This window comes from Mauremys mutica, chromosome 4 (genome assembly GCF_020497125.1).
Source record: "Mauremys mutica isolate MM-2020 ecotype Southern chromosome 4, ASM2049712v1, whole genome shotgun sequence".
Lineage (NCBI taxonomy): Eukaryota > Metazoa > Chordata > Testudines > Geoemydidae > Mauremys > Mauremys mutica.
The window spans coordinates 117,863,914-117,930,133 of NC_059075.1; the positions used below are offsets into that span (position 1 = coordinate 117,863,914).

Below are 66,220 nucleotides of genomic sequence, written 5' to 3' on the forward strand. Positions count from 1 at the left end.
AGTCTGCTCCTCTACAAGAACTAACACCCCAGAGAGATTAAGGAGGGGGAGGGTTAGCATTAGTGTTCACACCTCCCAGGGTCCTCAGGCCATCTGCAGACTCAGACAGACATCGCTGCTTCAGTGACACTCATTTCATATACAGGAAATTCTTGGCCTCACAGTTATGAAGAAAAAGTTATTTTTAAAAAGTCAGTAAAGAAAAGCTAAGATACCATAGAATCTGAGTATGTGGTGCAGCAACACAAATACATCACATGGGCCAGGAGTTTAACACCCCAGCTTTAAAAGGGAAATCAGTTCCCCCTTAAAATCTTTTACACTATTAAGATTCCTTTAAGGGAGCCAAAACTGTCTCAAGATTTGTTAATCCTCTATACAGCCGTTTATCTATCAGTGAAGCCAATATGTAGCAATGCTTAATAGCAGAACAAGTCCAACCTCCCGACAGTGCATCACAAAAATATTCCACATCATTTCTGAACTCCGAGATGTTAGTCTGCAGATGAATGTATGGCACTGAGATAGAAGACATGCCATCCTCCTTGTCCTTGTACCTGGGTTCTGATGGCTGGATGCTGCATTATGCACAATCGACAAACCAGGTTTTATCTTCAGCAAAACTTCCAATTCTTTGGTTGTTATTTCATCTATGTGGATTTCTGACAAACTGTGAAAACAAAAATGAACCATGACAAACAACTATCAACCTAAGCTCAAGCTTGTAAATATTTATCAACTTTTAATGGAAATGAAGCTTAACAGAGCATTGCAATTTTAACCCCAGGTGCCACGAAAGTCAGTGTTAAAGTTACAATAAGACAAAACAACTGTAGAAAGTATAGAAATGCAGAATTAAGGTCCCCCAACAACACTAACTCTGCCCTCCTAACCCCTGCCATCCTGTGCACCCTCACTGTCAGGTAGATGTGTGTCTAAAAGCATCACAGAGTAACGTGTTAAATCTCAGACAGCTTGGCAGTTCAGCCAGGAATATCTCAAACCCCACATTACTGTGGAGTTTTGTCTGCAGGCATCTTAAACCCCATCCAACACACATCATGCAGCTGAATGTACCCAACCGAACGGCAAGGGAAGAGGAGATGTAAGATGTTCACTACAGTGAGGAGCTGGATCATTATGGAGAGTGAATGGCCAAAACAGTTGTCAAATATCCAGGGGCTGACAGGAGGAATTTCTATCAGGGAGTGGAGGGACTTGGAGAGACCTTTGGTGCTTATAGGAAAAATCAAATCACTGCTTCACTTTTCTATTTACCATCTAGACTTACTGTACAAACATTAATGAATTTAGCCCCCAGCACACCTATGAGATAACCCCATTTAACAGACGAGGTAACTAAAGCACTAAGAGATGACATTTTTCAAAGTCTGTGCAGCCAAACCTGGCAGGCTGGGCAGCTACAAGGGTTTCCTTTTTGCTCCTCTGGAAGCTCAGAGTGTTATTTAAAAGGGGGGAGGGGGGTGTTAGTCATACATCAGAGGTCTGGGGGGGGGTTGGAACAAAAGGATAGAACAGGGTGTGGTTAAGGGCACAGAAGCTCATTCTGAATTTTCAAAGCCCTCGCAGTGGTCCTAGCTGCTCCTTGCCACAGGGCACTCATGTGTTAATGTACTTGTGCAAATTGTGCAAGTTTTTAGGACTGTGCCTTGAAGGCAGTAAATCTGGCAAAGTGCCTTTGTTACTCAACCATGCCTGTGGTCCTTCTCTCTGAGTAACACTGAGGTCTGCTGAATTAGCAGGCTGCACTCTCTGCTAGTTCTGATAACATCGGAGCTCCAAGGACAGAAGCACTGAGCAGCTGTAACAGCTTAGCAGCCTTGACAGTGTCTTAGCAACAACATTCCACCCTTCAGCGAAACATCAGATAGAATAGAAAAGGCAAACACAGGCCTTCAGAAGACTTTGCCATTGGATTCTCAACCAGCACATCATCAAATAGTCAACAGAACTGATTATATACAATTAAGAGTATGATTCTGTTACAGAGGCCATGGATTCTGTGACTTTCCCAGACCTCTGTGACTTTTGCAGTGGCACAGCTGGAGCAGCTGTCATCCCCGGGGCCTGCCAGAGCAGCAGACTCAGGGATGAAGTTGGGGAGGTGGATGTTGGGTCAGCAGGGCTGGAGCAGCTGTCACAGCCAGTCCCCAGGGCCATCAGAGCAGTGACTGGTCCCAGGCCCCCGTAGCAGCAGGCTGGCGCGCAGTCCTCTGGAGCAGCTGGCCATTGGCCAGTCCTGGGGCCCTGAGAAAAGCTGGCCAGTGGCTGGCCCTGGAGCTGCCAGAGCAGCAGCCCGCAATGGCTCCCCCCGCAGCACTTCTGCTGTTAGACCCCCCCCTCCTCCAGGGTATTTTTCATAAAATTTGAGGGACAAGTTGCAAGCTTCTGTGAATTTTTGTTTATTGCCCATGACCTCTCCCTCACCTTTTACTAAAAGTACCCAAACCAGAATCTAAATCTTATATATAATGCAGCAGTGATCGCGTCCCTTTCATATGGGTGTGAAACAACATGGACAGCTTACCACAGAGATGTTAAGCAACTTTAAAAATTCCACATAGAACTTGAGAGTTGGAAGGGACCTCAGGAGATCATCTAGTCCAACCCCCTGCTCAAAGCAGGACCAATCCCCAGACAGATTTTTGCCCCAGATCCCTCAATGGTCCCCTCTAGGACTGAGCTCACAACCCTGGGTTTAGCAGGGCAATGCTCAAACCACTGAGCTACCCATCCCCCCATATGTTGTTGCCACTCCATTCAGAAGGTTAATGGCAAGACAAAGTCTCAAACATTAACATCCTTGAAAAGCAAAAACCACCAGCACTGAGACAATGATCATCCAAACCCAGTTTAGATGGACAGGTCGTGTTATCACAACCAGCAATGGTGGACTTCCAAAGAAATTTCCGTATGGTGAGCTGAAACTCAGAAAGCTCCGGAGGGAGAGTCAAAGAAAAAGTTTCAAAGACACCCTTAACCAGAATCTGACCTTATGTGGCATAAATGTTGATAACTTTGAAGACATAGCCAAGGACAGACATGAATGGAGAGCTACTGTCAATAATGGTTGTGAACAATTTGAGGAAGACAGACAAGAAAAACTGACTGAAAAAAAGGGCCAAGCATCATGCAAAGTCTTCCACGAGAACCTGCATGTTTGTGTCTGACATGTTTGCAGTCTTGCTCCTCATGGGTCAGGCTATACAGCCACATGAGAAGACATGCAATGCTGTGACATCATCAGATATGATGAACAGCCATACATGAGTTCCTAATAGATTTAGCAACGATTGACTGGTTTGGTGTTAGGACGGAAATAGCATTGTTACTGTGTGCAGTGCTCATTGGAGGGGTGGGGGGAAGGGTAACTCAATTGCGCCCTTGTATTATTTGGTGAATAGTTTAGAAATCCAGATAAATAGTTTTTTTAAATTGTTTTGTAAAGGGTTCATTAGTCAAATATTGACCAAAATTCTACAATTTGGCAGAGAACATTTCAACTACAGCTGGTTAGAAAATGTTCCCTCTCTCCATCCCCTCATCCCCCAAATGTTCACCTGTTAAGTTGGGGGAAGAAACCCTGAAAAAAAACCCCAAAAATATTTTGGTTTCCAGCTGAAAGTTCTTGTGTTTTCAGTGTTTTATTTCCTGAAGGAAGATTGAGAATTTAATAAGAAAGCAGATACTATATATGAAAATTTCCATTTACTTCTAAACTCAATTTTCTGTCTAATGAACTTTTGACAAAAAATTTCAACCAGTCCTAATTTCTGCTGCTGACTTCTACTTGTTAAGCAGGGAACTTCCCCACTGGAACTGCTGCTGTGTCTCTTGGAATACCTCCTGCCTCCCTTCATCCCACTGGTGTAAGCACCATGGCCTGACTGTCTCCCATGATGCACCACAGTCTCTTCCTGTGACTGAGCTCTGCAGTGCAGGCCCATCATGGGGGACATATGCTGGAAGGGTAATGCTGCTGATAAGTGAGAATGAGGGGGATGAGGGACCCAAAATACAATTCCCATGAGGCACTGTGGCAGTTCAGACAGACACAATGATTAATGTCAACCTGTCCTAACCAAAAAAAAAAAAATGTTGAAAATAAATCGAAAGAGCTTCGCAAAAATCAACATTTTCCCATGGAAAATTTCATTTCTGAAGAAAAAAATGTCTATCAAAAAAGTATCAATGGGAACTTCCAGACCAGCTCTATAAACCACTGTACAAACACTTGGGGAGACACTATCCTTGCCCTGAAAATCACACACACATGGGGGAGAATTCTCCCTCCTTCTACAGCCCCTACACACAGGACAGTAATTGCCCTTTAGCTGGTGGGGGGGGGGGGTATGGGGAATTCCCCGAGTACTACCATTGTGCTGGGCAGTCACGGGCTGTTTTGTGTAAGCCCAGGTGTAGGAGGTTGGAGGATTCAACATGGACTCACCAAGGGCAAGTCATGCCTGACCAACCTGATTGCCTTCTATGATGAGATAACTGACTCTGTGGATATGGGTAACGCAGTGGATGTGATATATCTTGACTTTAGCAAAGCTTTCAATACGGTCTCCCACAGTATTCTTGCCAGCAAATTAAAAAAGCATGGATTGGATTAATGGACTACAAGGTGGATAGAAAGCTGGCTCAATTGTCAGGCTCAACGGGTAGTGATCAACGTCTCAATGTCTAGTTGGCAGACGGTATCAAGCAGAGTGTCCCAAGGGTTGGTCCTGGGGCCAGTTTTGTTCAACATCTTTATTAATGATCTAGACATGATAAATCGATCCCCGATAGATCGATCACTACCTGCCGATCTGGGGGGTAGTGAAGAAATTGCCCTAAGATTCTAGGAGGCAGGTTGCCTAAGTTACATTGTTGGCTGTTTAAGGCCCTGACCAGCCTGGAGTCAGAATGGCACAAAAGGAGGCTTAAAGCCACTTTGGCCCCTTCCCCTGGGTTGCACTTGTGTGTGCAGCGCCTCCTGGAGGCAAAGAACACACTCCTGCCTTCAGCCCGAACAGATCAGCCCAATTCATCTCATTGGGACATGCAGTCCATACACAGCTAGGTGACTGGAAGCCCAGCACATTCTTTTGATACAGAAAACTAGAAGTCACTTACTCGAGCTTCTCTAACTTGCAGTTTGGATGTTTCAGTCCTTCACACAGAAGCTTCACTCCTGAATAACTCAGGTTATTACTGCTCAGGTTCAACTCTCTCAGGGACTGGTTTGTGCTGAGCAGAGAGGAGAGATCTCCACAGCAAGCATTAGTCAGATGGCAATCCCAAACCCTGCAGAGATGGAGATGGGCACAGTGAACAGACAGTAGGGTGACCAGATTCCTGATTTTATAGGGACAGTCTCAATATTTGAGGCTTGGACCAGTAGAAAATGGATTTTCATGTGGCTATTACAAATGTTTGTGTACAACCATAAGACTAAATGTACAAATCCCACATTTACCTGCCCAACTGTCTATGCTCACAATTTAGTAATTGTATATCCAGTTGCTCCTGCAAATGCAGGTTATTTCATAAGTGAAAATAGGAACTCAAAATATTCTCAGTGCAAAATTCAGCACTTTTGCAAAGGCTGGTCTAACAAGGAAAGTATCAAGGAACCCAGCAATTACTTACATTAATTTCTGCAGTTTACAGTTGGGATGTTTCAGCCCGTCACACAGAAGTTTAATTCCTGAATCTCCCAGTTCATTCCCACTCAGCTCCAGCTCAGTCAGGGACTGGTTTGTACTGAGGGCAGCAGAGAGATCCCCACAGCAAGCAGCTGTGAGACTGCACTGCCACAACCTGCAAAGGTAACAGAGAGAACAATAAAAGCAGCAAAGAATCCGGTGGCACCTTATAGACTAACAGACGTTTTGCAGCATGAGCTTTCGTGGGTGAATACCCACTTCGTCGTATTCACCCATGAAAGCTCATGCTGCAAAACATCTGTTAGTCTATAAGGTGCCACTGGATTCTTTGCTGCTTTTACAGATCCAGACTAACACGGCTACCCCTCTGATACTAGAGAGAACAATAACCATCTCCTTCCATAAAGGTGTCAGTATTCACTGCACTTAGTGCAGGGACACTGCCTTCTTTCTGGTAACTTGATAGTTTTGGTGTCTATAAAGCCTGTATGCATGTCATCCAATGCATTTTAATTATTAAAATTAATTACATGATGAATTCCTGACTCAGATTTTATTTGTACACAATGCAAGAAGATTTTCAGAATATTTCAGATAGCATCTGGCTCATCATCTGAGACTGCCATAACACCAAATATATGGCAGAATGTGGGTAAAACACAGAGCAGGAGACATACAATTCTCCCTCAAGGAATTCAGTCACAAATTTAATTAGCACTTTTTTTTTAATGAGCATCATCAGCATGACCTCTGTAATGGTGGCCAAAACATGAAGTGGCATACAAATGTTTAGCATATCTGGCATGTAAATAGCTTGCAATGCCAGCTACAAAAGTGCCATGCAAATTTCTGTTCTCACTTTCAGGTGACATTGTAAATAAATGGTCAGCATTATCTCCCATAAATGTAAACAACTTGTTTCTCTGAGCAATTGGCTGAACAAGAAGTAGGACTGAGGAGATTTGTAGGCTCTAAAGTTTTACATTGTTACAATCTACATTTGTAAATTGTGCTTTCACAATAAAGAGATTGCATTATGGTACTTGTATGAAGTGAATTGAAAAATACTATTTCTTTTGTTTATCATTTTTATAGTGCAAATATTTGTAATAATAATAATATAAAGTAAGAACTGAACACTTTGTATTCTGTGTTATAATTGAAATCAACATACTTGAAAATGTAGAAAAGCATCCAAAATATTTAATAAATGTCAATTGGTATTCTGTTGTTTAACAGTTTGATTAAAACAGCGATTAATTTTTTTAAGCATGATTAATTGTTTTGAGTTAATCACGTGAGTTAACTACGATTAATTGACAGCTCTAGTATCAAGCACATTTACACCTGTATGACTGCGTCCATTCTTGGGGGAATGTGTCTGTCTTGGTAAAGTGGAGAGTGAGCTGGGGACTAGCAGGGAGAGGGAGGAGACAGGTCACACTGGATTTTAAGGAAGGGTTACAAGGTGCCTGAGTTTGTGGTTATGGAATTCAATGAAAATGGAGAAGTCAGTGGCAGAACTGAAGACGTCAGCACAGTGGCTGGGCTCCCACCACTGATGCTCAGTGAAGAATCCATCAACACCACTTCCTGCCCTGCATGTGTTGACACATCCTTCTCCTGCTGACTTTGCAAGACTCGAAGGATCTCAGGACATGATATTTATTACTGATTAATAAATATTTGCATGGCAGTAACACGTAGAGGCTTCAACCAGGTTGAGGCCCCAGTGTCCCAGGTGCTGTACAAAAATATGACAATCTGCCTCAAACAGCTGTTCGGCTAAAAGCTAGGACAAAGCAGGTGGGTGAAACACAGAGATTAGTGAAAAAGTCACGTAGTAACAAAATAGAGCACTGGGTTACTTACAACAGTGTCTGCAGGTTACAGTGTGGATGTTTCAGTCCCTCACACAAATGTTTCAGTCCTAAGTCTCCCAGTGTGTTAGCACTCAGATCCAGCTTTTCCAGGGACTGGTTTGTAAAGAGGGTCTTAGGGGAGAGGTCCTCAGGGAAAGCAAATGAGAGTTTGCAGCTGGACAAGCTGGAGGGAAGAAATGAACAGATCAAAGTTACCACTGCACTGTATGAAACAGTTACTAACCATGCGTGGTGGGTTAACTATCTCCATTCAGAGAGGCTAGCCCCCTGCCCCACCTGAGGCCAGCCCCTACCCCACCCCACCAGAGCCAGAGTAGCCCCAAGACCCCCATTGCAGCTTGAGCTCCCCCAAATTCCCCATTGCAGCCTGAGCTCCCCCCATCCCCTCCTGCCTGGGTCCCAAGCTGCTGGCCAGCCCAGGCACCAAGCTCCTGACCACTGGCCCAAGCTGAGCCCACCCACAGCCCAGGAGTAGGGAGACTTAGTCTCCCCTGGTCTATTATATCTGCCATCCATGCTACTAACAGTTCTGTAACTGTTGTTCTTCAAGATGTATCGCACAGGTCCTTTCCAATTTAGAAACATTTGCAAGCCCAGGGAACAATTGTCAGAAATTTTTCCATGTGTCCTCCATTGGCATGCATTGCCATGTCATGGTATAATGGCTGGAGCTGTCCCCGACCCTCCTCAGTTCCTTCTAACTAAAAAGACTCGATATAGAGGGATAGGAGGGTGGGATGTGGAATAGACACGTGCAACACATCTCGAAGAACAGCTATGGAACGGATTAGTAATTGTTTATTATTATTATTATTATTATTATTCCTCAAAGTGCAACGCACATGTGCTGTCACTTGAAGAAGAAACAGTTGATGATGGATTCTAGTTGAGGCCTTTCATCATTTCATAGGGTTTAAGGCCAGAAGGGACCACCTGATCATCTACTCTGACCTCTTGGAAATCACAAACCACTACACAGTACCAGGTCACCCCTATATTAAACCCAAAGACTTAGTTAGCCCAAAATATTTCAGTCCTCAGGAAATTAAACTGTTCTGCACCAGCAGCAGAGAACAAGAGAGACTGAGACGCCACCAATGGCTAAAGCCCCTGAAAAGGAAGGGAAGTGATTTGGTGAGATAGATCCAGATAATATCAGCAGGTGATCTGAGCCCCACACAGTAGAAGATGACAACCTCCCTCCCCCACCCCCACCAAAGTCCCTGCCAGTCTGACCTGGGGGAAATTCCTTCCCAAGCCCAAATCTGGAGATCAGTGTATGCCTGAGCATGTGAGCAAGACACCCCAGCCAGGCATCTTAGACAGATGGGTTATCTGTACTATCTCAGAGCACTGGTCCACTCCATCCAGTGTCCCATCTCCAGCTGTGCATAATCTCTGATGTTACAGAGCAGGGGTGGCCAACCTGTGCTCTGGAGCCACATGCAGCTCTTCAGAAGTTAATATGCGGCTCCTTGTATAGGCACCAACTCTGGGGCTGGAGCTACAGGCGCCAACTTTCCAATGTGCTGGGGGGTGTTCACTGCTCAATCCCCGGCTCTGCCACAGGCCCTGCCCCCACTCCACCTCTTCCCGCCCCCTCCCCTCATCCTGCAGTGCCCTTGCTCCTCCCCCTCCCCCCAGAGCCTCCTGCAAACCACAAAACAGCTGATTTGACAGTGCGGGGAGGGAGGGGGAGGCGCTGATTGGCTGCCGGTGGGTGGGAGCTGCTGATAGTCGGAGGGGTGGGGAGCTGATGAGGGGCTGCTGAGGTATTACTGTGGTTCTTTGGCAATGTACATTAGTAAATTCTGGCTCCTTCTCAGGCTCACTTTGGCCACCCCTGCTACAGAGGAAGGCAGAAAAACTCCAGACTACACCAAGCCAGTTGTGCATTGAGAAAAAAATCCTTCCTGCCCCCTGCAGCATGAGATTTGATTTGATTATTGTCGTTATCTGAATGCAGAGCTGCAAGGAGATTATGAGCATGTTGAGGCAATGCAGGCACAGTATGAGTGAGGTGTGTGATCTGGTCTGGAGAGGCTCAGACCATCTGGTCAATCCAGAGGTTTACAGCTGAGGCAGCCTGACCCCCTTCCCACCCCCTCACCCCCCTCCCGAGATTTCTTTCTAGTGCACCCACCCCAAACCTATCCGAGAGCTGGAGCCTGCTTCCACTTCTAGGGTGCCTAAAATGTAATTCTAGAGGACTGAAAAATATGGATAAAACTTCACAGTACAGTTACACTAGGGAGACAGGACAGCTTAACCCTTCAGTAAACATGGGCCTGCTAACGGGCCTGGTCCAGCCTCACACAAATATTACTAAATAATTAATTACTAAGTAAAGCAGTGTCTCCTTGACTTCCCTGAGACTAATCACGTGGCTAAAGCTTTACAGGATCAAGCTGTAGTAGCATTCTCACACCAAAACACATACATAAATCATCAAAATGATTTACAGATATTTTGCCTAGAAAACAAGATACCCTTCCTACAAAATATGTAACCTCTACCTTACCTTCAGAAACATGAAAAACTTGGAAATGATTGATTCAGATCATTGTGACAGTAATTTATCCTTGTCCTCCCTCTCCTCTTCCCCCATTTGTTTGTTATGCCTTCTTTTAGTGCCTGGTCTTCACCTAGATCACTGTTTCCTTGAAACAAGGTAGCATGTTCACATGAATGGGGTGGGTGGGGGGGTCAGATGGCTGAGAAGTGCGCACAGCTGGGCAGGTGCCGAGAAAGGGATAGAACAGACAGAGGTGGGGATGAAATGAGAAGCAAAAACAGAGCAAGTGTGACTTTAAAGGACAAAACACTTATCACATTGGAAAGGCAGATTAAAATAAATAACATGATGATCTCGAGAGGAAGGGTCAAAGTGCGCTGCGGAACTTTAGTGCGCGGCAGCAGACCCCACACAGCCAGTCAGTGCACAGCTCCCCAGCTCACTGCGCATTAACTCTCAGCACAGAAAAGCCCAAAGTAAGAACTGTAGCATTATCAGTAGCTGCATAGAGCCATAGTTCAGACAGGCCACCAGGGGGCCATATGTGAGAAGCATAAAAGCTGTCAGCTAGCAGGAGATAATGGTCACTTGGTCACTTACCCTAGTGTCCCAGGTCTCTACGCATTCAACAATCACCCCACTGTCCCCAGGAGACAATTTAAGGAAGAGAACAGAGGATATTTATTCACTGAGGGGCAAATCCAGCACCTTTCCCAATGGCCACAGAGCGACCCTTTGTTCCTCTGTGCAGGGGCAGGCTGGGTGTATGAAATGCTGTGCAGAGGGTGGGTCTCTCTCTCACCATCAGCATTAGCCTTGTCATAGGTCTCACCCCCACTTAGAGATGTTGGGTTCCAAAATGGGGACCTGCATGGACTCCTCTAAACTAAAATCCTAGTTTAGATCTGGTAAAAGCTGCCACCACCCAATAATGTACATGTATTGGGACACAGTCCTTCCCCAAAATCCTTGGGGATCCCAAGAACCCCAAATCCATGGAGTTCTTACACCTAGGAGAAGTAAACCATTCCCCCTGCTTCCTCCCCCCTCCCTTTTCCTAGGAGAGATACCGGGATTCAACTACAGAGGGATGCCTTCCTCCTCCCTCCTCCTCTTTCCCTGAGAATTCACCCAAGGAAAGATCAACCAAGTCCTTAACAGAAAAGATTTATTAAAGAATAAAAAAAAAGTAAACTATCTCTGTAATACCAAGATGGAACAATACACAGGGTCTAAACTTATCAATCTCTGGAGAGAATTCCCCCTCCCTTCTTTCTCAGTAAAAGCAATAACAGTACAGAATTAAGGAAATTCTATAGCAAAACACACAATTGCAAATACAGAAATAACAATATAAAAATACTAGTTCCCTTTCTAATACTCACTAGCTTGAATAGAAGAAATTATTGCAGAACTCTGAGAGGACTTGATTAAGACATCTGGACTCCTTTAATTCCAACTAGAGAGTCACTCAAACAAAGGACACAGGAAAAAAAACTTCCCTCCACAGGGATTTTAAATTATCTTTCCCTGATTGGTCCTCTGGTCAGGTGTTCACAGGTACTGCTTGTTAACCCTTTACAGGTAAAAAACAAACCTTAACCCTTAACTGACTGTTTATGACAAGGCTGGATTAGTCTCCATGAAGAAACTCCACAGGTGCTCTGTGGCCTGGGTAAGGAGGATTCCGCCACCTTGTGCATCAACCCAGCACCTGGCCTACTTATTGGGCGGGAGCAAGGAAGAGGGTTTGCCACACAGTTAGTTTACGGTTTCATGTCAAATGGTGTTTGAGTCTTTAGGTATTTACTATGATTTGAAGCTCAGAGATAAATACCAGACATGAGTGGAAATGCATTGCCGCCCAACTCCTGGCATAGCAGCAATAACAAAAAGGCTGTCAGAGAGGACTTTGCTTACACTATTGTCTTTAGTTTACAATTGGGATCCTTCAGTCCTTGACACAATGAGTATGCAGATGAAGTTCTCGGATCTTTCATCAGTGGGTTCCTAGAAGAGAGAATGGAAGTTCTTAATATCATTTCCCAGAGGCAGATATTTCATCTTCTTCCCTGAAGATGGTGGGGTAGGTTAAGAACATAAGAACGGCCGTACCGGGTCAGACCAAAGGTCCATCTAGCCCAGTATCTGTCTACCGACAGTGGCCAATGCCAAGTGCCCCAGAGGGAGTGAACCTAACAGGCAATGATCAAGTGATCTCTTTCCTGCCATCCATCTCCATCCTCTGATGAACAGAGGCTTGGGACACCATTCTTACCCATCCTGGCTAATAGCCATTTATGGACTTAGCCACCATGAATTTATCCAGTTCCCTTTTAAACATTGTTATAGTCCTAGCCTTCACAACCTCCTCAGGTAAGGAGTTCCACAAGTTGACTGTGCGCTGCGTGAAGAACTTCCTTTTATTTGTTTTAAACCTGCTGCCTATTAATTTCATTTGTTGACCCCTAGTTCTTGTATTATGGGAATAAGTAAATAACTTTTCCTTATCCACTTTCTCAACATCACTCATGATTTTATATACCTCTATCATATCCCCTCTTAGTCTTCTCTTTTCCAAGCTGAAGAGTCCTAGCCTCTTTAATCTTTCCTCATATGGGACCCTCTCCAAACCTCTAATCATTTTAGATGCCCTTTTCTGAACCTTTTCTAGTGCTAGAATATCTTTTTTGAGGTGAGGAGACCACATCTGTACACAGTATTTGAGATGTGGGCGTACCATGGATTTATATAAGGGCAATAATATATTCTCAGTTTTATTCTCTATCCCCTTTTTAATGATTCCTAACATCCTGTTTGCTTTTTTGACCGCCTCTGCACACTGCGTGGACACCTTCAGAGAACTATCCATGACGACTCCAAGATCTTTTTCCTGACTCGTTGTAGCTAAATTAGCCCCCATCATATTGTATGTATTGTTGAGGTTATTTTTTCCAATGTGCATTCCTTTACATTTATCCACATGAAATTTCATTTGCCATTTTGTTGCCCAATCACTTAGTATTGTGAGATCTTTTTGAAGTTCTTCACAATCTGCTTTGGTCTTAACTATCTTGAGTAGTTTAGTATCATCTGCAAACTTTGCCACCACACTGTTTACCCCTTTCTCCAGATCATTTATGAATAAATTGAATAGGATTGGTCCGAGGACTGACCCTTGGGGAACACCACTAGTTACCCCTCTCCATTCTGAGAATTTACCATTAATTCCTACCCTTTGTTCCCTGTCTTTAAACCAGTTCTCAGTCCATGAAAGGACCTTCCCTTTTATCCCATGAAAGCTTAATTTATGTAAGAGCCTTTGGTGAGGGACCTTGTCAAAGGCTTTCTGGAAATCTAAGTACACTATGTCCACCGGATCCCCCTTGTCCACATGTTTGTTGACCCCTTCAAAGAACTCTAATAGATTAGTAAGACACGATTTCGCTTTACAGAAACCATGTTGACTATTGCTCAACAGTTTATGTTTTTCTATGTGTCTGACAATTTTATTCTTAACTATTTTTTCGACTAATTTGCGTGGTACCGACGTTAGACTTACCGGTCTGTAGTTGCCGGGATCACCTCTAGAGACCTTTTTAAATATTGGTGTTACATTAGCTAACTTCCAGTCATTGGGTACCTAAGCCAATTTAAAGGACAGGTTACAAACCTTAGTTAATAGTTCCGCAACTTCACATTTGAGTTCTTTCAGAACTCTTGGGTGAATGCCATTTGGTCCCGGTGACTTGTTAATGTTGAGTTTATCAATTAATTCCAAAACCTCCTCTAGTGACACTTCAATCTGTGACAGTTCCTCAGATTTGTCACCTACAAAAGCCAGCTCAAGTTTGGGAATCTCCCTAACATCCTCAGCCGTGAAGACTGAAGCAAAGAATCCATTTAGTTTCTCCACAATGACTTTATCGTCTTTAAGCACTCCTTTTGTATTTCGATCGTCAAGGGGTCCCTCTGGTTGTTTAGCAGGCTTCCTGCTTCTGATGTACTTAAAAAACATTTTGTTAATACCTTTGGAGTTTTTGGCTAGCCGTTCTTCAAACTCCTCTTTGGCTTTTCTTATTACACTCTTGCACTTAAGTTGGCAGTGATTGTGCTCCTTTCTATTTGCCTCACTAGGATTTGACTTCCACTTTTTAAAGGAAGTCTTTTTATCTCTCACTGCTTCTTTTACATGGTTGTTAAGCCACATTGGCTCTTTTTTAGTTTTTTTACTGTGTTTCTTAATTTGGGGTATACATTGAAGTTGGGCCTCTATTATGGTGTCTTTAAAAAGGGCCCATGCAACTTGCAGGGATTTCACTTTAGTCACTGTACCTTTTAACTTTTGTTTAACTAACCCCCTCATTTTTGTATAGTTCCCCCTTTTGAAATTAAATGCCACAGTGTTGGGCTATTGAGGTGTTCTTCCCACCACAGGGATGTTGAATGCTATTGTATTGGTCACTATTTCCAAGCGGTCCTGCTATAGTTACCTCTTGGACCAGCTCCTGCGCTTCACTCAGGATTAAATCTAGAGTTGCCTCTCCCCCTGTGGGTTCCCGTACCAGCTGCTCCATGAAGCAGTTATTTAAAGTATCGAGAAATTTTATCTCTGCATTTCATCTTGAAGTGAAATGTTCCCAGTCAATATGGGGATAATTGAAGTCCCCCACTATTATTGGGTTCTTAATTTTGATAGCCTCTCTAAATTCCCTTAGCATTTCATCATCACTATTACTGTCCTGGTCAGGTGGTCGATAATAGATCCCTAATGTTATATTTTTATTAGAGCATGGATAATAGATCCCTAATGTTAGAGCATGGTTGTTAAGCCACGGTGGCTCTTTTTTAGTTCTTTTACTGTGTTTCTTAATTTGGGGTATACATTGAAGTTGGGCCTCTATTAATATTATTCACAGCAGACATTCATTATCCTCTTTAAAAAGAAAACAAAGAGAAGCGCCTGAAGACATCGCAGTCCATTGTTCTGATGTCACATTAGCTATTCATTCCTAACAGCCATGTAACCCACATACCCCTGTGTAGAATTTGTCTCCCTCCAGTGGCTGGGCCATCGGTTATGGGTGAGCTGCTGCTTTCAGTGAAAATCCTGCTATGCCTTTTCAGTTTGGCATGGGAGAAGAATATATCCCAGAAGAATGGAAAAGAGGATTTTTAATCAAGCTCCCTTAAAAAGAAAATTTGAATGATTATAACAACTGGCACAAGCTTACACTGATTTCAGTCCCAGGGAAAGTTTTCTATTCAATCATCCTAAATCAGAATTAACTAAAAGTGTGATTTTGAAGTAAATTAGTTAAAACACATTTAATTCCTGTGTGGATGCTGTTACTCAGAATTAAAATGGCCTTTGGAAGTGAATTAAAATAAACCTAATTAAGGCCACTTTAAGTCTGCATAACAGCATACACACAGGGATTTAATGTGGTTTAACCAATCCAGTTCAAACCTATACCTTTAGTTAATTCAAATTAACTTTCCTGGATGTCCCCATGTAGACAAATCTATAGAAGCCACGGATAACAGACTTAGAGAACAACACGCTGTATTTTGGCCAGGTAGAACTTGTGTAGACCATAGAACAAAGTAAGAAATAGCAGCTGCCAGTAGTCTTGAATTTTGTGGGTTTCCAAAAGGCATTTGACAGTGTAGCTGGGGACTCATGGGGGCAGAGAAAATCATTCAAATGATTATAAAGTTGTATCAGAAAGCTCTGTGTGCAATAAGGATAAACCAAGAGTTAGCAGACTGGTTTAATGTTAATGTTGGTGTCAAGCAAGGTTGTGTCTTGTGCCTTGTCTTGTTTGGAGCTGCTATTGACTTCAACAGTCAGTATGGAAATGGGCATTGTGTGGATGAGGGAGCTTGGTGATCTAGACTTTGCAGATGACATTTGTTTTATAAATAAGGCAACAATTTCAAGCTAATGGACCTGATCCTTTAATTTGGAGACAAAAGGAGACTAATCTTTAGGGGCATAGAGACTTTTACAAGCCCCTTCCACATACACAGCTGTTACCAGTAGCACTGGATGAAAAAAGGGTAGACCTTTCCATGACAAATTTCACTTTTTGAGACATTTTTTGCCCCAAATCAGGATAAAACATCAAAATCACAGGCACTGCTCCTGTCCATCTCTGAGAGCTAGGTGAGAGGTAGGGATGCACTGTGGGTCCTCTGCCTTCCTCTCTCCCAGAGCTAGGGGGTAGCAGAACAACCCTGGACCCTGCCAAGGAAGCCCTCTGCGAAAGCTTTTGTCAGTTTCACTAATGAAAATGAAACTGACAAGAGCCTTCCGGGCCGGCAGCCACTAAAATCTGCTCACTAGGGAAGGTAGTTGGCAGGCAGGAGTTGAAGGAATCACAAGAGCCAGGTTCCATAGTAAAGGTTCATGGTCAGAGTCAGGTTGGAGTCAGAGGCCAGAGATCAGGAGATTGAGCAAAGCCTGAAATAGCAGAAGGCCAAAGTCTGTGTGGCTCTCTAGACAACTTCCTGGGGCAACCCCTGGGGTTAAATAGGGTACTTGGCCAATCAGAGGGCCATGGCACCCTTCCTGCAATTCCTACTCTCCATAGTGGACCCTGTCTGTGCCTCTGCATGGCCTCCTGGTGGCACTTTGGGAATATCAGTTCTCCCAGGTGCTACAGACCCAAGGTCTCCTCCCCAGGTTCTTCTATCTGCTCCTTTTGCTGTTCAGCTGCTGGTGGAGCTGGGGAAGCTCCCTTTGCTACTGTGATTAGGCTGTAGGAGAGGACAGGTCATTTATACAGAGGTCTCTGGATCTCTAGGTAAATTGGTCCACACAACAACATGCCTTTTGACAGGGTCAGATGCAACGAGCAATGAATATCAGCATACTTGTAATATGGGACTGTATTTTGGAAGGCAGTGACTCTGACAAGGACTTGAAGTTATGATGGAGAACAACTGACCATAATCTCCCAGCACAATGCTATGACTGAAAGGGTTAATGGGATCCTTGGATGTATAAATAGGAGTGTATTGAGGAGGAACAGGGAGGTTACATTTCTCCTCTATACAGCACTGTGAAGCTGGTGAAGCTAAAATGTTTGTTGGAGTTCTGGTGTCCAGCTTCAGAGGATGTTGAAAAATAGGAGAGGGGTTCAGAGAAGAACTGCAACCATTATTTGAAGACTGGAAAACCTGTGTTACAGTGAAAGTGTTAAAGAAGTCCTGTCATGCTTATCAAAGAGAAGGCTGAGAGGTGATTTGAGCATGATCTATAAGCACCAACCTGGGTAGAAGTTATGTGATAACAGAGGGGTCTAATCAAGCCAACAAAGGCAGTACAAGAACAATGGGTGCAAGCTGAAGCTCGATGTATTCAGATAGGAAATAAGGTCACATTCTTAATTAACTAGCTATTGGAATAACCTTCCGAGGGATAGAGGGGATCTTCCATCACTTGAAATCTTTAAATTAAGTCTTAGTGTCTTTCTAGAAGATATGCTCAAACTCATTGGGTGAAATTCTATGGCCTGTGTTATGCAGGAGGTCAAACAGAATGATCCCAATTGTTCTTTCTGGCCTCAAAATCTATAAATATGAATCAGTTATTACTGGGGTGGGGATGGAGAAGGAAGCTGCTGCTGTAATGTTAGTGAATAAGGCCACTGTTCTATTTTATTTTACTTAATTCTCACTGTTCAGGGTGAGGCTGACACACTCATTCACTTCACTGAAATTCACTGTAGCTGAATTTTCAAATGATGTCACTAAATTTTTAAACAATATAGCACCAGAAACTCAGAGTTCAAGTGGTGCTAGCTGAGTTTCAGTTCTGGGATGTGTTTAATTGAACAACATCTGATTATGCCATTGTGTGGCAAGTGATCCTTTGTTGGGCTGAGATACACCAAATGTCTCCAAGAGCCTATTGCAGTCAGGATCGAGCAAAGAGTCTCTGGTTACTTCTCCTTTTAGGACAGAGATCAGAACTCTCAAACAGACTTTTTAAATTTAACAGAACATACTAACAACAGTCTTAGAAATCTCTCTTCAAAAGATTTTCTTCAATGCAGACAGGCACTTAACTATGCAACCTCTGCCAGTTCAAAGCAACTTGCTTCCTCAGCCTTCTATCTGATCCAATCTAGTTTTTCAGGAAGTGGTTTCTGGGTCCTTCTGCTTAACCCTCGCTTCCCTATTCCTGCCTTCTCTGGAATCATGAAGTTTTCTGACCCAGCTACCTCGACCCCACCCAGCCCAGAGGTATAGTGTAACCTCATCTTATTGGGAAAGACCAAGACAAAACTGCAAATATCTTATAAACCTCTGAAAAGGGGGCATTATAATGGTGACGTGATGAAATGTCACTTGACGAATTTAGGGGTTTATATCAAACTGTGATACTCACAGAGGAAATAACCATTTCCGTAGCTTTGCTATCCGTCCTTCTTCTCGTTCTCCAATCCCAAGTGTACAATTACATAGGTAAAGTGACTGCTTACTACAACAGTTCTTTACACAGAACGAAAGAGCAATTTCATCCATTGTTGTAAGCCTGATGTGTTCCAGTCTAATTTCTTGGAAATTATCCATTGCACTTTTTGCAAACTCTTCATCCTGAATCTCATACAAACAGTGAAACAACTCAAGCTGGTCACGCAGTTCCTCATAGGTCTTATAGGGCAGAGAGGAGATGTTTTTAGCTTCTGCTTCAAACCACTTCAATAAATCCAGCTTTATTGCAGAGGATGCTTTAAAATTTAACTTTTTCTCTATGTCATTTAGTCTCTCTTTATTTACAAGACCAAACAAGAAACGTACTGTTAACATCAAATAATTATTTTTAGATGTTCCGTAAATATCAAGCAAGTTGGTCACATCTTTCTTAGAAGTCAATGATTTTTTCATTGTCTCTTCATCTTCCAGCACATAGAACATAGCTGCAAAAAACTCTTGGAAACTCAAGTGAATGAAGCTGTAGACACTTTCACATTCTATACCTTTTTGAAAAATGCTTTTATTCAGAAAGAGAGTGTGAATGGTAGACAAGGATAAATTGTGTCCCTTCAGGTCATCTTCTTCAAACAGTATTTTCCGTTCTAAAATTCCATCTGCAGCCAATTTACAAAGCTTCCACAGAGTAGTTTTAGATGTTTTCGTATGTATTGAATCAGTGAAATGATCACTTAACAGACTGTTCAGAAAGAGCAAGTATACTGATGTGGTTGTTTTTGAAGCTTGTGCAAGATCTTCCCCTCTTTCCATCTGTTCCTTCATAACCGTGCAGATGATCCAACACACAATGGGGACAAAGCACATGGTGAAGAGCATTTCATTTTCTTTGACAAAATTAAAGGCTTGTGTTGCTTTCTTTTCATCACAAAAGAATTTATGAAAATATTCTTTCCTCTCATCTCTAGAAAATCCCATTATTTCTGCATAACGTGGAATCCTCAAATTCTGCTTTAGTTTCTCCAGAGCAGTTGGTCTTGTAGTGATCAGTAAAAAGGATTTTTGAAGAACTTTCTTTCTCAATAAACTGCACAGTATGGTTTCCACTGGCTTCTTCTCAAATGGGTCAGTGCACAGATCAAATTCATCATCTAGCAAGGAATTCAATTCATCAAAACCATCTATTATGAACAGGAGTTTTTCTGGCTTCTCAAAGATTTCTTTAGTTGGTCTTACGCCATCAGGAAAATTGTTTAAAAGCAAATCAGCAATACTTTGCTCTGCAGTAACACAATTTATTTTTCTACAATTTATATAAAAAACATAATCAAACTTTTTCTGATAAAGTTTTCCAGCTGCCCAGTCCAACATGATCTTTCTTGCTGTCATTGTTTTCCCAATTCCAGCAGCTCCCTGCAGCACAACAGTTCTTGGGCTTTGTCGACTTCTATCAGGATCAAATAAAACACGAATCTTAGTGACACTGGTCTGTTGAGCCATCAACTCTGCGTGTCTCCTTCCTCTGGTGATTATTTCATGTTCTTTCTCCTCTCGCCCCCGATGTTCCTTTACAATAAGCAGTTTTGTATATCTTTTGTCTAGACTCACATATTCACCAAGGCGAGCATTCCTGTCTTCTATTACTTGATATTCTTCTTGTATATGTTCTCTATACTTCTTCTGGTAATCTAATTCAATGATAATGGCATGAAGCATTAGACATACTGAGTACAGTTGATTAAACAAAGGTCATGTGAACTGCCATTCATTGGTTATATCCAGAAGTTGGACAGGACAAGATATTGATGGCATTCTCTCTTTCCCTTCTCCCCCATCCCCCTTCACCCAGCATTCCCACCATCATGTGACTCAACATTTTGCTAGAATTTTACATGTTAAAAATAGTCTCTTGTCTTTTATAGTTTATTTTCTCCTTGATCCTCTATCATCTTTGTTCTGATCCATCAATGCAATTAAGCACAGATTTAAGTCCCTTTACAATAAATGAGATTTGGGCATGTGCTTAAAATTAAGAATTTGCTTAAGTGTTTTTCTGAATTTGGCTCTTTTTTTTTTGTTCGTTCTGATTTTTTCTTCTAATTTCTGTCTTAATTCTTTATTCTCCTCCCCCTCCCCCTTTTGTCATCTTTTTTATGTGTAACTACTTCTCTTCTTGCCCCTTGGTTGTGTTTTCTCTCCTCTCCTGTTGCTAGCTCTTTTAATCCCTTTCTGTTTTTCGCACCTTTACATACTTTTCTCTGCTTTACCCTCCACCCCATTCCTTGCTACTGCCACTCCAACCACTGGAGGACAGATTGGACTGGGCCCATCTGGGCAGGGTGGGAGGTGGAGTGCCACTGTTTCAGTGGACAGCTGACTTGCTTATGAAGGCCCTGTCTTCTCTATGGGCCAAGATCCCTAGATTCACAACATCTTCCATGATACACCATGGTTTTCTCCCTTGCTGAGCCACATGATGCATCATGGGAGATGTAGTCCAGAGAGGGAGCCTGGCCCATAAAGAAGAAAGAGGTCATGAAGCACATGAACTATGACTCCCATACAGCACTCCAGCAGCAGTTCAGTTGTGTTAGAAAGACATGCTTTAAAATGTTTAAACCACGGGCACCATTAAACCAGGCTATAGGCTGTGTGCGTAGGGCCAAACCATATGAGCACACTTTAAGAAAATAAAAATGTGTTCTAGCCTGAGAACGAGCACACAGACCAACCACAATGTATTAATTGATTTAGCAGTATTCACATGTGAACCATTTCTAGAAATGGTCATCACACAATTCCTAATACAGTGTAAATTGACCCAATAAGAGCACAGCAAATGGCTTCTTCATAGGAAGCAGACCTTCATGTGTCAGTGTGGGATTTGTCCCGCTATAATATTTTGGACATAACAATTTAGTATATTTGTTCATTCTTTGTAGGTCAGTAGTATAGTCCTTTAATTACATTTATTGTTGTTCTTTGAGTTCCCCCCATCTGGGGTGCATCTACCCGGCATAACTGGACTAAGAGGTGGATGCAGTATTCTAAGCACAGTCTTACCAGAGCCTTTCAGAGAAGGATGATCTTCTCCCTGCTCCTTGGTGTGGTGTATCTCTGCACATGGTCCTAGATCCCCTTGTCTGATGTTCCCTCTTCCTTCTTCTTCAACTTTTGCTGTTTTCTCCTTTTCCTTTGAAAAATCTAATTGCAATAATACCATAGCTTTTAAGGCCAGAAGGGACCATCAAATCATGTAGTCTGATGTCCCGTATATCATAGTCAGCCAACAACCCACAGCCCCAGCACATGAAACCCAACAACCAAAATGAGACCAAAGTTTTACAGCCCACAGGAGACTAGATTATTATGTGCCACAGGCAGAGGATAAGCGGGACCAAGGTGCACCACTGTCTGAGGCACCCCCAATGGCAGGGAAATGATTAAGTGAGATCTACTCCAATAATCCTGCCTAGCGTCCTGGACACACACACTGCAGAGCAGAACCATCCCATCCATAAGATGGACCAGGCCAACTGCCCAGGGCCCCACGCTTTGGGAGGGGCCCACACTTCAGGGGGATGCAGGGTCCAGGGAGGTCCAGGAGATTAGCAGGGGGCCTGGCAACAGGAGCAGGCGTCAGACCCGTTCCCCCCTCCCCCACTTTGCCAGCAGAAGGGGTGGAGTAAGGGTGGGGAGGGAGTGGAGCTGGGGCAGGGACTTGGGGGAAGGGCTGGCATGGGTGTGGGGCCTGGGGTGGAGTGGGGGCCCTATGGATGTCCCTGTTACAGAGGAAAGGAGAAAAAAAAACCTAAGGTCACGGCCAATCTGCCCTGCTGTTTTCTATGCACAAGTTAGAAAATCCTACCCAGGGTTTATCATGGCATTGCCGCCTCACCATAACTGGTGTCACTGATGCTATTGTTATAATAGAGCTAGATTGGACCTGGCATTTACACAGGTGTGGAGGGAGAAAGCAGGGTCCTAATCGTACATCCTTGTAATTCCCACACAAGAACCAAGTATAATTGCAGTACCTGCTCTCAGGGGAGCACGGGAATCCTTGTGGAAACCCAGCACCCTGAAGGGTCAGTAAAAAGCAGAGAGGAGGTAGAGCCCTGATCTTACTCCCCACCACATCAGACTGCTGAGCAGGAGCAGCACACATGGGAGAATATTAGAGCTGTTAGAGTTCCTTTTTTTCCCCACCATGGAAGATTTTGAGGTTTTGGTAGAAAAACCAAAAAGAAGGAAAGCCAAAAACGTTTGGCTCAAAACCAAAATTTTGATTACAAAATGCTGCTGCAATGTGTTATGGCAATTGTAGTTTGTTTGCCTCATGTTCCCATTCTCCTCTAGGGGCCAAGATCTTCCATTATACACCATGGTTTTCTCTTTTGCTGAGCCACCATGGAAAATGTACTCCAGAGAGGGAGCCTGGTCCATAGAGAAGAAAAGGGTCATGAGGCACCTGAACTATGACTGCCATACAGCACTCCAGCAGCATTTCACAATCAAAATTTTCTGTTTTCATAAGAAAAGTTTTTGTTTTTCCCATGGAACGCTGACAATTTTCACAAACAAAATTTGTTTTGATAAAAGTCCAATTTTCTGTTGACAATTTGCTGTACTCTGTTAGTCACACTTCCCATGCATGCCAGGCAGCTAATGAAGGTTGTTGTTGCTGGGAATAAGGGACTGAATGTCTCTTTGATCATTGCTGGCCAGAAGTAAGGCTTACAAAACTTTTCTGAGCCTCAAAGCATTTGCACCAATTTCCCCAAAGCATTTCTTTGATCCAAGAATTCACAAAACATTGGCTATTGAAATGCAGGTGTCACTTATTTACTTAGCAGTTTCCCTCTTCCAGCAAAATCAGTTTGGTGCTGTCACCGCAGGAGAAGTCACGCTGGCCCAACGAGGCTCAATGATCATGATGTTGCAAAAATCTCTCTGAGACGTGCCCTGTGCCCTCCCACCCTGTCCTGCTCCCTCCATTCCCTGGCAGAACAGCTCCAATGGAGCCACAGTGTTCCAAGGATCCACCTGCAAGAACAGAGCTCTGATAAACAGCCCATACAGCCCCAGGTCAGTTAGTGATGTGTCCAATGGGACTTGGAAAGGAATGTGTTTTCCCCAACCTCCCTCCCTGGCCATGATCTGGCCTTAGTCCTATTCCTCAGCTGTCTGCCCTGCACCTCCTCCTCTCTATGGATCCCATGCCCACCATGACTGCACCAGCCTGCACAGGGATGACCTCCGGGCTCTGGGAAGGGTTAGCCCATAGGTACATCTCAAACAGAACTATGTCATTTGGTCTGGAAAGTGCTTTGGAAGTATTTTTAGGTCCCTTCCCCCTCCTGCTACAGAAATGCAGACAGCTGCTTGATCCTTTCACCCCAGTGATCGATTTGACGTTTAAAGTTCTCCTTTAGGGACCAGATGCTCTGCTGTATGCCATATCTGCGGCCACAGCAAGGTTTGGTTGTTTTCCCTTCTACCCCTTTACCCCACTTCCGTGATTGCAGTTCCCTGATTCTGGAGCTGGTGGCTAGTTCTAAAATGGTCTGAGCTTGAGCATTGTTATAAATTACACCAGCTGGATGTGATCCCAAGGGGACAGTAGAGCTGCAGGAATCGCTGGAGGTCAATAATGCTTGTTCCAAAACTGTTGTGCCAGGGACTACACCAGATGGTGGCACAGGACCAGCCTCAGCCAGTTCTCTGCTAGGTGGAGATTCCCCTTGAGCTTTCTGCTACACTTCTTGTGCCATCAGATCAGGGAAAAGGAGTAGAACTCAGAGGGGAGTCTGGGCCTATACTGCCAGTTCCCCCAAATCACTTGCTCTTGCCCCCATTTTTCTCCACTAAGATTGTGATGTCACTTGCCTGTACAGTACCCACATAGCAACTTCTGTGTTCCCACTTGTTCCGGAATGTCCAATTTTACATCCACACTAGGAAAATACTGCATTCCTGCTTCCAATCACTACGGCTACCTCTGGCTTTCCTTTGTGTTATTAAGTTAAGTTACCCGGTGTAATTAAGCAATTGCAGCTTTTCCTGCTTCTGCTGTAACTTTTTAGGGGGGTTGGTGGGAGGGGGAATATTGAAGAAGAGTTTCCCAGGAATTACAGCAACTTTAGGCTCTTCACCCATCTTTGTTTCCTCCATGTCCTTAGCAGCAGAATGTCTCAGTTAGATCTGATTGAGGATCTCGGGGTTACATCCATCACATCACACAGGACAGGATTAGACATCAGTGTTTAGTGTATGGTGTAGTATGGGAGGTGGAGTGCCACTGTTTCAGTGGACAGGTGACATGCTTATTAAGGTCCTGTCTCTTTTATGGGCCAAGATCCCTAGCTTCACTACATCTTCCATGATGACCCATGGTTTGCTCTCTTGCTGGGCAACCATGGTGCACTGTGGGAGACGTAGTCCAGAGAGGGAGCCTAACCTATATTGGAGAAAGGGGCCTAACCTATATTGGAGAAAGATAGTTCATGAGGCACATGAACTATCTCCCCAACAGTACTCCAGCAGCATTTCAGACTGTATTGTAACCCACACACTTCCTGGGTGTGGTGTTCTGTCCCATCTAGTGTCACTGAGATGAGAGAGAGAGACAGAGACAGAGACAGAGAGAAAGAGACAGCCTTTAAAACATTTTAAACCATGTGCGCCATGAAAACAGTCTATAGGCTACGTGCATAGGGCCAGACCACTGAGCACACTTTAAAAAAACAAAAACGTGTTCTAGCCTGATTAGGAGCTGATAGACCAACCACAATGCATTAAATGATTTAGCATTATTCCCAGTGATGAGCTGCCAAAATATTAACAACTGGTTCCCTCCTCCTCACCTCACATGGGGGTCGTGCCCCCCCCGGGGGGGGGTCATGCCCCATCCAACCCCCCATGTTTTTTGACACACACCCCCGGGACCCATGACCCATCCCCCCCTTCCCTGTCCCCTAACTGCCCTTTGCAGCCCCATCCAACCCCTCCTCTCATTCTTGATGGCCCCCCGGGACCCCTGCCCCATCTAACCACCCTTTCTCTCTGTCCCTGACTGCCCCCACCACCTCATCCAACCCCTGTCCCTTCCTGATTGCCCCCCGGGATCCTTGCCCCCATTCAATCCCCTTGTTCCCTGCCCTCTGACCGCCCTGACCCCTATCCACCCCTCCACAACCCACTGAACACCCCCTCCCTGCCCCCTTACCACACTGCCTGGGTCCGGGACCGGGTCCGCTCTGCCAGGACCTCGACCGGAGCCGCGGGGCCCGATGCCCCGGGCCGGGCCAGCACCGGGGCCGGAGCTGCAGCCGCGGGGCCCGACTCCACTGGCCGGGCTGGGGCCGGAGCTGCAGCCGCGGGGCCCGACGCCCCGGGCTGGGCCAGCACCGGGGCCGGAGCTGCAGCCACGGGGCCCGACTCCCCGGGCCAGGCCAGGGCCGGAGCCGCAGCCGCGGGGCCCGACTCCCCGGGCCAGGCCAGGGCCGGAGCCGCAGCCGCGGGGCCCGACTCCCCGGGCTGGGCCGGCACCGGGGACGGGGCCGGAGCTGCAGCCACAGGGCCCGACTCCCTGGGCCAGCACCAGGGCCGGAGCCGCGGAGCCCGACTTGCCGGGCCGGCACCAGGGCTGGGGCCAGGACCGGAGCTGCAGCCACGGGGGCACCGGGGCCGGAGCCGCGGAGCCCGACTCACCGGGCCAGCACCGGGGCCGGAGCCGCGGGTCCCGAGTCCGAGCCGCACAGCCGGGACCAGCCCGAGCCGGGGGTGCTTGGCTGGGACCGGGCTGGGGCGCTCGGCTGGGGCCAGGGGGAGCCATCCCGACGTTCCCCCCACCACCCCCGCGCGTGCCTGGCTTACCTGCCTGTTATTTGTTTCAGGCTTCCCGCGAACATTTGAATCGCGGGAAGCAGGGGAAGGGGAGGAGAAGGAGGGCGGAGCATTCAGGGGAGAGGGTGAGGTGAGCTGGGGGCTGGGTGGACAGCTGCCCGAGCCTTTGTTAAATTTAAAAGCTTTTTAGTACCGGTTGTCCTGGAACAACCGGTTCTAAAAAGGCTTTAAATTTAACAACCGGTTCTTGCGAACCGGTGTGAACCGGCTGGAGCTCACCACTGATTATTCTTCTTCGAGTGATTGCTCCTATGCATTCCAGTCAGGTGTGCGTGCCGCGCATGCACGGCTCTTCGGAACATTTTTACCCTAGCAACTCCGGCGGGCCGGCTGGCGCCCCTTGGAGTGGCGCCGCCATGGCGCCGGTTATATACCCCAGCCGGCCCGTCCGCTCCTCAGTTCCTTCTTACCACCCGTGATGGCCAGTTGGAACAGTGGAGTGCTCTCTGTCCTCCACAACCCTAGCGTTCGCTACCTTTGTTTGTATATAGTTGTTAAGTACTTAGTGTTAGATAGTTGAATAAGTTAGTTAGTGTAGTTTAGGATAAGGGGGGTTTACCCCTCTTTTTCCACAACCGGTGCGGGCTCATGCCCAAGGCACCAGGCTTCAAGCCCTGCGCGTCTTGCCAGCGGCACATGCCGGTCGGGGATCCGCACGACTCCTGCCTGCGCTGCCTCGGGGAGACTCACCGTGCAGATAAGTGCCCTATCTGCACGGCCTTTAAGCCCCGGACACGAAAGGAGCGGGACAGTCGCTTAAAGCAGCTCCTCATGGAGGCAACGCTCCATCCCCCGGCACCGACCGTGCCGGCGCCGAAGGCTTCATCGGCGCGCAGCGCACCGGCGGCCCCGAGCCACTCCGGCACCGAGGCTTCTCGACCTACGCAAGCGGCACCGGCGACCCAGCACCGTTCCCTCTCACCATCGAGGAAGCGTAAGCCGGCGAAGGCAACTGCGAAGATCCATGCCCAGGGTCATGTAGCCCAGCCACCACCACCACCTCTGGTTCCGGCTGTGGCCGTGCACAGGCCGTGCACAGTGCCGTTGACTCCGGCGCCGCAAGGGCCATCGAGTCCGGTACCACCCTGCTCCCCGGTGCCAACCGCGGTCGAGCTGCAGTTGCCATCCATGCCCGAGACATTCTTGACGGCGAGGGAACTCATAGAGCTCACAGAGGCACCGAGTCTCCGGACCCCGGCACCGCCGGTGCGGGCTGTCGTGTCAGCGGGTAAGCCGCCCATGATGCAGCCCCCTCCTCCGGACGGACAGAATAGACGGCGCTCCCAGTCTCGCTCCCGGTCCCAAAGACGGTCTCCGTCGCACCGCTCGAGGTCCCGGCACCGCTCACCATCGCGGTACCGGTCGCCTTCTCGACGCCGGTCGCAGTCCCGGTACCGCTCAACATCGCGGTACCGGTCGCACTCCCGGCACCGCTCCCGGTCCCAATCTCCTTCCCGTCGGCACCGACGAAGGTCTGATTCCCGGCACCGTTCCCGGCACCGCCGGTCGAGATCCCGGGTGAGCTCCCGGCACCGGTCGAGCTCCCAGCACCGCGACGGTCGATGGTCTCATTCGCCATCTCGGTACCGCGACGACCGGCACCGATCCTCGGCACCGTCCGGGGACAGATTGCCTGCCTCGACGGTGCAGTCCATCAGCACCTCCGCACCCCCGTGGCCATCTCGTCCCTCGTCAGTCGCTTTGGGGGCAGGCAGCAATGGTCATCTTCCAGCTGCCCCGCAAGGTCCAGCCCAGGGGGCACAACAGTGGGGCTTCTGGGTCCCCTGGGCCCACTACGAGACTCAAGGGATGCCTTTCCCCCCGAGGGCCCCCGCCTCTGAGCGCAGGGTGCCGGAGGCCACGATAACCAGACCGCCTCCGTCACCACCAGGTTCGGCCCAGTTACCACCTGATCCCCAGAGGCATCCTCGGCCCGAGTCAGCCGCTCACCCCTCAGAGGAACCACCTGCGGAGGCCGTGGTCCAAGGCCTGTCCTCGTTGTCTTCACCAGACGAGGCGGTGGCCGGGGCTTCTACGACTGACCCCCCACCGATTGACTTGCGGGCCCACCAGGACCTTCTCCGCCGGGTGGCGAGGGCTATCGACCTCCCCGTGGCGGAGGTCACGGAGGACGAAGACCCGGTGACGAATGTGATTGGAGCGGAGGCTCCAGTGCGGGTGGCCTTGCCATTCATCCGCACGATCCAGAAAAACGCCACTACTATCTGGCAGTCACCGGCGTCCGTCCCTCCCACCGCCCGCGGGGTCGAAAGGAAATACTCCGTCCCCCCAACGGGGTATGAGTATTTGTACACTCATCCCGCCCCTGACTCGTTGGTCATTCAGTCGGTCAACAACAGGGAAAGGCATGGCCAGCCCGCCCCGGCGCCGAAGCCCAGGGAGGCGAGGCGTATGGACCTGTTGGGCCGCAAGGTCTATTCTGCAGGCAGTCTCCAGCTCCGGATCGCCAACCAGATGGCCCTCCTCGCCAGGTACACCTTTGACATCATGGTGTCCCTGGCGAAATTCGCGGACCTGATCCCAACAGCCTCCCGCCAGGAGTTCTCGGCACTGCTGGAAGAGGGAAAAAAGTCCTCCAGGTCCTCCATCCAGGCCGCTCTCGACTCCGCGGACTCGGGCGCGAGAACCCTGGCCTCGGGAGTGACCATGAGGCACATCTCGTGGTTGCAGTCCTCCACACTACCGCCTGAGGTGCAGTACACCCTGCAGGACCTGCCCTTTGACACTCAGGGTCTGTTTTCTGAGAAGACTGACTCCAGAATCCAGACCCTCAAGGACGGTCGCATAGCCATCCGCACTCTGGGGATGCATACACCTGCAACACAGCGAAGGTCATTCAGACCACAACCCTACTGGCCTTTCAATCAGCCCAGGGCACGACCATATAATAGCCGGCGACCCGGCCTGAATCGCCGTCGACCTTCGGGCAACCGGCGCAACCCAACCCATCCGCCTTCCAAGGCCCCTCAGGGCCCCAAACAGGCGTTTTGATGGGACGCCCAAGGACGGCCCATCAGTCTCAGTACCGGATCCTACCCGTTTGTTTTGCAACCGCCTTTCCCATTTCCTTTTGGCGTGGTCCCAAATAACAACGGACAACTGGGTGCTTCAAACAATCCAGTTTGGTTACCGCCTTCAATTTGTTTCGCCCCCCCCCTTCGCACCCACCGACCCCGTCCCTCTTCAGGGATCCCTCTCACGAGCAATTCCTCTTACAAGAGGTCGGGACTCTGTTGAGCTTGGGTGCCATGGAAGAGGTGCCGCATGACATGCGGGGCAGGGGATTCTATTCCCGATACTTTCTCATCCCCAAGGCGAAAGGAGGTCTACGTCCAATACTGGACCTCCGGGAGCTGAACAGGTACCTGCTCAAGCTCAAGTTTCGCATGGTCACCCTGGGGACCATCATTCCCTCCCTGGATCCAGGAGACTGGTTTGACCCCCTCGACATGAAGGACGCGTACTTCCATGTCGCGATTTACCCTCCCTATCGACGCTATCTGCGTTTCATAGTCAACAACGCACACTACCAGTTCGCAGTGCTATCATTCGGCCTATTCACCGCGCCGAGGGTTTTTACCAAGTGCATGGCAGTGGTTGCCGCCGCCCTCCGCCGTCGTCATATACACGTTTACCCGTATCTCGACGATTGGCTGGTTCGTGGAACGTCCCGGCAGCTGGTAACGGACCAGATGACAAAAGTCCTGTCTCTATTTCGACACCTCGGTCTTCTCATCAATGCCGAGAAGTCCACCTTAACTCCGTCGCAGCGGGTGGAGTTCATTGGAGCAGTTCTCGACTCCAATTTGGCCAGGGCCTGCCTCCCGCGATCTCGGCACCAGACAATGGTCTCCATCATCCAGGACCTCCACACCTTTCCCACGACAACGGTGCGGTCCTGCCTCCGCCTCCTGGGCCACATGGTGTCCTGTACGTTTGTCACCGCGTACGCGAGACTCCGCCTTCGCCCGTTCCAGTCCTGGCTGGTGTCGGTGTACCGCCCGCATCGCGACCCCATCGACATGGTGGTCACGGTCACGAAGCCCACCCTCGAGTCACTCAGCTGGTGGCTAGACCCAGAGGTGGTGTGTGCAGGAGTCCCGTTCCACCCCCCTTGCCCATCCGTCACTCTGACCACGGATGCCTCAGCGCTGGGGTGGGGGGCTCACCTGGGAGACCTTCACACCCAAGGCCTTTGGTCGCCCCAAGAGCTCGCTCTTCACATCAACATCCGGGAGCTGCGAGCGATCCGTTTGGCGTGTCACACCTTCCGTACCCGCCTGCAAGGCTGGTGCGTCGCAGTATTCACGGACAACACGACGGCAATGTTCTACGTGAACAAGCAAGGCGGAGCCAGCTCCTCCCCTCTCTGCAAGGAAGCGATGCTCCTGTGGGACTTCTGCGTGACCCACTCGATTCACCTACAAGTGTCCTTTCTTCCAGGAGTGCAGAACACACTGGCGGACCACCTCAGCAGGTCTTTCCTAGCCCACGAGTGGTCCCTTCGACCGGACGTAGTGCACATGATTTTCCAACAGTGGGGCTTTCCCCAGGTAGACCTGTTTGCCTCCAAGAAGAACAGGAAGTGCCACCAATTCTGTTCCTACCAGGGCCGCTCTCCGGGCTCCCTGTCGGACGCCTTCCTGTACTCCTGGACAGATCACCTCCTCTATGCCTTCCCTCCGTTCCCGCTCATCCACCGGGCGCTGCTCAAACTTTGGAGGGACCGAGCCCACCTAAAACTCGTCGCTCCGGCCTGGCTGAGGCAGCATTAATACACCCTGCTGCTCGAGCTCTCCGTTCGGGAGCCCATTCCCCTCCCGTTATGGCCAAACCTCATCACGCAGGACTTCGGCAGACTCCGCCACCCGGACCTGCAGTCCCTCCATCTTACAGCTTGGTACCTGCGTGGCTGACCCACGCAGAGAGGGACTGTTCGGCGGCAGTGCAGCGAGTCCTGCTTGAAAGCAGAAAGCCTTCCACTCGCTCCACCTATCTTGCAAAATGGACTTAATCCCTTCCTAGTCCCTCTGTCTATAATCCTGGACTACCTCTGGTACCTTAAGGAGCAAGGTCTCGCGGTCTCCTCTTTGAAGGTACATTTGGCGGCCGTGTCCGCCTTTCGGCCAGCCATAGACGGTCGATCCATCTTCTCGAACCAGATGGTTTCCCGCTTCCTGAAGGGCCTAGACCGGTTGTACCCGCCGATAAGACATCCTACCCCGGCCTGGGATTTGAACCTCGTTCTGGCCAGGCTTATGGGAGCCCCCTTCAAGCCTTTGGCCACATGCTCCCTGCTCTACCTCTCGTGGAAGACGGCTTTTCTCGTCGCTATAACATCGGCAAGACGAGTGTCTGAGCTTCATGCCCTAACAGTCGATCCACCTTATACCGTCTTCCATGCAGACAAGGTGCAGCTTCGCCCACACCCTGCCTTCCTCCCGAAAGTGGTGTCGGCCTTCCACATCAATCAGGAGATCTTCCTCCCGGTCTTCTTCCCGAAGCCGCACGCCTCACCTCGGGAGCAACAGCTTCACACCCTGGATGTCCGCAGGGCCCTCGCTTTTTATATTGAGCGGACGAAGCCCTTCCGGCGTTCGACCCAGCTGTTCATAGCGGTTGCCGATCGCATGAAAGGCGAGCCGGTCTCCTCTCAGCGGATTTCCTCCTGGGTCACGGCATGTATCCAGACATGCTACGAGCTGGCTCGCGTGCCACCGTGCCGCCTCACCGCTCACTCCACGAGAGCGCAAGCCTCGTTGGCCGCCTTCCTCGCCCATGTTCCTATCCAGGACATCTGTAGAGCGGCCACCTGGTCTTCTGTACACACCTTCGCTTCCCACTACGCGTTGGTGCAGCAATCCAGAGACGATGCAGCCTTCGGCTCAGCAGTCTTACACTCTGCCACGTCTCACTCCGACCCCGCCGCCTAGGTAAGGCTTGGGAATCACCTGACTGGAATGCATAGGAGCAATCACTCGAAGAAGAAAAGACGGTTACTCACCGTAGTAACTGTTGTTCTTCAAGATGTGTTGCTCCTATCCATTCCAGACCCGCCCTCCTTCCCCACTGTCGGAGTAGCTGGCAAGAAGGAACTGAGGAGCGGACGGGCTGGCTGGGGTATATAACTGGCGCCATGGCGGCGCCACTCCAGGGGGCGCCAGCCGGCCCGCCGGAGTTGCTAGGGTAAAAATGTTCCGAAGAGCCGTGCACGCGCGGCGCGCACACCTGACTGGAATGGATAGGAGCAACACATCTCGAAGAACAACACTTACTACGGTGAGTAACCGTCTTTTCCCATGTGAACCATTCCTGCAAATGGTCATCACACAATTCCTAATACAGTCTAAACTGACTCAATAAGTGCACAGCAAATGGCTTCTTCATAGGAAGCAGCACATGTGTCAGCACGTGTGTCAGTGCAGAATTTGTCCCTCTGTAATATTTTGGCCATAACAGTTTCGTTTATTTGTTCTTTTTTTGTAGATAAATAGTGCAGTCCCTTAATTATGTTTATTCTTGTTCTCTGAGTTCCCCTCATTTGGGATGCATCTTTTTGGCATAACTAGACTAAGGGTGGATGCAATATTCTAAGCGCAGTCTTACCAGAGCCTTTCATAGAGGGATGATCTTCTCCCTGCTCCTTGACGTGATGTATCTCTGCACGTGGTGCCAGAACACATTCTTTGTTGTTCCCTCTTCCTTCTTCTTCAACTTTTGCAGTTTTCTCCTTTTCCTTTGAAAAAACTAACAAGGGAGACTAATTGCAATAATACCATAGTGTTTAAGGCCAGAAGGAAACCACCTGATCATGTATTCCAACCTCTGGGATAATCCTGGCTAGTGACCCACACACTACAGAGGGAGGTGGAAAACCCCCAAAATCACTGCCTATCCGCCCCACTGTTTTACATGCAGAAGTTAGAAAATCCTACCTAGGATTTCCTCAGATTGAGAGTTACAGGCTGACTCTGCTCCCCTTGTGCCAGCTGAGTGGTGAAAAGGGACTGGAGCAGGTGAGAGAATCTGCTGTGGGCAATTCTGCTCTGAGTCCCCCTCATTTCCAGCTGGGATTCAGAACTTCCTGCCATCAGCCTGTTTTTCCTTCTGCTCCTGCTGTCCTGGGGGAGACTCCCAGGTTTTACAGTAACTTTAGGTTTCTTACCTTTCTCTCTTTCTTTTCTGAGTTTTTCAGCAGCATCTCTGAAATTGAGCTGAGTGAAAATGTCTATGGTTACATCCACTGCAGCCTCTGCACCATAGAATTGCATCAGGAGGTTCTTAGTCTCTATCCAGTCAGCTTTCTCCAGCTGACCCCGAGGGATGTTGCCTTTCCCCTTAAAGTCAGAGTGTGCTAGTTTGTCTTTAAATCTTTTGAAGTCTTCCTGAAGAAGGTTGTCAAGGGCATGCATGAGCAGGTCACTGATTCTGCTTTGATTTTCCATCACCAGTATCAGAGAGGGGGGAGCTAAAATACAATGTAAAGTCCCATTATTAATAGTTAATATGGAATAACAACTCTTATTCCTATTTAGAGGGAAGAAGCATATCCTAGTGGTGAGAGCAGGGCACTGAGGCTTATAACGCCTCTGTATGTTTCCTCACAAGTGACTCACTGGATAGGTTATTTTGTCTTCCTGTGCCTCAGTTTACCTATCTGTAAATGGGAACTATTGTGCTCCTCTAACTCACAGGGGTGTCATGCAGCTTAGTTACTGTTTGTAAAGCCAGCTGAAGTTTTAGGACGAAAGCTGCTAGAATAGTATTTATCATCTTAATGGATTTCCAAACCATAGGGTGGGGATACCTAATTCAGAAAATATCCTAGCACAATCTGGAATCTGTGCACCAGAGTCCTGGAGTATCAGGACCTGTGTACTGAGAACCAGTGCTAGCTTGGAAAGCCTCAGGGGTATTTTGAACGTCAGCATAGCAAGGGAAGGATAATTTGTGACACGGTGATCAGCTCCCATAAAGCGAGTGGATAAACTATAAATTACATCAGATTGAAATTAGCCCATTCCAAGGCAAAATGCACACAATGCAGAGTGTGATGAACTTACCGTTAGCCAGAAAGCTACAAAGTAGATCTGGAGGCCCTTGTTTGATTTATTTCTCTCAGTTTTCTCGGTGCTCAAACATAGTAGAACAAAAAAAATCTAGGCGAAAGAACAGAAAAGCTTTGAGCAAATGGCTATTTCCTCAACAAAGAAACTAAAACATCTCCAATTAAAACTGATCTTCAGTGCTCCCTTGATTTTTATAACAGCCCTCAAACGACAGCATATTGCCCAGTCGCTGCACAAGGACGTCAGTCAGCGATTTCCCTCTGCTCATCATGGGATATTAGGAAGGATCTCAAATGGCAAATTAGAGGATTTAAACTAAGATGGGATCATTTATTTTATTTACTCTTTGTTGAAAAATTAATGGCTTGTGTATCCCTGTAAGGCACAGAGAGCAATACACAGCCACAGCCCCATGCGGCTACTGGTATCATACAGTTGCTGGAACAGCTATAAGGAAACATCCAGCAATTACACAAACAAATAATATTCTCATGTAACCAGTTACATGGGTTCTGTTGAGAAGGTTTCACAATCTCAGGACTGAGGAAGGTTTCACGATATCAGACAGCAAAGAGGAAGGAGCTGTGGGGAGGCTACAAACATGTGATTGAGGTGAGGTTTTCAGGGGTCCTCTCCCATAAAAGTCTGAAATACCATGAGCAAGAGCCTGCACTTTAGGTGATTTTAAGGCAAGGCCGATTCTCATGTCACCTCTGGACATGTCTGCCCCACTCACACTCTCTCTCTCCATCTATCAGGTACATTGTGGAGAGATTCTGTCCCCTCATGTATCCCCGACATGCTGCTCAGACTCTCACCCTCACAAAAAACGAAAGAAATAAACGGCGTGCTTATAGTTTACAGAGAATGTGGACCAGTCAGTGGAGGTGGTAGGGGACACAGGGAAAATGGGGAGGGAACGGTGCCTGCCTAGGGCTTAAAACAGGGGGAAGGGACTGGCTGAGTGTCCTGAGAGCAGAGGTGGCAGAGAGCAGAGCTAAGGAAACCCCTGGGCTGGTGAAGATCATCTTTGTCGGGTTCGAAATAACGGTTCTGACTCAGGAGCTAACTTGAAAAAAAAAATATTTTCGGAGGAGTGTGCGAAAGAGAGCAGTTTGGTCACTGGCAGGTAGCCCTGTCAAAACACAGGAAGCCCAGTCATTACTGCTTCTGAGGCACCCCGGGAATGTGCTCACAGTCACCATTATGAGCGCTGGTGCAGCAGAGTTCCTTGGTTGAGTTGGAACAAACCCTTGTGTCCCAGAAGGGCTGCTGCAGATTTTGTTGGAACATACATTTTCAGCTATGATAAAAAATGCGAAATCACTTTAAAATTCCTTTTTTTTAAAAATAAATAAATTTGAAAGTGGCCCATGTCTGAGAGATTCCTGTAAATGTGTGTGGAAAAAGTTGGGAATTTGTGGCATCTGCAATTCATTAGCCAGAGAGGTAAAACAGAAGTGAGGCTGTTGGGTCAAAACTTCCAAAAAGGATCTTTTTTAAATGTTTTCCCTGAACACATTGCTAAATAATTTTCAGGGTGGGGGGGGGGAAACTACAGAAAATTCCAATTGCTTAGGGAGAGGCATTGAGTTTTGAAGATGGAATTCAGACAATAAAGTGCACAGCAAAGGGACTGAAATGCTCTCTTAAGTTTCTTCTGAATCCCAACTTCCTCCACACATTTACATAAGAACTACAGTTTAATTTTTCCCATACATAGATCTGCAAAGATGTTTGCAAACTAGAGCAATAGTCACAACATTTTTCTTCCTTCAGGTTTAAATACAAGACATGTACTTGGAGGTTAAATAAAGACACAATTATGAGATTACAGCCACTCTATTTCTAGAAGAAAACAAACAGCTCAGACCACCTTTTCTCTCCTAATAATAGATTTAGAATTTCTTCATAAAGCTGTATCTAATATGATTTAGTTCAATTGAAATATAACTCAGTCTGTGCTTACCTTGCATCACTGAAGAGAGCTGGTTTGGGGTGAATTCGACTTTTAAAATTCACCCCCAGAAGGAAGCTTGTGGCTCACAACTGTCGCCACAGAAAACATGTTCACATTTACAAGCAGTCCCTGTTTCCTGTCTACTCACTCAGCTTGAAATAATTTCACCTTCATTTTATTGATAAGCTCATAGAATCATAGAATATCAGGGTTGGAAGGGACCTCAGGAGGTCATCTAGTCCAACCCCCTGCTCAAAGCAGGACCAATTCCCAACTAAATCATCCCAGCCAGGGCTTTGTCAAGCCTGACCTTAAAAACCTCTAAGGAAGGAGATTCCACCACCTCCCTAGGTAACTCATTCCAGTGCTTCACCACCCTACTAGTGAAAAAGTTTTTCCTAATATCCAACCTAAACCTCCCCCACTGCAACTTGAGACATTACTCCTTGTTCTGTCATTGGGTACCACTGAGAATAGTCTAGATCCATCCTCTTTGGAACCCTCTTTCAGGTAGTTGAAAGCAGCTATCATCCTTCTCTTCTGCAGACTAAACAATCCCAGTTCCCTCAGCCTCTCCTCATAAGTCATGTGCTCCAGCCCCCTAATCATTTTTGTTGCCCTCCACTGGATTCTTTCCAATTTTTCCACATCCTTCTTGTAGTGTGGAGCCCAAAACTGGACACAGTACTCCAGATGATGCCTCACCAATGTCAAATAGAGGGGAATGATCACATCCCTCGATCTCCTGGCAATGCCTCTACTTATACAGCCCAATATGCCATTAGCCTTCTTGGCAACAAGGGCACACTGTTGACTCATATCCAGCTTCTCATCCACTGTAACCCCTTGGTCCTTTTCTGTAGAACTGCTTCCTAGCCATTCGGTCCCTAGTCTGTAACAGTGCATGGGATTCTTCCGTCCTAAGTGCAGGACTCTGCACTTGTCCTTGTTGAACCTCGTCAGGTTTCTTTTGGCCCAGTCCTCTAATTTGTCTAGGTCCCTCTGTATCCTATCCCTACCCTCCAACATATCTACTACTCCTCCAAGTTTAGAGTCATCTGCAAACCTGCTGAGAGTGCAGTCCATGCCATCCTCCAGATCATTAATGAAGATATTGAACAAAACCAGCCCCAGGACCTACCCTTGGGGCACTCCACTCGAAACTGGCTGCCAACTAGACATGGAGCCGTTGATCGCTACCCGTTGAGCCCGACGATCTAGCCAGCTTTCTATCCACCTTATAGTCTGTTCATCCAGCCCATACTTCTTTAACTTGCTGGCAAGAATACTGTGGGAGACCATGTCAAAAGCTTTGCTAAAGTCCAGGAATAACAAGTCCACTGCTTTCCCCTCATCCACAGAGCCAGTTATCTCCTCATAGAAGACAATTAGGTTAGTCAGGCATGACTTCCCTTGGTGAATCCATGCTGACTGTTTCTGATCACTTTCCTCACCTCTAAGTGCTTCAGAATTGATTCCTTGAGGACTTGCTTCATGATTTTTCCAGGGACTGAGATGAGGCTGACTGGCCTGTAGTTCCCCGGATCCTCGTTCTTCCGTTTTTTAAAGATGGGCACTACATTAGCCTTTTTCCAGTCGTCCGGGACCTCCCCCGTTCGCCATGAGTTTTCAAAGATAATGGCCAATGGCTCTGCAATCACATCCGCCAACTCCATTAGCACCCTCGGATGCAGCGCATCCGGCCCCATGGACTTGTGCTCGTCTAGTTTTTCTAAATAGTCCCAAACCACTTCTTTCTCCACAGAGGGCTGGTAACCTTCTCCCCATACTGTGCTGCCCAGAGCAGCAGTTTGGGAACTGACCTTGTTTGTGAAGACAGAGACAAAAAAAGCATTGAGAACATTAGCTTTTTCCACATTCTCTGTCACTAGGTTGCCTCCCTCATTCAGTAAGGGGCCCACATTTTCCTTGACTTTCTTCTTGTTGCTAACATACCTGAAGAAACCCTTCTTGTTAGCCTTAACATCTCTTGCTAGCTGCAACTCCAAGTGTGATTTGGCCTTCCTGATTTCACTCCTGCATGCCTGAGCAATATTTTTATACTCCTCCCTGGTCATTTGGCCAAGCTTCCACTTCTTGTAAGCTACTTTTTTGTGTTTAAGATCAGCAAGGATTACACTGTTAAGCCAAGCTGGTCGCCTGCCATATTTACTATTCTTCCTACAACCTCAATAAGGATTCTTTAAAATACAGCCAGCTCTCCTGGATTCCTTTCCCCCTCATGTTATTTTCCCAGGGGATCCTGCCCATCAGCTCCCTGAGGGAGTCAAAATCTGCTTTTCTGAAGTACAGGGTCTGTATTCTGCTGCTCTCCTTTCTTCCTTGTGTCAGGATCCTGAACTCGACCATCTCATGGTCACTGCCTCCCAGGTTCCCATCCACTTTTGCTTCCCCTACTAACTCTTCTCTGTTTGTGAGCAGCAGGTCAAGAAGAGCTCTGCCCCGAGTTGGTTCCTCCAGCACTTGCACCAGGAAATTGTCCCCTACACTTTCCAAAAACTTCCTGGATTGTCTGTGCACCGCTGTATTGCTCTCCCAGCAGATATCAGGGTGATTAATGTCTCCCATGAGAACCAGGGCCTGCAATCTAGTAACTTCTGCTAGTTGCCAGAAGAAAGCCTCGTCCACCTCATCCCCCTGGTCTGGTGGTCTATAGCAGACTCCCACCACGACATCACCCTTGTTGCTCACATTTCTAAACTTAATCCAGCGACTCTCAGGTTTTTCTGCAGTTTCATACTGGAGCTCTGAGAAAGTCGTACTGCTCTCTTACATACAATGCAACTCCCCCAACTTTTCTGCCCTGCCTGTCCTTCCTGAACAGTTTATATCCATCCATGACAGTGCTCCAGTCATGTGAGTTATCCCACCAAGTCTCTGTTATTCCAATCACATCATAGTTCCTTGACTGTGCCAGCACTTCCAGTTCTTCCTGCTTGTTTCACATACTTCTTGCATTTGTGTATAGGCACTTAAGATAACTCGCTGATCATCCTGCTTTCTCGGTCTGAGACAGGAGTCCTCCCCTCTTGCACTCTCCTGCTTGTGCTTCCTCCCGCTATCCCATTTCCCCACCTACCTCAGGGCTTTGGTATCCTTCCCCCAGTGAACCTAGTTTAAAGCCCTCCTCACTAGGTTAGCCAGCCTGCTGGCGAAGATGCTCTTCCCTCTCTTCGTTAGGTGGAGCCCGTCTCTGCCTAGCATGCCTCCTTAATGGAACATCATCCCATGGTCGAAGAATCCAAAGCTTTCTCTCCAACACCACCTACGTAGCCATTCATTGACGTCCACAATTTGACGATCCCTACCCAGGAAGCTGTGAAAGTTCTGTTCCTCTTCTGTGTTTTCTTCATGGTGCTCCCTCTGCAGTGCAATAGGATGAATTCCATCACCAAGACCCTTTTGGACTGCATACGTGTAGAAAAAATAAGGGAGGACAAGAGTAATTAGCTTGTGATACAGGAAATGTCTACACTGCAGGTCGGAACTTGTTTCCCAGTGCAGGTAGACAGACATGCACAAGCTCTGCTCAAGTTAGTGTGCTAAAAATAGGAGTGTGCAGGACCAGCTTTAGGCCAATTCAACCAATTCCCCTGAATTGGGGCCCGCCCCTAAGAGGGCCCCAATCCCAAGCCCCGGTTCGGCATACCGGCAAGAGCCAGGGCTTTGTACCAGGGTGGCCCGGCTTCCCCAGGGGGAAATTTAAAGGGCCTGGGGCTCCCAGCAGGGGGCTGGAGCCACAGGCCCTTTAAATTGCCACCAGAGCCCCACTGCTGGAGCCCTGGGGAAGGGCTGTGGGGCTCTGGGGGCTATTTAAAAAGTCCAGGGCTCCCGTTGCTTCTAAATTTGTTAGTCTCTAAGGTGCCACAAGTACTCCTGTTCTTTTTGTTGATACAGACTAACACGGCTGCTACTCTGAAAAATATTTATAAGCATTTGATCAAGAATGGAGTGCTTAACCCATATTGGTCATCTCCAACTTGGTTAGGCAGATATTAGCAATGAACCCTTTCAGAGATTACCTTTTTATACTCTTTAACCAGTGATATAATTGCTAATTATCAGACCTTAGCTAAGGCTAGATGAAGGAGTTTCTTATGCAGCCAATTATTTATTACACCTGGTTCCCAATTAACCGTGTTTTATTTTTGTTACTTCACCAAACCAAAACTAAGATAACACTGGTATTTTCAAAGGTCAGTACAAGTTTAAGACAACAAATCTTCTTTGATCCCATTCTTTTTGGTCACATCCTTTGGGCCTACTTCTCATGCTAATAGCTCAGCTCAATTTAAAACCATAGTTCACCCAAAACTAATGTGCGCCTATATTCCCACAGCTACTTACAATGCAAAAAAATTAAAGCACATTTGTAAGTCTGCATAGTACGAAGTCGAAGAGAGCTCAGTTTTCAGCTTCCACCAGATAACTGTATTTAAAATGATTTTTCATTCTAATGGAAATGTCACTCCACAGCTCTAGGTGTTTTTCAAAATGTCAAATGTGCCATATAAAATAAGTCACCAAATATGTACATTGTATAATATAGTAAATATTGTATTGTGTTGTAAAAGAATATATTCATTATGACTTGGATAATGGAGTGGAGAGTCTGCTTACAAAATGTGCAGATGACACCAAGCTGGAGGACAGGATTAGAATTCAAAACCATCTTGACAAATTGGAGAATTCGTCTGAATTCATCAAGATAAAATTCAATAAAGTTACGTCCAAAGTACTTCACTTCAGAAGGAAAAAAAATCAAAATGCACAAAATGGGGCATAACTGGCTAGGTGGCAGTACTGCGGAAAAGGATCTGGTGGTTCTAGAGAATCACAAATTGAATATGAATCAACAATGGGATGGAGTTGCGAAAAAGGTTAATATCATTCTGTGATGTATTAACAAGAATGTCATATGTAAGATACAGGAGGGAATTGTCCTACTCAGCCCTGGTGAGGCCTCAGTTGTGTCCAATTCTGGGCGCCACTCTTTAGGAAAGATGTGAACAAATTGAAGAGAGTCCAGAGGAGAGCAACAAAAATGACCTGAGCTATGAGGAAATTTTAAAAATTTGGCATCTTTAATCTTAAGAAAAGAAGACTAAAGGGGGACCTGATAACAGTCTTCAAATATGTTAAGGGCTATTATAAAGAGGACTGTGATCAATTGTTGTCCATGTTCACTGAAGGTAGGACAAGAAGCAATGGACTTAATCTGCAGCAAAGGAGATTTAGTTTAGATATTAAGCAAAACGTTTTAACTATAATGGTAGTTAAACACCGGAATAGGTTTTCAAGGGAGATTGCCGAATCCCCACCATTGGAGGTTTTTAAGAACAAGTTGGCCAACACGTGTGGATGGTCCAGGTTTACTTGGTCCTGCCTCTGTGTAGGGGGCTGGACTTGATGACCTCTTGAGATCCCTTCTAATCCTACATTTCTATGATTCTATGATTGAGAGAGTACCAAAACATGACTTACTCCTTGTGATGGGTGACTTTAATGCTAAATTAGGATGTGACAACCAAGGAAGGGAAAGAGCAGTGGGGAAATGTAGGTTGAGAATCATCAACCAAAATGGCAAAAGAATCATTAAATTGTGCTTGGTATCTGAGCTAGTTGCTGCAAGAAGCCTAGTCTTCCATAAAGACGTACACAAAGAAACATGGAATTTGCCAGATGGCAAAACAAAAAAACCCAGAGTGGTCATATCTGCATCAGCTTGAGATACAGGTCATCTGTCCAAGACGCAAGGGCATATCAAGCAGCGGATGGCAGAGGTAACCAGAATGTTTGCATTGTCAAACTGTTAAAACTGAGAAAGATCAGCTTTAAACAAAAAGTGGCAAAGAAATTCAACAGTATAGAACTAAAGACAAAAGAGTACTGTGAGAAATTCCAGCTTGAACTAACCACAGATTTGTGACACTTGTAGAGGCATGGAATGGTAAGACACTGACTACATCTGAAGAGAAACAGGCAGTTTTCAAAGACAATATGATTCAATATTGATTTTAAGCTGCAGCAGTCACAGTTGCCTATCAACATAGAGCAAGAATTGGATAAAGCCAAGAAACGTGGTGTCTCATTGAGGAAAGAAAAGCACTGAAAGGAATTCTCCTGAATGCTAAGACCCAGGATATCGTGGGGAAAAGAAAAATAGAACAAGAATGCAGACAAAGCAGTGAAAAGCAATGCAAGGAAAGATTAATGGAGATGTGCTGCAGACTGGGCAGCTGAAGCTGAAGCTGCTGCTGTGCTAGGAAACCACAGTCATTTACCAAATCACTAAAACATGGCGTGGAAACTGCAAAACAGGAAATGGGTCAGTGAAAAGCAAAGATGGGGAAATGCTTAGAGCTCAGGTAGAACAAATAAAACCAGCTTAGCAGAGCATTTTGAAGAAGTCCTCAACAGACACAGCCCTACTTTAACCCCAAAGTTCAATTAAATGGGCAATCTGATCACCTTGATATTAGCATGGGTCCAATGGAGATGTCAGAAGCACAAGCTTCAGTCAAAAAGCTGAAAAACAACAAAGTGGTGGGAGATGATCAAACCACAGCAGAAATGCTAAAAATGCCACCCTTCTAATGAAATTAGCATGGTTATTCAATGAAGCCTGGGGAAAAGAGACCTCTCCTGACTAGTGAAAATATTGTCAGAATACCTAAAAAGGGTGAACTGACTACAACAACTGGAGAGGAGTTACACTACTCTCAGTTGTAGAGAGAGTTTACTGTAGTGTGATACTTGACAGGATGAAAGAGGCAGTGGATGCCAAACTTAAGGAAGAACAGGCTGGATTCAAGACCAAGAGATCTGGAGGATGGCATGGACTGTACTCTCAGCAAGTTTGCAGATGACACTAAACTGGGAGGAGTGGTAGATACGCTGGAGGGTAGGGATAGGATACAAAGGGACCTAGACAAATTAGAGGATTGGGCCAAAAGAAACCTGATGAGGTTCAACAAGGACAAGTGCAGAGTCCTGCACTTAGGACGGAAGAATCCCATTCACTGTTACAGACTAGGGACCGAATGGTTAGGCAGCAGTTCTACAGAAAAGGACCTAGGGGTTACGGTGGACGAGAAGCTGGATATGAGTCAACAGTGTGCCCTTGTTGCCAAGAAGGCTAATGGCATTTTGGGCTGTATAAATAGGGGCACTGCCAGGAGATCGAGGAATGTGATCATTCCCCTCTATTCGACATTGGTGAGGCATCTGGAGTACTGTGTCCAGTTTGGGGCCCCACACTACAAGAAGGATGTGGAAAAATTGGAAAGAGTCCAGTGGAGGGCAACAAAAATGATTAGGGGGCTGGAGCACATGACTTATGAGGAGAGGCTGAGGGAACTGGGATTGTTTAGTCTGCAGAAGAGAAGGATGAGGGGGGATTTGATAGCTGCTTTCAACTACCTGAAAGGGGGTTCCAAAGAGGATGGATCTAGACTATTCTCAGTGATACCAGATGACAGAACAAGGAGTAATGGTCTCAAGTTGCAGTGGGGAAGGTTTAGGTTGGATATTAGGAAAAACTTTCACTAGGAGGGTGGTGAAGCACTAGAATGGGTTACCTAGGGAGGTGGTAGAATCTCCTTCCTTAGAGATTTTTAAGGTCAAGCTTGACAAAGCCCTGGCTGGGATGATTTAGTTGGGAATTGGTCCTGCTTTGAGCAGGGGGTTGGACTAGATGACCTCCTGAGGTCCCTTCCAACCCTGATATTCTATGATTCTGTGTAGATAAGTTATTTATAATAAGGACCATCACAAAAGCATGTATAGAATGGCAGGCTCCCCATATTATCAAGTTAATTGATTTTCAGAAAGTATTGGACAATTTGTACAGACATCCACTGCAGAATATTCTTCAGTCCTACGGAATCCTGGATAAAGTCTTCATCGTCATCAAGGCTATGTACAAAGATGCAAAGTGTGTGATAAGGGCGAACAACAGAGTGGTTCAATGTAGACTCTAGTGTGAAATAGAACTTCGTTCTATCTCTGCTGCTGTTTGGCATTGCCATGAACTGGATAATGAAGAAGTGTAATAGCAATACCAACATTGGCATAGCATGCGTTGATGGCAAATGCCAAGATGACCGAAACTTTGCTAATGATATTGTGCTACTCCATGACACACCCGAAAAGCTACAAACAAAGTTCTGCACTCCCTAATGCAGGAGATCTTCAAGGCAAAGGGATCAGTAAAGTTCACACCGAATTATAAATGTACATGAACTCAGAGAGGAAAAAACACGTCCTCTTTTACTGAACTATTCAGTATGAGATTTTGAATGCTCTGAAATCAGGAAATTGAAAGCAGGGTCTAAAATCCCAAGATGTTTGTGACAGATTTACCTGCCTTTAATTGATTAGTAGAATCCTAGAATATCAGGGTTGGAAGGGACCTCAGGAGGTATCTAGTCCAACCCCCTGCTCTAAGCAGGACCATTTCCCAATTAAATTATCCCAGCCAGGGCTTTGTCAAGCCTGACCTTAAAAACCTCTAAGGATGGAGATTCCACCACCTCCCTAGGGAACCCAGTCCAGTGCTTCACCATCCTCCTAGTGAAATAGTGTTTCCTAATATCCAACCTAAACCTCCCCCACTGCAACTTGCGACCATTACTCCTTGTTCTGTCATCTGCTACCACTGAGAACGGCCTAGCTCCATGGACTTTGGAACCTCCCTTCAGGTAGCTGAAAGCAGCTATCAAATCCCCCCCATATTCTTCTCTTCTGCAGACTAAATAAGCCCAGTTCCCTCAGCCTCTCCTCATAAGTCATGTGCTCCAGCCCCCTAATCATTTTTGTTGCCCTCCACTGGACTCTTTCCAATTTTTCCACATCCTTCTTGTAGTGTGGGGCCCCAAACTGGACACAGTACTCCAGATGAGGCCTCACCAATGTTGAATAGAGGGGAATGATCATATCCCTCCATCTGCTGGCAATGCCCCTACTTATACTGCCCAAAATGCCATTAGGCTTCTTGGCAACAAGGTCACACTGCTGACTCATATCCAGCTTCTCGTCCACTGTAACCCATAGGTCCTTTTCTGCAGAACTGCTTCCTAGCCATTCGGTCCCTAGTCTGTAACAGTGAATGGGATTCTTCCATCCTAAGTGCAGGACTCTGCACTTGTCCTTGTTGAACCTCATCAGGTTTCTTTTGGCCCAATCCTCTAATTTCTCTAGGTCCCTCTGTATCCTATCCCTCCCCTTCAGCATATCTACCACTCCTCCCAGTTTAGTGTCATCTGGAAACTTGCTGAGGGTGCAGTCCACGGCATCCTCCAGATCATTAATGAAACAACATCCATAACAAAATGGCATGACCAGTCCACTGGGCAACTCAGCCAATGCAAAATACAGCCAGGCCCACTCCACGTGGGCGCCTACCTGAAATCTTTTTAAAGGTAAAGTTATGGAGCCTGATCTTGAGTTGCTATAAACTGGAATAGCTGGTGGACTTTTCATTCAAGCACTTTAATACTTTTGGGTTAAAGTCTTGCAATTAAAAACATGGTGAACAATATATTTGCATGAATATTCAGTCATTTCCCTGAGATATGCATCTTCTGCACAAACTGGTCTTCTCTGGCTGCTTTTTATTACAGCTCCTAGTTTTTTTTCAGATTTGCCCATCTATGGTTATGAACAAAGTCTCCAGTAACAAAGTTCTTGCATTTCTCCATGAGACAAAGAAACACCAAAGATAGGAATCAAAATTTCCATATGGAAATGGAAGCATAAAGTCACACTCATCTGGAAGCCCCATTTCCTAGTAAGGTGGCTATTTTGGTACTAGATTTCTACAATTCTTTACCTTATCAATGTGAAAAATTAAAACGCATGCGCGCGCACGCACATACACATGCACACACGTTTCAATTGTCCTGTTGGGACTAATCACGTTTCACCATAATAGGAACCCATCAGAAAACATCAAGAGAAAAAAACATTATATTAAACAGACAATTGAAAAATAAAGGATTTTTTCCACCAAATGGAATATTAATATATTATTATATCCGTTATCATTTCCAGGTTTCAGAACTGCTCCTAAAACATCATCAACTCTTACCTTGTTGTAACAAAGCAATATCCAGAACACTTTCAAATGTCGTGTTCCCTCCTAACTGTGATGTAATGTGGGATAGAAAAGAAATTAATTCAAGAATCATTTTCAGGTAGAAAGAGCCAAAGTTGCTATTAAAGTTAAAATATTTAATCTCTAAGTGAATCGCACTAATACTGTAGCTATTTCGAGAAAGTGAACTGAATGACAATGGCAGAGAAAAAGAATTACTTTAAAAAGAAGGAGATGAGCATTTTGGAATTTCCAAAGGCTGCTTGCTTCGAAGCAATTGACAATTGCAAATGTTTCCCCCCGCCCCAAGTCAGCACTTTAGAAATGCCAACCACAAACAATGCAAAGTCAGCAATTGCAAATATAATTTTCTTCTTATGAAACTAAAAGGCCAAGTGTCACCACAGCTACCTGATCTATGGCGGGGGGTGCTTGGAGTGGTAGATTTAAGCCTCATATTAGCACTCTAGCACCTTTCCATAACTAAACCTGGAGCTATGCAATTTATAAGAGGTCAATTAAAACCACAAACTAGGAATACAATATGATAAGTTCAATAACCAGCATTCTTGTTGAAATCAATAAGATTACGTTCACACTGGTTCACTGTATATTAACTGAGGAGATATGAATGAAGAGCAAAGTTAAGCAGCGAGAGCTGAATTAAAACTATGGGTGAAACCCTCATGCCTGCTCTGGCTTCTTGCACAGCCTACAACTGGAGTTCTGCAGTGGGGAAGCAGAGGCAGCAAGTGAGTTTGGAAAAGCTTCCACCTCCAAAGGAAAGGACCCTAATGAATACTAAGGAAAACATCTCCCTCTCTCCTGTGCTCACATGCAGTATCTTATCATCCTGTACAACCTACGGCTACAAATCTCTATAATTTACCGTGAGTGAGTGGAGGCAGTGGGAGGACCAGCCTGTCCTTAGAAGATATTACTTTAGCAGAGTCATAAAGCAGCTTCCTAGAGAATACCCACTGATCTCCACCTAATGGGCCACAATGAATTGCAGGTCAAACAGCATCAAGAAAAAGGTTTCCCTTGGAAGCTAGGTGGGTCCAGAAGTTCCTGTTCCTTCTCCCGCTTCAAACTAAGAAGAAAACTCAACTATGCAAAAGAGATTTCATTCCATTGTTGGTGTGTATCCACCCCGAACCCATGAGAGCTTCCATGGGGGCCGAGAATGGTGCACTGGGGAAGCCCATTCCATAATGTACTGTCTTTTTTCACAATCTTCTCTCTCCAGGGCTGTCAACTGGGAATATTTCACCAGCACAAAACCCACTCTGGGAAATTTTAAATGAAAATGTTTGATATGCAAATAAATGAAGCACATTTTTAGGGAAAAAAAAGAAAAAAACATCCATTAAACAAGATTCTTTGAAACCAAGGGGTAATTTTAAACAGACTATTTTCATCTCCATACGCACAGCGTATAAAATCTTTTAACTCAGTACAGCACAATGGACCAGACACTCAGTTGGTATAAATCACCGTAGCTCTGCTGATGCTGATGGATCCGTGACAACTGACACCAGGTGATGATATGTCCTGATATTCCCAAACTCTGACATGCAGCGTTCAGGATAGTTTAGGCAGTTGGTCCCATTTCACTGCAAGTTATTTTGTGAGAGAAAATGAAGACAACATTTTGGGGTCAAAAGCATCAGCACTTTGAGAGCAGAAAAACAATCTTTTCTCTTGGTCGACGGAATGGATTTTGAAGCTTTCATCAGGTATTAGAACTGAAAGGAAAGGAGACCACTCACCTTAGTCTTTGCCTCGTAATGTTAATACTTGTTGCAAGACAGATCTCTCTTTCTTGAACTCAAATGGATTGTATAAGGGGTAATTGGAGGTGGGGTTTATTTGTTCTGCCAACACAAGAGGACAGAATAGCAGGGTTGGAAGGGACTTTAGGAGGTATCTAGTCTAACTCCTTGCTCAAGGCAGGACCCATCCCCAAACAGAATTTTACCCCAATTCCCTTGATGGCCTCCTCAAGGATTGAACTCAGAAGCCTGGATTTAACAAGCCAATTCTTAAACCACTGAGCTATTCCTCCTCAGGGTACTGAATCTCAGGTCAGGCACAGGTGGGGTATGTGTCTCATTAAAATACCAGTTGCGTCGTTATACACCAATATATGGTCTTCAAATATTGTTCAAGTTCTTAGACGTGTTGATGCTTCTCTTTGCCTTTCCCTCTGTTTCATGCAGTTCATGTATCTGAAAATCCCCCCTAGCAAGAAGCACATCGAATCACAAATACACTTAGAGGAGCACGGCAAGATTTTAATCAATATCTGCCAGGATTAGAGCTGTGAAGATGGTTTCTTTCAGAGCAGCAGGACTAGACGTCTGTGTGTCGCTCAGCCAAAGGGCAATGAGCATTCTGCTGCTCAGCGCTGAGCGAGAAGGAACATTTGCAGCAGCAGCATGAGAGGGTCCAGGAGTCCAGTAAAAAGTCAGGAAATGCAGCTGCACATGCCCGTCCGATTCAGATCTCGATTGAGCGCTGCCAAGGGCCTCCAGCAAAGAGCCTGTCCTGCCACATGCCATTTAGCTGAGCCCTGGCGGGATCCTTATCAGGCAGGATAACGAGGGTGATGCTGCAGCTGAGAACAGGGAAGATCCTGCCAATGTCCCTAAAGGCCAGGATGTGACCTCACATTAGATCAGGAGGACCAGTTTGGAGACGGATAGCAGTGAAAACTCTGCAGAGAGGGATGTGGCTGGCCAGAGACTGGAAGTCCAGGTGGTTACTGCAGCTCTCTAACCCCTCCCTCCCATTGTTTTCTAGAGAAATTGGACTTTCAACACTGAGGATTTGGTAGGTTATGGCCAAATAATTTACTGTCCTGGATATTACGCCCTGCATTGTAGTGTGTGTCTGGGGGGTAGTGCAGACGCCACAACATTTGCATGGCCTCCTCTCCCTTCCCCTCCCCTCCACCAGCCTCTGCTGGGCACAATCCCAAGTGGATGCAGGGCACTGGGGGGAAAGGTTTCGGAAAAGCCAGCTTTGCTGTTTATCCAAGAGTTCAGAGTATGGGCTGTACGGCTTGTGCTGAAGCCCACGGTCTGTAGCAAGTTCACTACTAGAAATCAGTGCCCCCCTGTCTGTTTCACCGCGGGCAGGCAGGTGGGGGTGGAGGGGTTCAAACACGGCTTGGATCAATGCTCTCCATCCTAGCTCAGGCTTTGGTTGGTTTCCTTCATTTCCCCCCAGTCCTGGTAGCTTATTCTGGGAAGTTTCTCAGGCAGCAGTAATTCTCCATGGCCGGGACAGGGCTAATTCGATCTAGCCAAAAAAGGCACAACAAGAACCAACAGCTGCCAGCTGAAGCCCGAGAAATTCAAATGAGACGTAGGCACACATTTCTGACAGTGAGGGAGACTAGCCACTGGAAGAAATTACCCAGGGGAGAGGTGGAGTCTCTGTTTCCTGGTGTCCTACCATCATAACTGGTTGGGAAGGTGCCTTTTAGTGACTTACAAGCAATTGGACTTCATATGGTGCAAAGTGTGTGAAATTTCATAGCCTGTGAAATAGAGGCCAGATTAGGAGATCAAATTTCAAGTTTCATAACCTCTATGAAAAGCTCAGTGAGGAACAGACTCTGCTGTTTTACTGGGTGGCCTGCTTGCTCCCCAGAATCAATAATGAGCAAGTGGGGTGATCTGGGGTGCAGCTCAAACATCCAGCTGGGCTGGCCAGGGGCAGACATCAGGCCTGCCAGGGAAAGGTGGGTGTGGCAGTGACTTCACAAAGGCCTTTGGCAGGAACTCAGCCTATTGGGCAAAGATGATGAGGCGTCTGTGACCTCACAGAGCTCCCTTGCCAACAGCCAGGCAGGACAGGGATGCGGGGCAGGGGGAACCTCGGAGAGCCCTGTAGCCTTGCTGCAGCAAGCCTCCAGCTCGCGGTCTCTCACTCAGGACCAAGAGACGTTGGTGTGCAGGAGAGTCAGTGCATGTGTTTTTCATTCCAAACATTCATTTGTTTCAAAGACGTTGTCATCTGTGTAGAAGGTAAGAAAAAATATAGGTTCTAGATATAGATACAAGATAGGGGACTCTATCCTAGCAGATTCAAAGGCATCACCACCCTCCTAGGGAAAAAGGTTTTCCTGATATCCGAGCCTTCCACACTGCAACTTGAGAGCATTGCTCCTTGTTCTGTCATCTGCCAGCTCTAAGATTTCATGAGAATCAATCTTTCATTAGGAAAATAATTCAAAAATGCAAATACAAAACACTTTGAGTGAAATCAACCCCTCCTGATCTTTAGTGTCTGCGGTGCGGGCCTTGGGGGCCAGACTGAGACCCTCATGGGCTAGTAACACCCAAGAAGCCAGTAAAATAATTCCAGTTCTCTTAGAATCCAAGCCTCCCTAATCCAAGGAACACCTGAGAGCTGCGGGAGACAGAGGGGTGCTGAGAATGTCTAACTCATGACTGAAAATACAGAGATGTGTTATTGGCTTTCTTTGGGGGACAAGTAACAAATCCGTCAGGATTCTTGCCCCAAACAACAATCACCCATTGTCCTTTAGAGCACGAGGGCCCTAACGCGCCTGACTTGCTCAAATCTCTCTCCTGCTAGGACTGAGAGAATTTTCTCCATCCCCCATGATACCAAGGGAAAGAGAAAAGAAGTGACCTCTCTTTGGTCACACAGCAAGGCCATGCCAGAGCTAGAAAGAGAAGCATAAGAAAGAAGTTGCATCAAAATGTTTTGCATTTCAAACTAACCGATTTCTTAAACAAAGGCAATTTGATGTGTGGTTCGTGAACTGAAATGATACATTCTAGACTCCACATGTTTCTAGACTGATGAACCAGTAGATCTACCCCTTAGTTTTTATCCATAGATTGAGGGAGGAAAACAAGTTTGCCTGTTTCGTGAATTCCCAATGGCTTTCTTGAATTTCAGCAAACTAGTCGATTGAACTGAACGATTTGAATAAACTGAAAGGAAGACAATATTTTCTGCACCTTTCAAGGAAGCTACTGCTGCCCGAAGCTGGGTTAGCATTTCAGCTAGCTTTGCTTCCAGGGCCTTAGCTATCACATCAGTGGTGCGACTGTCTGAAAAGCTTGGCAGTGAACATGTTCTACTGAATGTTATTTTTCTCTTCTATTTAAATTATTTAAAAGATTGTCATAAATTGGGCCCTTATCAGAGGTTGTCAATTTCCAATATAATTATGACAGTGAGGGAGACTAGCCACTGGAAGAAATTACCCAGGGGAGAGGTGGAGTCTCTGTTTCCTGGTGTCCTACCATCATAACTGGTTGGGAAGGTGCCTTTTAGTGAATTACAAGCAATTGGGCTCAATAGGGCGCTAAGAGTGTGAAATTTCATAGCCCGTGAAATAGAGGCCAGATTAGGAGACTGAATTGTTTCACAACTGATGCCTCTATGAAAAACTCAGTGTGGGGTGCAGAACAGACTCTGCTGTTTTACTGGGTAGCCTGCTTGCTCCCCAGAATCAATAATGAGCAAGTGGGGTGATCTGGGGTGCAGCTCAAACATCCAGCGGGGCTGGCCAGGGGCAGAGGTCAGGCCTGCCAGGGAAAGGTGGGTGTTGCAGTGACTTCACAAAAGCTTTTGGCAGGAACTCAGCCCATTGAGCAAAGACAATTAGTTGGGAATTGGTCCTGCTTTGAGCAGGGGGTTGGACTAGACACCTCCTGAGTTCCCTTCCAACCCTGATAGTCTATGATTCTATGAGTGAGACGTCTGTGACCTCACAGAGCTCCCTTGCCAACAGCCAGGCAGGACAGGGATGTGGGGCAGGGGGAACCTCGCAGAGCCCTGGAGCCTTGCTGCAGCAAGCCTCCATCTTCCCTTTACCAGAGAAAGGTTATGAGCAGACAATGGCTGGAAGCTGAAGCTAGACCAATACACACTGGAAAGAAGGCGAGGAGCATTTTTAACATTAGAGTTTGGAGCAATTCACTGAGGGTTGTGCTGGATTTTCCACAACTGGCCTCTTTTAAAATCAAGCTTGGGTGTTTTACTAAAAACCTGCTCTAATTCCTATGGGAATTGTTTTGAGGCACATTCTATGGCCGAAGTGAAAGAGAAAGTCAGACGACAGTGGTTTCCTCTGGGCTTGGAATTAATCTGTGACTCGCTGGGAGCGTTTGGAATGTGGCCATTTTGCTTCCCTCTTGTCCCTTCTTCTCAATTGGAAAACGGGCCACCAGAAAAGCCTGATTTCCACCCTGTGCCCCTTCCATTCGTGCTGTAAGCTGAAGGGCATTGTGACTTGAGAGTGAATTCAGCCAGTCAGTGCTAACTCTCCACAGGTGATTTGCATAAGTCAGTAAATGAGCCTGCAGGTTTCCGTGGGAGCGATGCCCAAGGCAGGGCTCAGGCTTCGGGTTTACGCTCCGGGTTAGTGGAGTCAGGGAGCGACAGGTGGCTGAGTTACCTCTGGTGTCACAATGTTACTGCTCAAGTTCCTCTGCCTGCTGCACCAACTGGGCAGTGACTGTCAAGGGGAAGGTTTTGTGGATTTGAAACTTAGAAACCAGGAAGCGCAGGAGAGGACTGGCTTAGAGAGTTTGGCAGTAAAATGTAGGTTTTGTGGCAATATCCTGTGCAATTGCTAGTGGATCTGGGACGGAGACAGCATTCCTGCCCCTCCCACCACCTCTTAGCTGGGCCTACATAAAAGAGACTAGCTAGAGTTTTGCACACTTGTTTGTTTGAGACTGAGCAAATAAGGCCCAACAAATTACTGCTAGGATGAATTTTGCTGCCTCCTCTCCTTGACTAGAATACAAGCAGTTTCTGATTCTCTCAGATGAAGTAGTTCTTCTAAAATCAAGGGCAAGACCAGTCAGTGGCTTTTTCACAACCTAACACCCCCCACCCCCCACAAAAGAGATTTTATTTTTATTTAAACTGGGTTTTTTAAATTTATATTGAAAACGCTTTTTTTTAAACTTATCCAGTATAAAATTTGAAATGATGACAAGTGATGTTAAGGACTCTAGTTGCTCCAGCCTATTAAAGTAATTTAAATAACTACATATATGAAGAAGTCCATGTTTGCTGCCAAGTGTCAGGGGAAGTCAAAGCACTGAACTGTTGGAAGTCATTGCCTAAGCACCTGGGGGTCCAGAAGTTATTGAAACACTCAGCCAGATTTTGGCAGCACTAGCCTCTTCTGCGGGTGCAGAAAGAATATTTTCTTCATTCCAGTTGATGCAGCTACTTCATTCAAATGTAAGAAACTGATTGGGAGTTGAAAAAGGATGAAGGCTTCTTTTCCCCTTGTAAAATATGAATAAAGGCTAGAGAGGAGGAGGTGTGAGCTACTACTTCTAAAATCTGGAAGGACGTTATGAGCAGGAACAATCAGTTCAGTGCACGAACTAGAGATACTTCTTTACCTCAGTTTGTTTGAAATGAAAACAAATGGTTCAGTCAACCTTTTTGTTTTTCTGTATCCTGCAAAACCAGCAAGTCAGCATGTTTCAATGAATCCCTATTCCTAGCTTCATAGAAGACTAGGGCTGGAACAGACCTCAGGAGGTATCTAGTCCAACCCACCTGCTGCAGGCAGGACCAACCCCAACTTCATCATCCCAGCCAGGGCTTTGTCAAGCTGACCTTTAAAAACTTGTAAGGATGGAGATTCCACCACCTCCCTAGGGAACCCATTCCAGGGCTTCACCACCCTCCTAGTGAACTAGAGTTTCCTAATAGCCAAGCTAAGCCTTCCACAGTGCAACTTGAGACCGTTGCTCCGTGTTCTGTCATCGGCCACCACTAAGAATTTCATGAGAATCAATCTCTCATTAGGAAAATAACTCAAAAATACAACTACAAAACATTTGGAATGAAATCAATCCACCCTGACCTGTAGTGTCTGGGGGTGTGGGCCTCTGAGGCTAGACTGAGACCCTCATTGGCTAGAACCACCCAGTGAGCCAGTAACAATATCCACTCCTGTTACCGTCCAAGCCACCTCAGTCCAAGGAACAGCTGAGGGCTGCGGGAGACAGCGGGGTGCTGAGAAGGTCTAACTCATGACTGCCAACCCAGAGATGTGTTATTGGCTTTGGATGGGGGACAAGGAGCAAATCCGTCAGTCACTACAACAGGTCCCACTCGGAGCCAGGGAGACTGGGAATCGAGTCCTGCTGGCACTGCCAGCTCTGGCTTTCTGGAGGAGAAGGAAGCCCCCAGCTCCCCTAGCTGACCCTGAGGCACCTTCTGGGCCCAAATGGAGGTGGCCCCAGGTACAGCTATGGAGTGTCCCAGGAGTGTTCCACTAGTGGCATTGTATTGTTTTCACAGCCAGTTTAGAGCTCTGGTTTCTACCCCTTGCCCTGCTGGCAGGGCATTGAGCGGCACCCGTTGCCGGCCACCTGGGTGCGGAGAGCGATGAGGGTGAAGGGAGGAGCAACCCCGAGCATCTGCCATTCAGCTCCATCTGATCTAGAGTAAGTAAATGGAGTTCTCCAGAGCCATCCCCAGTGTGGTGGGAATATCCCACCACTAGGGCTCCCAGCCCGTGCCTTGTCAGGGTTTGTTCCCCAGGTTAAGGGTTCCTGTGCCCTGCGGTGGGATGTGTCGGGAGGAGAAATTGCCTCAGCAGAGGGGAGGTGGGCAGAGGAGCAGGCAGGCTCGTTAATGAGAGGCTGCTTTGAAGCCAGACTCATGGCTGCTCCCCACTCACTTCCAGGATGAGGCGAATCAGGCAGATGCTCAGGTGGAAGGCCGGGCAGGTGGCTCCACAGCCAGAAGAAGACATCAGCCCACCTGCCCAGGTGGAGAGCGGCCCCTCTGTCCCCGCAGGCGGGGAAGAGGCTCATGGCCAGGGGAAAGGGAGGAGCTGCTTCGCCTGCTGGAGGAGGCGGAAGACAGCAGCTCCTCTAGCTGACCCGGAGGCACCTTCTGAGCCGAAACGGAGGTGTCCCCGGGTTCAGCCGTGGAGCAGAGAGCCAGGGGAGGGCAGGAGCCGGGGACGGCAGCTCTGGGGCTTCCTTTTCAGGAAGCAAAGGATCCAGGAGCTGCGCCCCAGGGCCCAGCAGGAGCCGCCAACCATCGTGGCAGCTGAGGGACCCTGCGCCAGCCCAACCCTGGCCCCAGAGGAGCCTCCCGCCGGCACCACTCTGGCCCCGGAAAAGCCTCCCGCCGGCACCACCCTGACCACGGAAGAGCCTCCCGCCAGCACCACCCTGGCCACGGAAGAGCCTCCCGCCGGCACCACCCTGGCCACGGAAGAGCCTCCTGCCGGCACCACCCTGGCCCCGGAGAAGCCTCCTGCCGGCACCATCCTGGTGACTGAGAAGCCTCCTGCCAGCACTACCCTGGCCACGGAGGAGCCTCCTGCCAGCACCACCCTGGCCAAGGAGGAGCCTCCCGCCAGCCCCACCCTGGCCAGGGAGGAGCCTCCTGCCAGCCCCAGCCTGGCAACTCAGAAGCCTCCCGCCAGCCCCAGCCTGGCACTTGTGGCGCCTCCTCCCAGCCCAGAGCAGGAGTTCAGTGACAGCACCAACTCTGTATTCTCCTGCGGGTCCAGCAGCTCCTCCGTGGGGTCTGGGAGCCCTGTGTTTCAAGGCTCCCTCTTTGGAGGTGAGGGGAGACCCAGGGGAAAGGGAGGAGGACTGGGGCGGTGGGGACTAGTAACACCCTGTGCCCCATCCCCCAGCCGGGGCCCAATCCACCCACCCGGTATCTGAGCCCTTCCCAGCCAGGAAGGAAACTCCCCCCGAACACCCTGGGGCAGGGGAGCAGCCTCCCCGTCTGGCAGGTGGGAACTGAGACGCAGAGGAAGGGCTGTGGGCCTGGTCACACAATCCTGGGTGTAGATCTGGGAAGTGGACTGGGTCCCGGCCTAGAGCCTTTCCCCCAGGGGCACCTTTGCTTCTGCCCCTTTATTCTCCCCTCCGGCTAGGGGGTCTGAGAGTGTGAAATGAACAGGGAGGGTGTCGGGGTCCTGGCACACAGCCTGGATGGGAGCTCCCCTTGGCTTGGACCCCAGGCTCAGAGACATCTTTGTCATCCCGCTGTCCTTCTGTTATTGCTAGGAAGGGAGTCCCCCGATGAGGGGTCTCCAGGCTCCAGTAAGTCATCCACATTCCCGCCCGCGTGTACCCCCTGCCCTGCCCTGCCCTCCGGTTTCTCGCTGTTGACTCTGGCTGGGCTCTTGACTCCGGTCTCTGGCTATGACTTTGGTGTGACCCTTCTTGGCTCCAGATTTGGGTTTTGAACCCCAGCTCAGTATTCTCCTTGCCTTTCTCTAGCCTTGCTCCAGGCCCTCCAGCCACCTGCTCCAACCCTGGCTTCTCCTCCTCCTGATCTTCCCCAACACCGGCAATTTCGACCACCCAGCTTTGACCTCCGGCGCAGATATGGACTCTGGCTCCGGATGGGCCTGCACATAGTCAACACCTGGCTGCAGTAGACAGGCCTGTAGTGAGGCGGTCTGGCTCCCGGCCACACCTGAGAGGGAGGAGCCAGAACAGCCGCCACAGTGGGTGGAGCCATTGCCGCCTGTCCCCGCCCCCCCGGAAGTCAAGGGGCGGGACAGGAAGTATAAAAGCCTCGGCCCAGCGCTCAGTTGCAGCCCGGCGGCCGGAGAGGAGAGACGCTCCTGACCGAGCTCCTGCTGGACCGAGCCTGCCCCGAGCCCAGTATCCTGAAGTGGACTGGCCGAGCCTTCCCCGAGCACGGTACACCGAAGAGCTACCTGAGCGTAACCTGGACCCGCGTCCTGAGGAGCAGCCCGAGCTAGCCGACACTCAGCACGACGAGGAGCCCATGGTGTGGGACCCAGCGCCAGACACCGGTACTGAGCAGGTACCCATGGAGGGGGAAATGGAAAGTAGCCCGGGGGTAGCTGAACCCAGTCTGGCTACAGCAGACGTTGAGCCGATGTCAGTGTGTTGCGGTCAGGACCCCACCGACCCAGCAGCAGACTAACTGCTGCTGTTAGGGCCCCGGGCTGGGACACAGTGGAGTGGGTGGGCCTGTGTCCCCGCTGCCACCCCACTCACGGGTGGCAGTCTCCCCCTCACCCCAGCGCTCAGACAGAGAAGTATGGACCTACCAGCTGGTTGCTTAGCTCCCGCCAAGGACCTGAGCCCTGAACTATTGCTGTGGGCTCAGCTCCCGCCAAGGACCTGAGCCCTGAACTATTGCTGTGTGCTCAGCTCCCGCCAAGGACCTGAGCCCTGAACTATTGCTGTGTGCTCAGCTCCCGCCAAGGACCTGAGCCCTGAACTATTGCTGTTGCTCAGCTCCCGCCAAGGACCTGAGCCCTGAACTATTGCTGTGTGCTCAGCTCCCGCCAAGGACCTGAGCCCTGAACTATTGCTGTGTGCTCAGCTCCCGCCAAGGACCTGAGCCCTGAACTATTGCTGTCGCTCAGCTCCTGCCAAGGACCTGAGCCCTGAACTATTGCTGTCGCTCAGCTCCCGCCAAGGACCTGAGCCCTGAACTATTGCTGTCGCTCAGCTCCCGCCAAGGACCTGAGCCCTGAACTATTGCTGTGTGCTCAGCTCCTGCCAAGGACCTGAGCCCTGAACTATTGCTGTGTGCTCAGCTCCCGCCAAGGACCTGAGCCCTGAACTATTGCTGTCGCTCAGCTCCCGCCAAGGACCTGAGCCCTGAACTATTGCTGTCGCTCAGCTCCCGCCAAGGACCTGAGCCCTGAACTATTGCTGTGTGCTCAGCTCCCGCCAAGGACCTGAGCCCTGAACTATTGCTGTCGCTCAGCTCCCGCCAAGGACCTGAGCCCTGAACTATTGCTGTCGCTCAGCTCCCGCCAAGGACCTGAGCCCTGAACTATTGCTGTCGCTCAGCTCCCACCAAGGACCTGAGCCCTGAACTATTGCTGTGTGCTCAGCTCCCGCCAAGGACCTGAGCCCTGAACTATTGCTGTCGCTCAGCTCCCGCCAAGGACCTGAGCCCTGAACTATTGCTGTCGCTCAGCTCCCGCCAAGGACCTGAGCCCTGAACTATTGCTGTCGCTCAGCTCCCGCCAAGGACCTGAGCCCTGAACTATTGCTGTGTGCTCAGCTCCCGCCAAGGACCTGAGCCCTGAACTATTGCTGTGTGCTCAGCTCCCGCCAAGGACCTGAGCCCTGAACTATTGCTGTCGCTCAGCTCCCGCCAAGGACCTGAGCCCTGAACTATTGCTGTGTGCTCAGCTCCCGCCAAGGACCTGAGCCCTGAACTATTGCTGTGTGCTCAGCTCCCGCCAAGAACCTGAGCCCTGAACTATTGCTGTCGCTCAGCTCCCGCCATGGACCTGAGCCCTGAACTATTGCTGTCGCTCAGCTCCCGCCAAGGACCTGAGCCCTGAACTATTGCTGTGTCCTCAGCTCACGCCATGGACCTGAGCCCTGAACTATTGCTGTCGCTCAGCTCCCGCCAAGGACCTGAGCCCTGAACTATTGCTGTGTCCTCAGCTCCCGCCAAGGACCTGAGCCCTGAGCTATTGCTGTTGCTCAGCTCCCGCCAAGGACCTGAGCCATGAACTACTGCTGTGTGCTCAGCTCCCGCCAAGGACCTGAGCCCTGAACTATTGCTGTGTGCTCAGCTCCCGCCAAGGACCTGAGCCATGAACTACTGCTGTGTGCTCAGCTCCCGCCAAGGACTTGAGCCCTGAACTATTGCTGTGTGCTCAGCTCCCACCAAGGACCTGAGCCCTGAACTATTGCTGTGTCCTCAGCTCCCGCCAAGGACCTGAGCCCTGAACTATTGCTGTGTGCTCAGCTCCCGCCAAGGACCTGAGCCATGAACTACTGCTGTGTGCTCAGCTCCCACCAAGGACTTGAGCCCTGAACTACTGCTGTGTGCTCAGCTCCCGCCAAGGACCTGAGCCCTGAACTATTGCTGTGTGCTCAGCTCCCGCCAAGGACCTGAGCCCTGAACTATTGCTGTGTACTCAGCTCCCGCCAAGGACCTGAGCCCTGAACTATTGCTGTGTGCTCAGCTCCCGCCAAGGACCTGAGCCCTGAACTATTGCTGTGTGCTCAGCTCCCGCCAAGGACATGAGCCCTGAACTATTGCTGTGTGCTCAGCTCCCGCCAAGGACCTGAGCCCTGAACTATTGCTGTCGCTCAGCTCCCGCCAAGGACCTGAGCCCTGAACTATTGCTGTGTGCTCAGCTCCCGCCAAGGACCTGAGCCCTGAACTATTGCTGTGTGCTCAGCTCCCGCCAAGGACCTGAGCCCTGAACTATTGCTGTGTGCTCAGCTCCCGCCAAGGACCTGAGCCCTGAACTATTGCTGTCGCTCAGCTCCCGCCAAGGACCTGAGCCCTGAACTATTGCTATCGCTCAGCTCCCGTCAAGGACCTGAGCCCTGAACTATTGCTGTGTGCTCAGCTCCCGCCAAGGACCTGAGCCCTGAACTATTGCTGTGTGCTCAGCTCCCGCCAAGGACCTGAGCCCTGAACTATTGCTGTGTGCTCAGCTCCCGCCAAGGACCTGAGCCCTGAACTATTGCTGTCGCTCAGCTCCCGCCAAGGACCTGAGCCCTGAACTATTGCTGTCGCTCAGCTCCGGCCAAGGACCTGAGCCCTGAACTATTGCTGTGTGCTCAGCTCCCGCCAAGGACCTGAGCCGTGAACTATTGCTGTTGCTCAGCTCCCGCCAAGGACCTGAGCCCTGAACTATTGCTGTGTGCTCAGCTCCCGCCAAGGACCTGAGCCCTGAACTATTGCTGTTGCTCAGCTCCCGCCAAGGACCTGAGCCCTGAACTATTGCTGTGTGCTCAGCTCCCGCCAAGGACCTGAGCCGTGAACTACTGCTGTGTGCTCAGCTCCTGCCAAGGACCTGAGCCCTGAACTATTGCTGTGTGCTCAGCTCCCGCCAAGGACCTGAGCCCTGAACTATTGCTGTCGCTCAGCTCCCGCCAAGGACCTGAGCCCTGAACTATTGCTGTGTGCTCAGCTCCCGCCAAGGACCTGAGCCCTGAACTATTGCTGTCGCTCAGCTCCCGCCAAGGACCTGAGCCCTGAACTATTGCTGTGTGCTCAGCTCCCAGCCAAGGACCTGAGCCCTGAACTATTGCTGTCGCTCAGCTCCCGCCAAGGACCTGAGCCCTGAACTATTGCTGTGTGCTCAGCTCCCGCCAAGGACCTGAGCCCTGAACTATTGCTGTCGCTCAGCTCCCGCCAAGGACCTGAGCCCTGAACTATTGCTGTGTGCTCAGCTCCCGCCAAGGACCTGAGCCCTGAACTATTGCTGTCGCTCAGCTCCCGCCAAGGACCTGAGCCCTGAACTATTGCTGTCGCTCAGCTCCCGCCAAGGACCTGAGCCCTGAACTATTGCTGTCGCTCAGCTCCCGCCAAGGACCTGAGCCCTGAACTATTGCTGTGTGCTCAGCTCCCGCCAAGGACCTGAGCCCTGAACTATTGCTGTGTGCTCAGCTCCCGCCAAGGACCTGAGCCCTGAACTATTGCTGTGTGCTCAGCTCCCGCCAAGGACCTGAGCCCTGAACTATTGCTGTGTGCTCAGCTCCCGCCAAGGACCTGAGCCCTGAACTATTGCTGTCGCTCAGCTCCCGCCAAGGACCTGAGCCCTGAACTATTGCTGTGTGCTCAGCTCCCGCCAAGGACCTGAGCCCTGAACTATTGCTGTCGCTCAGCTCCCGCCAAGGACCTGAGCCCTGAACTATTGCTGTGTGCTCAGCTCCCGCCAAGGACCTGAGCCCTGAACTATTGCTGTCGCTCAGCTCCCTCCAAGGACCTGAGCCCTGAACTATTGCTGTGTGCTCAGCTCCCGCCAAGGACCTGAGCCCTGAACTATTGCTGTCGCTCAGCTCCCGCCAAGGACCTGAGCCCTGAACTATTGCTGTCGCTCAGCTCCCGCCAAGGACCTGAGCCCTGAACTATTGCTGTCGCTCAGCTCCCGCCAAGGACCTGAGCCCTGAACTATTGCTGTGTGCTCAGCCCCTGTCTGAGGGTCTGAGCTAGAACTGCTGTTTGCTGCCCCGCCCTGACTGAGGGCCTGGGGCTTAAACCACTGACTCTGTTTGTTTTTGCTCAGCCCCTGCCTGAGGGTCTGAGCCCGTGGACCTTCGGAGACTGACTTGCGGATTTAGGCCGTGGAGTGACGCGGCCTGGCTCCCGGCCGCACCTGAGACGGCCGAGCCCCCACACCGGACCCTTACAAGGCCCCACCATAAATCAAACCCTAACCCTGCCCCATGACCCCTTAGTCCCTCCCACCTGTCACCGGAAGTCCTGCCCCATGGGGGTATTACTTCGTGGTCAAGGCGGCCACATGACTGGAAGCCAGGTGTGTCATGTGACCCCTCTAAGAACTCCTCCCACCACCCTCTACCAATCAGGATGGGTTTCCTCCTGGAAGGACCACCCCAAGAGGAGATTTGACCAATCAGGGCGAGCTCTGGGGTGGGAGGGTGACCTATCCCGACGTGTGTCTTGTGACCCCTCTAAGAACTCCTCTCACTGCCCTCGACCAATTAGGATCGGTTTTGTCCTGACAGGACCACCCCAAGAGGGGATTCTGACCAATCAGGGCGACTTCTGGGGCAGGGTGACCCGTCCGGGAGTGGGCCTTATGACCCCACTAAGAACTCCTCCCAGGGCCTTCTGCCAATCAGGGTGCAGCACCATCACCTCCTAAGTCCCAGTGCTGGACGGACGAGGCCATCTCTCACCAAGGACCCATGGTTTAGAAATTGTGGGAAGGCTGCGGAGAGGAAACCTGGAGTTCTTCACCACCCCCGTGAGAACTTCGGACTCTGTCTTCGCCCCGAGGGTCTTTGACCATCCGCGGAGAAAGCGCTACATCAGCGACAGTGCCGAGGAGGAGGAGGGAGCGACCGAGGGGAGCCCTTTGGCCCAGCCGTTGATAGATACGCCGGAACCCGAACCCAAAACCCAACTGCTTGTGAGACACCCCGATGAGCATGGTGGCCTCTCTTTGTTCACCCCCTTAGAGGTGGAATGAGACTGCGGCTCGGGGGGGTCACCGGCGCACAAGGTGAACACAGTTAAAGGAATGATTTAGTCAAGGGTGAAAGTAACTTCCAACACTTCCCGGTACTGCCGGAGTCCTGAGGGTGTGTGGCCCCATCCGGAAGGGGCGGGGCCTCTCAAGATTGAAAGGTCCTGCAGCATTGGCTGTGGCTGGGAGCCCCAGGGGCTTTAAATCCCCCCTGCAGCTCTGGCAGCCGGGTTCGAGCGTAGATTTAAAGGGCGCGGAGCTCCCATGGCTGTGGGGATCCTGAGCCTTCCCCGGCTGGAGCCAGGATTTAAAGGGCCCGGAGCGCCTGCCGCTCCGGAGAGCTCTCAGCCCTTTAATTCCCTGCCCCAGCCTGGGTGCTGGAGCTGCGTGGAGGGGAATGAAAGGGCTCTGGGATCTACGCAGCCACGGGGAGCGCTGAGCCCATTAAATCCCGGCCCCAACCAACTGCTGGAACTGTGTGGGGGCGGGGAGAGATTTAATGAGCACTGGGTTCCCAGCAACCACCGGAGCTCTGAGCCCTTTAATTCCCGGCCCCAGCCCAGCTCCTGGAGCTGCGGGGGGAATTTAAAGGGCTCTGGGCTCCCCGCAGCCGTAGGAGTTCTGAGCCAGAGATGAAAGTAAGCCGGTACGGGCCAGTACAGCATAGCAGTAAGAGCCAGTATGCTGTGCGAGACCGCACCGGCTTCCTCAGCGGGGAGTTAAAGGGCTCAGAGCGCCGGTGGCTGCAGGGAGCCTAGAGCCCTTTAAATCCCTCCTCCCCTCCCACCGCAGCTCCGGCAGCCGGGCTGGGAATTAAAAATCTCGGTGCTCCCTGCAGCGGCAGGAGCTCTGGGCCCTTCAAATCCCGGCCCCAGCCCGGCAATCCTCTGGCTCCCCGCAGCCATGGCAGCTCCGGGCCCTTTAAATCCACATCCGAACCCAGCTGCCAGAGCTGCGGGGGAATTTAAAGGGCTCTGGGCTCCCTGTAGCCACGGGAGCTCTGAGCCCTTTAATTCGCAGCCCCAGCCTGGCTTCCGGAGCTGCGGGGGGTATTTAAAGGTCTCTGGGATTCTGGCAGCTGCGGGATCTCCGAGCCCTTTAAATCTGGTCCCAGCCCGACTGCCAGAGCTGCGGGGGAAAATTAAAGGGCTCTGGGCTCCCCGCAGCCATGGAATCTCTGAAGCAGAGATGAAAATAAGCCATTACGGTCCAGTACGGCGTACCAGGAAGAGCCAATATGCCGTGCCAGACCGCACCGGCTTCCTGAGCAGGGATTTGAACGTCTCAGAGCTTTGGCGGCTGCAGGGAGCCCAGAGCCCTTTAATTTTCCCCCGCAGCTCTGGCAGTCGGGCTGGGACCAGATTTAAAGGGCTCGGTGCTCCCCGCAGCCATGGGCGCTCCGGGCCCTTCAAATCCACACCCAAATCTGGCTGCGGGGGGAATCTAAAGGGCTCGGGGCTCCGCGGCGGCCTGAGCCCTTGGCCCTTTAATTTGCCCCTGAGCCCAGGGTTAATTTAAAGACCCTGTGGCTCCCAGCCACAGCTGATGCTCCAGGATCTTTAAATCTCTTCTGGTTGAGGCCACGCCCCCTCGGGATACTGGCAGTACCAGTAAGTCCTGGAAGTTACTTTTCCCCCTGCTGTGAGCCCTTTAAATCCCAGACCCAACCCAGCTGCTGGAGCTGCAAGGGGAATTTAAAGGGCTCTGGACTCTCTACAGCTGCCAGAGCTCTGAGCCCTTTAAATCCCCGCCGAGGAAGCCGGTGCAGTCCGGCACGGCGTACTGGCTCTGGCTGGTACTCCGTACTGGCCCGTACCAGCTTACTTTCACCTCTGGATTAAGTGACGGTCGAGGTCATGAGACGTTCCATAGAGCTCTCCTGGCCACAGTGCCCATGACGGAAGGTGGTACGTTCCGTTCCGCCATGACATTCATAAACACATCCCATCTTTAAGGTCCATGTCTGCTAGGAACTGAGCGCGTCTGGGTCACGGCCCAGACTAAGTCGAGCATGTTAGAACCATTAACCACAGAGCCTTTGTACACAAAAGCCCCTTTATCGTTCCATGAAGAGAGATTTGTAGCCTGGCCCAGCTTCTTTAGCAGTACGAATGCATTTTTCTTAGAACACTTCTTCACGTTATCCAACACCTGCTGAGCAACAGACTCTGAGCTCTTTGGTGTTTCTGGGGGGTTGCAGTTACATTCTGTCCCTGTTCTGGTAGAAACAGACTGATTTTCACTTTCTCTGCGTCGCTCGGCTTCACGTACATTAGGCACCTTTAAAGCTCGGCGCTGTAAGGTTTAGCCTTTTAGTATTCGGCTCAGTCGGTTCTTTGAAGAACAGACTTGTTTCAGCATCCAGTAAGTGAGTTGTGGTCGGTCGTTAGGCCCCCTGAGGATACAGAGGTCACCAGTGTTCTGAGCGAAGCGTCAGATTTTTCCCAACTCTCTTTAGAATGCTGTTCTTAGCCACCCCCCCCCCCCGCCCTCTGGGGACACAGCGTCCATCAGTTTTCTGAATGAACCATCAAACTGTTCCCAAATACTAGAATATAGGGGAGCAGTGACGAGCTTATGGTTTTAGGAGAATGGATTGTCAGTCCTTGGTGTTTTATTCACAATCCCTAGAGCGCATGCTCAGGGTTTGTGAATGTGTGTGGTTCTGCGCACGTTCAGAGTCCCTCGAGCGCATGCTCCGGGTTTGTGAATGTGTATGGTTCTGCGCACGTTCAGAGTCCCTCGAGCGCATGCTCCGGGTTTGTGAATGTGTATGGTTCTGCGCACGTTCAGAGTCCCTCGAACGCATGCTCCGGGTTTGTGAATGTGGGTGTTTTCTCAGGGTTTGCTGTGGCAGTGGCCGCTGAGGAACTGGAGTTGTGGTTGTTGTTTACCAGAGTCTTGTTTTGCCCTTGGGTTTGCCGTATATGAGATTTGGACTGCCTGGATGCTTCATCTGCACTCTTGTGCTGTTTTGCGTTGTTAAAAGTCTCAAAGCAGATTCCTGGTTCTTTGGTGGTTCTGGAGGAGGTGTCCTTGTAGCGCAGACTAAGTGTTGTCAGAAAAGTTGCCCATGCCTATGGGGGGTGGGGGGAACCATTTTACAAAACTGAACTTTACTACCTTTCTCACCCACACCTATGTATTCACTTCAAATACAAAACCTCACAGAACAACCCAACCAATAAGCAAAATATATTTACTGGGCTTCTTCCATCCATCAGTCACTTATGCTGGTGAATTTTCCCTTTCAACTGTCTCGTTCCCTTTTCTTCTGAGCTTGTTTTCCCTCTGCTCTAAGGATCTCTCATGTTTTCACCGTACTGTGGAGCAAACAGCATTATTATAAAACACATGAAACCGTCTTGTAAACTTAAAAACTAAATATTCATTAGGGTGTTTTTCTGTTTAAAAAGTCACAGCTTTAAAACAAATCATCCAGTTCAGGCTGTACGAGAAACACCGGTTTTGAGTTCATTTCTACCACTTAAAACATAAACCAAAAAACAACAAACAAACAAACAACAACAAAAACCTCAAACATTTTTTTAAAATACATCTCATTTTGCAGAATAAAAACCAAACTGCTTTTAAAATCCATTTTAAACCACATTTTGCACAGGAAAAAACCCTGTTGGTTTGAAACAAACCAAGTACTTTTAAAACCCA

At 48.5% G+C, this 66,220-nt stretch overlaps 1 protein-coding gene across 1 annotated transcript; it reads right to left on the bottom strand.

The window, feature by feature from the left end:
* Positions 1 to 393: 393 nt before the first annotated feature.
* On the bottom strand, positions 394 to 33,892 carry LOC123369026 (NACHT, LRR and PYD domains-containing protein 3-like). Its single transcript, XM_045014398.1, has 9 exons — positions 33,613 to 33,892; positions 33,129 to 33,194; positions 21,582 to 21,656; positions 18,475 to 20,206; positions 11,997 to 12,086; positions 7,551 to 7,724; positions 5,662 to 5,832; positions 5,146 to 5,316; positions 394 to 670 (listed from the first exon to the last, which is right to left on the bottom strand). Exons 1-9 carry the CDS (start codon positions 33,890 to 33,892, stop codon positions 394 to 396), a joined length of 3,036 nt encoding a protein of 1,011 aa, XP_044870333.1.
* Positions 33,893 to 66,220: the final 32,328 nt, after the last annotated feature.

Coding starts and splice junctions, on each gene's coding strand:
- LOC123369026 (XM_045014398.1), bottom strand. CDS start 33,892: ATGGAAAATCAAAGCAGAATCAGTGACCTGCTCATGCATGCCCTTGAC. Junction 20,207..21,581: donor TCCTTCTCTGAAAGGCTCTG/GTAAGACTGTGC, acceptor TCATTGAATTAG/ATTACCAGAAGAAGTATAGA. Junction 5,833..7,550: donor TGTAACCTGCAGACACTGTT/GTAAGTAACCCA, acceptor TTACCTTTGCAG/GTTGTGGCAGTGCAGTCTCA.